Source organism: Natrix helvetica (genome assembly GCF_964273705.1).
Source record: "Natrix helvetica genome assembly, chromosome: Z".
Classification (NCBI taxonomy): Eukaryota; Metazoa; Chordata; class Lepidosauria; order Squamata; family Natricidae; genus Natrix; species Natrix helvetica.
The window spans coordinates 33,358,816-33,430,904 of record NC_138554.1 but is presented as its reverse complement, the minus strand read 5'-3'; the positions used below and the strand labels follow the sequence as shown (position 1 = coordinate 33,430,904).

At 38.6% G+C, this 72,089-nt stretch overlaps 3 protein-coding genes across 3 annotated transcripts; 1 reads left to right on the top strand and 2 right to left on the bottom strand.

Annotated features, from left to right (window-relative positions):
* Positions 1 to 13,958: 13,958 nt before the first annotated feature.
* On the bottom strand, positions 13,959 to 49,324 carry LOC309401482 (olfactory receptor 6F1-like; the record flags this gene model as incomplete). Its single annotated transcript, XM_081970544.1, has 4 exons — positions 13,959 to 14,185; positions 14,908 to 15,004; positions 16,308 to 17,231; positions 49,286 to 49,324. The coding sequence occupies 4 exons, from the start codon at positions 49,322 to 49,324 to the stop codon at positions 13,959 to 13,961; spliced, it is 1,287 nt and encodes a 428-aa protein (XP_081826670.1).
* A 1,381-nt stretch (positions 49,325 to 50,705) lies between these two features.
* LOC309401481 (olfactory receptor 6F1-like) lies at positions 50,706 to 51,686 on the top strand (the record flags this gene model as incomplete). Its single annotated transcript, XM_081970543.1, has 1 exon — positions 50,706 to 51,686. One exon carries the CDS (start codon positions 50,706 to 50,708, stop codon positions 51,684 to 51,686), a length of 981 nt encoding a protein of 326 aa, XP_081826669.1.
* A 9,394-nt stretch (positions 51,687 to 61,080) lies between these two features.
* LOC309401480 (olfactory receptor 6F1-like) lies at positions 61,081 to 62,037 on the bottom strand (the record flags this gene model as incomplete). Its single annotated transcript, XM_081970542.1, has 1 exon — positions 61,081 to 62,037. One exon carries the CDS (start codon positions 62,035 to 62,037, stop codon positions 61,081 to 61,083), a length of 957 nt encoding a protein of 318 aa, XP_081826668.1.
* Positions 62,038 to 72,089: the final 10,052 nt, after the last annotated feature.

Here is a 72,089-nt window from a genome sequence, read left to right as displayed (position 1 = left end):
TTTTATTAAAAAATTGTAGAAGTCAAACATGGGAAGGAAAAATGTATATGGATGGAGTTTTGCAATATTTACTTTTTACAAAGTGGCTTGACCTAGTTTCCTTTTGTTTAAAGAACCACGCTATGTTGTCCAGGATGGTTATCAGCCCTACTACTAGCTAGACAAACTTAGATGATAATAATACAAAGCTGCTTTATACCAATCAATGTGATCATTAGTCTGTCTAGACCATTTATTTTTGTTACTGGGGAAATAGAAAAAGGCAGAAGATAATTATACATTGAATCCTAATTTTTTTTTTACTCAACTTTAATACTGATGAAAATGTTCACAAATTGTTTAAAAGCTATAGAAGGGGGGGGGGGATTTTCTAGGTAACAATGGATTTGTGTTGCTGGCAGCAGTTAATGTTGAGAAAGAAGAGCAGCATTTTATATCTGTATATTCACACTTACAGAGAAATGCATCCTATTGTTCTCAATAGAAGGTACATCTGAGCATTCTGCAGTTAGAACAGACAGATACATGGAGAAATATTTTATTTATTGCCATTCTTCACTTGGATTAGTTCTGGGCAGCGTGTATTATAGAATTGGAAAAATAGAGTCTTTTTAAAGAGAAATATGAATAGGACGATCCAATTTGCTTCTTTAAGAGGAGTACAATTTATGGAAATTCTATCTTGATAATAAAGGCATGAATTATATATAGAGGATACAATTTCCAAACAGGGAAAATGTGTTTTGGATTAATGCCTTTTTGAGTAGCGCACTGGTAACAATGGAGTAACCATCATCACCAAACAAGTTTAAATTCTAACACAGAAGTCCATTGTTGTGGATGTAAATGCAATATCTTATCACACCAATATTACTGGATTTGGGAGAAGTGCAGAGAAGAAATATTTTTCTGTCTTTTCTCCTTATACGATTGTTTAGAATCCTAATCATTCACTTTTTCCCAATTGACAGGATATATTGAAGCCAAACAAATTTTAAAGGAAGGAGCAGAAAAGATGAATTAGCATTCAAATGTAGTTCAAAATTGTAAGGAATATCTTCCCTAATCAATTGCCCATTTGAGAAGTTGTGCTTCCTTTAGAAAAAATATAATATGGAAATTCTCTGTTAAAATTAACTACAGCCAATCAGAAACTATAAAACATAAGAAGAGAAAATCAGAAAAAAATGTTACATGGAAAAATATTATTATTAAATTTATCTTACCTTCACACAAAATCTTTGGTATATTTTAGCAATAAAACTTCCTAATGATAACCTTTTCCTAATGGTACCCTTATTTTCTGAGTAAATTTTTCAATAATCCATGAACTAACCTATATAAATTTTGCATAATGATTTGTAGTTTATCTTTCTTCTATTTGCAGAACATTAAACTTTCTTAGCATTTTATTTACAAATGGAAAGCAAAAGTATCCAAAAATGCTGGAATTGGTGTGTTTTATCAAACTGGATTCTAGTACGTTAACTGAAAATATTTTTTTTAAATATTCATGTCATGGTTAATTTAATCCCTGTGGAGATATGTTTCTATTGGCACTTTAACAATCTAAGTAAACTATTTAGAGAGGATAAAATACACAGAGGAAACAATTTCACACTACATAAAATTTGAGAAAAGTGAGGCATTATGAAGTATGAATTCCATAGCAAACTTGAACTTTCTGGTTCAAGTTTGAAACAAAGAGGATTGGATTGTGACTTAATTTTTGTGGTCCTAGGAACAGTTACAAATTAGAAATGGATACCAAGGTAATATAGACATACATAAATAAATGAACAAACACATAAATACATACCAGTGGTGGGTTACGGCTGGTACGCCTCGGTTCAGGCATACCAGTGCTTGCTGGGAGCATCCGGTATCGTTCCGGTAGGGTGCTTCGGAGGACCCGCCCACCCTCCTTACCTGTATTTTACCCAACCAGGCCATTTGCCCATGCGCACGCAGCATACGGCACCTCTGCAACATTCCGCCAAGGAGCTGGAGCATCGCAGGGCAGTAGTGCACAAGCGTGTGCAGTGTGCACATGATGGAAGCCCAGCTCCTTTGCAGCATACCGGTTGCAACAGGATCCAGAACCCACCACTGATATGTATAAATTCTATTCTCTTATGTCCCTCAGACTTCACCCACAGAAGCCTCTGCTATCCTATTCCCTTTTTCCCCTCCAGCTTGGCCCACAGAAGCCTCTGCATTACAGCACCATCATGAACTTTCATTTGTCTAGCATGCTAGCAACTAGCTCTTGACTTTGTGGGTTCATCATTATTTTCATACCAACTTTTCTGATTGCAAGGTTGACTTTCTGGGGACCCAATGTGATTAATCACTCATATTGCAACATTGATTCCTGGATAATTCTGGCCTGCAGCATTACCTATGGGATCCTGTGTGATAACTCTACTTTCCTAAATTTATATCATGTCTACCATCCTACATATTCCTTCAGCCAAAGGGCAGCAAAAAGCATTTTCTACATCTTCCTCTCATCTTGCTGTTGTCATTATTTGGTATGGTTCCACTATTTTTCTCTTTGCTAAACCTTCTAAATGGACTTCTTTAGAAATGACCAAATTAGTGAACATTTTGAACACAGTTGTAACTCCCTTGCTGAATCCATTTATTTACACGCTAAGGAACAAAGAAGTAAAGGGGGCATTTAGACATTCATTGCATTGGAATGGTTATTTTTTTGTAACCAACAAATAGAAATTAAAGTATGTCTATTTGTTGGCTACAAAAAACAGGTTTTAGTATAAAATGTTTCTGAAGAAAATCTATTGTGTGTCCCAGTGACGTGCGGTGAGGTTTAGGGCTGGTGAGGCTGGTGACGTCATCAAATTATCATCATGAAGGGAGGACTGTGACAACTTTGAACTTTGCAAGCATGCAAGCAAAATATCCCAGGATCACGGTGGCGGGGACAGCAACTCCTTCCGCTACGCTGCAGAGAAGAGCCACAGGAAGGAGGGGAATGGGACCACGTGTGCAGGAGGCAGCCCTTCATGTTGGCTCAGGAAGGAGGGGAATGGGACCGCGTGTGCAGGAGCCTCCTCAGCGCCAGCCTCAGATCAGCATGAGCAGCGGTCCCCTTCCCTTGCACACGTGGTCCCATTCCCCTCCTTCCTGAGCCAACATGAAGGGGACTGCGGCTGCGCTGATCTGAGGCTGGCGCTGAGGAGCCTCCTGTACACGTGGTCCCACTCCCTTCTCTCCTGAGCCAACATGAAGGGTTGCCTCTTGCACACGTGGTCCCATTCCTCTCCTTCCTGTGGCTCTTCTCCGCCACTGTGATCCTAGAGTATTTTGCTTGCACACGCAAGAAAGAGATGAAAGAAAAAAGGGGAGATTGTTCTTTTCTTTTCATGATGAGAGCGGTGAGGCTCTGCCTCCCCTGCCTCCCCTGACTGCACGTCACTGGTGTGTCCTTGAAAATATATTTATCAGTATTTATGTAACTTCACTAAGATATCCAAACAAACCATAAATACTCAAGCATTGGTATTCATGTAGTTACATTGAAATTTTTCCCCACTGTTTAATCTCTAATTCTTTAATAGTGTTTAACATGTTCTTTTACCTGTGTCTCTCCTCCACTATTTATAGACATCTGTATATGAGAGAGAGATAAGTATTTTTCAGAGCATTAGCATTTTGCTCTTTCATTTTCAGTTTTTTTCCCTATTACATTTGCATTCTTATACTCTTTCACCTTCCCAATTGACATACTGCATGGTGAATAAGCCAATTTAGTAGTGATTCATTACAGTAGGATATACATGGAAAATTACCTAAAGAAATAAGTTGAAGATCAAATGTATATTACAGAAAATAGCAGAAAATTAATCTAAGGAATTATACAATACTTTGAAGTGATAAAGCAAGGGGCTGTTTAGAGAAGAAGCAAATGTACTTGGTCCATTCAGCTTTCCCTCAATTTTGATCAGTCTCTCAGTCCCTGCTGCTGAAAAACACACCCACAGCATGATGCTGCCACCACTATGCTTCACTGTTGGGATCATTTTGGGCAGGTGAAGAATGGTGCCTGGTTTCCCCCAGATATAATGTTTTAAATTGAGGCCGAACAGTTCAATCTTGATTTCATCACACTAGATAATCTTCTCCTTGCAGTCTGAGAGTCCTTCAGGTTCTTTTTTGCAAACTCCAAGCATGTTTATTTGTGTCTTGCACTGAGGAAAGACTTCCATCTAGCCACTCTGCATAAAGCCAAGATCGGTGAAGCAACATGGTTGTCTTTCTGGAACTCTGTCCTATTTCCACACAGGATCTCTGGAGCACAATCAAGTTTATCTGATTGCAATTTTCACCTGATTGATCAGTTTGACCAGATGACCAGCTCTTGGAAGAATTGTGGTTGTGCCAAACTTCTTACATTTGAAAATTACCAACTGTATAATCAGACTGCTGTACAACAAAATTGACAAAAGTGTAGGGGTCTGAATACTTTCTGAATGCACTGTATAACAAACATGAGATGGTCTGGTCCTCAGAGAGGAAAATTGTTTGAAATTATCAGTAAATGTGCAAGAGCATAACAATTTATCACTACATGCCTATAATTCTTTGATGAGCCAAGTTAAAAAAAAAAGGAAGAAAGGGTCTCAATTGCATGGTTGCAGCTGCCATCTTGACTTTTTTGACAGCCATCATATATGTGTTCAGCTGCCCATCATAGCACTTTGAAATGGGCAGTCACATATATAGAAATAAATTAAATAAATACCTAAATTTTCCTGCCAGCAACTTTTTACATTCTAGGGAAATAGTGGAAACCCTTCTCAGCCAAGAACATTTACTTGAGATAAATCCAATTAGAGAATTACCTCCTAATTGAAACATAGTCAATATAAAATATGAATTAAGCCACAGCCAAGTTGAAAGAGTCTGAAGATGGGCCAAGAGCTATATGAAACTAAACTGAGGTACACATGCAATCCTTTGTTAGGGTGTGAATTCCGCCTTGAATTATGGAAGTGTGGACCGTGGAATTTCCTTGTAACATATTCTTGAAATAAGCGAAAATAAATCTGAGGCATGATCTAATAAAAAAATATTTTAATATAAAAGAATGTAAAAATACAAACTTGCTAACTGAATTAATCACATCTTGGCAGAGCTTTGTGTTTACCTCCCTTGGCAGGCGAACAAAAGATCAGAAGTAAAAGTTAAGAAAGAATGTGTGTGACCTGTGCAGTAAAACCTGTCAGATAAGAACTGTGGCATGCACAATAAATCTCAGCACAGCTGGCAAACCAAATAAACACAGTGAGACCCCTTCTTTTGCTGGTTGGGCTGATATCAGGTAAACCATCAAATAAGGCACATCTTCTTTCGCAGATACTCGTGTTGAGCTGCTGGAAGTGGTTTGTTGAGCATGTCAGCAATTTGATCATGTGTAGATACATATTGCAATTTAACAAAACCTTGTTTAACTAATTGCTTTGTATTTTGATAACGAACGTCAATGTATCTGGACCTAAAACCTGTGAAATGTGACTCAGAAATATAAACCACCGATTCATTATCTTCCATCACAGTGATTGGTCGAATCGGAGGTGTCCAGATATCTGCGATCAAAGCATCAAATCACGTTAGAGAGTGACAAACATTTGAAACACAAGCATATTCAGCTTCAGTAGAGGAACAAGAAACAAAATTCTGTTTTCTCACTTGCCAGTAAACAGGACATCCATTTAGGAACATCATATAACCTGAAGTACTTTTGCGTGACTTCTTATCACTTGCCCAACCCGAATCTGCATAACAACATAATTCTGTATAATCAGTATGTGTTAGTTCTAGCAATAACTTCATGTGTTTAGTGTGTTTCAGGTATTTTAATAATTTATCAACACATGACCAATGAAATTGTTTTGCCTTACCTATGTGTTGAGATAAGAGATCAACACTAAGTGCAATGTCGGGTCTGTTCCAACTACTAATGTACAACAGTGACCCAATGAATGAACGATAAAGTCCCTTTCGGGAGAGGGGGCGGTCTAGAAGCACGGTAAATAATAAAGTGTTTGATTCTTGAACTCAGGACTTGGTTCATGTGTTAAGTTGTGAAAATCTGTTTGCATGGATGTCTTTGTTGTGTTAGCATCTTTCATGTTGCAATGATGAAGGATGTGGTCAATATTCTCCTCTTGTGAAAGACTAAACCCCTTCTGTGTTTTGTCAATCTGAACACCTAAGTAAGTGTTAATATGACCTAAAGATTTCAATGTGAAGTATCTCTGTAAACCTTTAGCAAAAATCTCACTCATTTTTTTATTTGGACCAATATAAACATTATCATTAACATAAACAAGAATTATCTCATATGCATTGTTAGATCTTTTTGTGAACACACATTCATCACTTTCGGACTTAATAAAGCCCATTGAATTTAGTTTGTGAGTAAGACATAAGTACCACATTAAACCTGGCTGTTTCAGACCATAAAGACTTTTGTTTAGGAAAGTATCCTAGGAAAGTGTTCAGGTATCCCCTTCTTGCTTTTGGAATCCTGGAGGGCCTCTCACGTAGATCTCTTCATCTAGGTCAGCATGTAGACAAGCAGTGTCCACATCAAACTGGAAAACTTCTAAACCAAGGATAGTTGTAGTAGTTAAAGCAATTTTTACACTCTCAGTTCTGACTGTTGGTGAGTACGTGTTTGTGTAGTTCTCAGGATAACGTTGAGCGAAACCCTGAGCTACAAGTCTGGCCATGTACTCACCATTTGGTTTCTTCTTGATTCTGTAGACCCATCGAGTGCCAATGACTTTTTTGTTTGCTGGAGGTTTTGCAGGTGTAAATACATTAAGTTTCTTTAAACTGTCCATTTCATCCTGCATTGCCTGATACCATTTCTGTTGCTCTGAATCAGGAAGCTGCTTGATTTGTGTGAATGTATCAGGAGGAAGTGTAACATTGCAAATCAAAGGCAAGGGTGTTTTTTTCAGTTGCCACGAATATCGTTGTGGAGGTATTCCTTTTGTGACCCTCTTGGAACATCTTGGAACAACAGTCCATTCTTCTTCTGCTTTGTCCTCGTCCTCACATTCGTCGCTAGCATTAGCATCCGCAGTTCACGAAGACAGAACATCAGGTTCTGAAGAAGTAGATGGAATATCTGCCTGTGAATCTTGGTCATCAGGCTGTGTGGCATCTGCAACATCATCTCTAGGAAAATAAACTCTAATCATTGGAATGAATCCTGGACCAATCACCATCTTCCTCAAAATTAGCAGATTGGGAAATCACAATTACATGTTTAGAGTCAATAAATTTGCTCCATTTTGAATTATCATCAATACCCATACATCTCAGTCTCTTTGCTGCTGGACCTCCTTTTCTTCTTTGAGCTAAGGGAATGTTCACCATAGCGTATGAACCAAAAATGTGGAGGTTCTTGAGTTCAGGCTTGTAGCCATACATCATGAAGTAAGGAGTTTGATTTATTACACTGCTCCAAGTACGGTTGACAATATAATTTGCATATTTGATAGCTTCACCCCAGTATATGTTACTGAGATTGGCGTCTTCTAGGAGACAACACATCATGGTTTTAGAACTCTTTGTCTTCGTTCTGCGACTCGGTTATGAGCTGGTGTGTATAGAGCAGATGTCTGATGAAGAATCCCATTCTTACGCATCCAGTCCTGGAAACACTGAGGCATGAATTCGGCACCACGGTCACTCTGGATTCTGGCGATGCGAACTTGGTATTGAGTAGAAACAAATGCTGCAAAGTCTTTAAAGATCTGAAAGGTCTCAGATTTCTCTTTCGTAGGATATACAAATCCATATCTAGAATGATTATCAATAATTGTTAGAAAATACTTTTTACCACCAATTGTTGGTGGAAAAGGACCCACTATATCAGTGTGTACCAAATCAAAAATGCATGTTGACAGGCATGTAGGGTGTTTGGGAATGGCTGCTGCTTTGGATTTAGCTTTCCTGCAAACTGCACAATCCAAAAACACCTTACACCCTCTTAGATCCAAACTTTTGCGAACTCTGGCATTTTCTTAAGAACACGGAAACTGGCATGCCCCAATCTTCCATGCCACTTGTGGATACACCTGGAATGCAAAGGTTTACCAATTAGTGATTTTTCAACATTAACAGTTTTATGAGGAACCTCAGGCTTGCTCTGAGCAACCTGCTTCCTTATTTTCTGTTTGTTGCCTTTAGGAGCCTTTGGAGTAGCTACAGGATCTCTCACTGGACCATCTCTCTCTGGGCCTGTGCTCTCCCTTTTTGGAGTTTGTATACTTGCCTGTGCTTGCGGTTTAGGCTTTGGTTTTAAGTAATAAACACCACCGATTAGCATGGTTTCAGCAACAATATCTCCATCTTTAATTATGTAACTTGCTTTCTCGAGTTGGTGAACCTGGAACTATTTCAGGAGTCCATGGCTGGGCAGGAGGATTAAACACCATACAATGGGAACCTTCTCTGTGAAGCAAAATTGAAATCTCACTGACCCAGGCTTTATAATTCTGTACTGACATTTTTAGTTTTGACTCACCAGTCAATGGAGGAGCAAAAAATGCCTTTTGAGGGATGTGCATTTGAAAAGCTTGCTGCTGTTGCACCTGTGGTTGCTGAAATCTAGCTGGTGCTGGTGCTTGATGAGGAATAAAAGCATGGCTTGCTGGAGGCTGCATTAAGTACTGTTGTGTTCCATCTGAGAAGGCACGTGCACCGCCAGGGAGTGCTGAAAATTGCGCTTTTGGAGACACTTGTTGCATTGCAGCCTGAATATATGAGTAATCTGCTCTCTGTAGTAAATTGTTTCTGTCAGGAGATGGTGCTGTGGTTACATCTTTTGGCTGTAATATTTCTGCCTGTGTGTGCAATTGGCATGTGCAATTGGAGAACAAAAGAGATCACATGGCAGTTGTGACGTGTGTACATCTCTCTGTTCTGATTTGCCTGACACAATATCCACCAGGGGGTGTGTCTTAGGCTTTGGAGAAGAAGGCAAAATGATGTTTTCAGAAATTTGAAAAGCATGGGAATCCCTCTTCTCTGACTTGCGCATGGAATAAGCCCTTTTTGCTTGAAATAACTCATTTTCAAAAGATTCTATGTAATAACAATAGCTTTCCATAGCTTGCTCAGAGGTTCAGGGAGAATCATACATTTTTCTTTCTGTGTGGGAGTGAAATTGCTGTGGCTACGAGAGCTTTGGCCTAGCACCGAGCATTTCAAACTCAATAAGATTTTGGGAGCATGCATAATTAGGAAGATACTCTACTGACCTCAGTCGTAGATCGTCATCTCCTGGAGCAGTCCCGTCTTGTTGAACTCTTTCTCCCACAGTAGGTTCTTCACATGGTCTGGTTGCATCAAGAGTTGTAAATCTTTGTAAAATACTTTTCTTCTCTTCATCGGAGATGGTGAAAATATCTCAATGCCTTGAAGAGAATCTTTTGGTTTCTTTTTTTTATTCGGCATGTTAGAAAACGATTTAAGCATTCCTCAGTCACTATAAATCATCCTGTCTAGATTAGCTTATTACGCTTATCTTCAAAAAATAACTAAGCAAGGAAAAACCATAAATCGACCAGCCTCTTTTACCATGTGTCAGGGTGTGAATTCTGCCTTGAATTATGGAAGTGTGGACCATGGAATTTCCTTGTAGCATATTCTTGAAATAAGCGAAAATAAACCCGAGGCATGATCAAATAAAAAACATTTTATTATAAAAGAAAGTAAAAATACACTCTTGCTAACTAAATTAATCACATCTTGACAGAGCTCTGTGCCTACCTCCCTTGGCAGGCAAACAAAAGATCAGAAGTGAAAGTTAAGAAAGAATGTGTGACCTGTGCAGTAAAATCTGTCAGATAAGAACTGTGGCATGTGCAATAAATCTCAGCACAGGTAGCAAACCAAATAAATGCAGTGACATCCTTGAACCCACTGCCCATCAGAATTCAGCAATCAGTGGCAACTACTGTTCTTTAGTACAGATAATTCTTGACATAAGTGGGTCTTCATGTGACTGACCTGATTTTATAACCTTCCTGTTTTGTAGTGGTCAAGAGCCAATGCTGTGATTCTGAAGCAACTGCCATGGTAGTTAAGTGAGCACTGTAATCACTAAGTGAATCAAATATTCACTATGTGGCATTTTTGCAAAATAAATGCTTCTTTATGGCAAAGATGTGACTGCGGGAGACTGCAAATGGAGATTAATATGGGCTAGTTGCCAACTTCCAGAAATCTGATAACATTATCATAGGACAGGCAGAGTCAGAACTTCAGAACCAAGTTATAAGTACATTTTCAGGTGGCCCAACATAAATTCAAAATATCACTGTGACTTTTTATAACTTAAGAGCTGTGTGCATTAGCAGCTAGTATAACTTTGGTTCCCAAAGTGGGTGCTACTGCCCTCTGGGGGGCGGTGAGATGGCTTAGGGGGGCGGTAAGAGGCCAGGGAGGTGGCAGGGGGGTGGTAAGAGGCAAGGGGGGGCAGCAAAGGAGTTCTGGAGGTGGCTTCCTCTAGCGAGCTATTCAGAACAAGTTTGCTCACTCACCCTGGCCCATCCAGAAGCTGCTCGATCGCTCGCTTCCCCCACCCATCTGCACTATGCTAGCCCTGCCCACTCACTGATTGGCTGGCTCACCAATCGCCCTGCCCACCTCTAAGAGCCCTATCTAACCCCAGTTAACTTTTTCTGCTTGCTTTCTATAGATAGGGCTCTTAGAGGTGGGCGGGACGATTGGTGAGCCAGCCAATCAGTGAGAGCAATGCTAGCATAGTGCAGACAGGCAGGGGGAGTGAGTGATCAAAGGGAGGCCATTTCGCCTCCCTTTGCTCCCACTTTGTCTTGATGAGGTCGCTGCAGCTGCGGATGGACGGAGGTAGCTGGAGTGGTGGGGAAGCCCGAGGGGGCGAGCGAGCGAGCGAGAGAGCTGCCTGATCCTCCATTGCTCGCCTGCTCGCCTGCCCCCCCCCAGGCTTCCCCACCACTCCGGCTACCTCCATCCGTCTGCAGCTGCAGTGACCTCATCAAGACAAAGTGGGAGGGGAAGGGGCCTCGGTGCCCTGCTTGATCCTCCTTCGCTCGCTCGCTATTTTGCCTGCATGGGGTGCCTCGGCGGAAGCCCTTTGCTGGCGGCCAGACCTCCCCTCCTTGGGGCGAGAGCACATCCATGACCACCGTCCCAGTATCGCTGCGGCCACTTGGCCTGCGAAGAGAGGGAGGGAGTAAGAGTGAAAGGTGAGGGAGAGCATCAGGGGCTCTCTGCAGGGGCTCTGCATTCCCCCCCCCACCAGAGCCTTCCTAGAGGAGGTGGGGCTTGGGAATGTGGGGCGGGGAGGCTCTGTCTGGGGTGGGAATAGATGACCTCTGGGGGTACCAACCAGCCCTTCTGACTCTGGAGACCAGAAGCAAGCAAACACACACACACACACACACAGAGACACACACAGCAAAAGTGTCTGGTTTTGAACATAATCCTCCCTAGTGCTTGGGGAAAAAATAAGAGGAACATTTGGATATACATTTTGAATTAACTTGGAAAGAAAACTGCTAAAATCACTTTTAGTTGTGTTCTGCATTAAGAATTCATGCAGTAGCATTTCTTGCTGAATTAGCAGAGTAATATTTACAACAGCCAGCTAAGATATTTATCTGTCTTATAATGTGCGTGGGTAGAGGATTTAGGCATAAGTGCAATGTTTGCCTGTGATTATATAATAAATTCACAGCTTATACATTTGAATTAGATGTTATTCAATTCATGTTTAACCTATACTTGATATACTTGTATTCAATACATAAGGTGTTAATTATGTCAATGGAAGAGATAGGAAACTGCATTAGTGATATATATGTCAATGCATTGATTTGTACGAAAAATGTTTAGTTTAAAGAAGTTATAAGGAATCACAAATATGAGTGTGGAAAATGTAATGTAGTTGTGGATGACCCTTTGCATGAGTTGTATTGGGAAAAATAAATAAATAAATAAATAAATAAATAGCAACAACAACAACAACAACAACAATAATAATAATAATTCCCCAAAGAGGTAAAAGGCTACATTTTGCTAGAGTTATTCTTCCAAACTGTTGAGGAGGGGGATTGGACTCCATTGTCTATATTTCCCTTTCCATCCCCATGGTTCTTTAGTGAAAATTATAACCCAAGAACATATAGATCTGTTAAAATGTTCCCATTCTCACTTTCCATATTGGGAATCCCTAGGTACCATGCAATAATATCATCAAATAATTCAAGCAAATGTTGGTGACATTGAGCGGAAGCCAAAGTTCAAGAAATTGTACCAAGAGTTTTAGTTACAGAAAGAAATTTCTAATCGCTATCCTGCACTATGGACAGTGGTTAAGAAGCTCCTTGTTGCATTTCCAACATCATATTTGGTGGAACATGGCTTCAGTGTGGTCTCCAAGCAAAGAAATCGACTCCAGATTACTGAATATGGTGATTTAACACTCCTGCTAAGTGACTTAAAACAAGACATTGGGAAACTGGTATCACTTCATCAAGCCATCCAGCACATTAAGAATTTACTGAACAGTGAAGTAGTTACTAAATTTTACTGAGTTTACTAAGTTACTAATTATTAAGGTTCTTGATAAATGACTATCAGACTTTGAAAACCTGGTATCACTGGATCATGTTCAACAATTTTGTTGAATTAACTAACTACAAAGATTTTTAAACTGGATTTTGAATAAAAGTGCAATTAATTGTTACAGTTTTGAATTTTACTGTTACAATCTTTATTCCTTCATGCAAACCCCCCAGTCACATGACTCCCCCAGCCACGCCCATCAAGCCATGCCCACAGAACCGGTCGTATAATATATATTTGAATTCCACCACTGGGTGGGGGGCACTGAGGATCAGTTTGTAGCACCAAGGGGGCGGTGGACTGAAAAAGTTTGGGAACCACTGTTATACATGATCAAAAGACTGATCCTGAGCCCTAAAAGAAGCAAAGAAAATGAAAGATGAAATCCTGTGATTTTTAACAATAGCTATGGGACCCAGGTTGAGAAAATAAAGACATTTGTGTCTTGAAGGAACTGTATATTGGGAACTATGGAAACTAACATATTATAGCTCATATTCCTTCAAGTTGAGAACAGAAAACAGTGTCAGACCCAGTACTCCGTTGTTTTCAGAACTCAGGATACAGAATAACAGAGTTGGAAGGGACATTGGGTGTCTTCTAGTCCAACCTCCTTGTTCAAGTAGGAAATCCTATACATTTTCAGGCAAATGGTTGTCTAATCCATCTTAAAAATATGGATTTTACCATCATATTAATATGCAATAGTAATTTAACTGAATTTAAGGAAGATGCAATACATTTGGTGTGCTGGGGAAAAAAAATAAAGGCAAGAGTTAAACCAAATTGCATCTAGCCCTGCACCCCCAAAACTCTTTTAAAAAATAAAATTCTAATATGCTCCTCTAAGAAAAACTTTGACAGTTCCTTTTTCTAGGGTCACCTCCACCCAGTCATTTGACATAAAACTTTAAGGAAATGGAATAAATTGCAGGACCCATTTTTTGCAAGTTTTTTTTTCTCTTATTTGGTTGGGATGAAAATAATCATATAAAAATACTTTGATGTGAGTTAAATAATTTATATGTTAGGTACACCACTTGTATAGGTGTTCTTGCATAATGGTAAGTATAAGTATAATCTTTATTGTCATTGTGCTTAAATACAATGAAATTGGTTGCAATTAAAAAATAATTAATGGTTTTCTCTGGTTTCCAGAGATTAAGTTGTGATTATTAACATTCAAAGTTTTTCAGCAAATGTGCTAATTCCATACACACATTAAAATAGTGAGAGTAAATAAATTAAAGAACACATTTAACTTTAATTAAAGGATAGGATCATGCTTCAACATTCAGGTATCAGCTTTTCTCAACTTCCACTGGTATTTCCTTAAACATTGTTTCTTGATCCACCATGTTATTGACAAAGGTACAATAGGAGTTTTTGCAGATAAGCTTCCTCAGAGCTTCTTTGACATCTTTATTTCTCAGACTGTAAATCATGGGGTTCATCATGGGGGTAATCACAGTGTATAGCAAAGAGAAGAGTTTATTGAGAATTGGAGACTGTTTGGCTGAAGGGGCTGCTTAAATGGTACCTAGAGTGCCATAAAATAATGTCACTACAATGAGATGAGAAGAACATGTTGAGAATGCTTTCTGTTTCCCCTGGGCAGAGGGGATTTTAAGAATAGTTGTTGTGTCTAAGGCTAGCAAACATAAGGTGTCAATCAACACCCACCAAATGTCTGGATTGGTCAATTCCTGTAGGCGTCACCAGAGGGAGCTAACATTCTTCTGATTGGTTGACGGTTTGACAGCTGCTATATAAATAGCTGTCAAACCGGAGTTCACTGTTCTTGCATCTTCAAAATCTTAGTGCCGGAATAGCGAACCTATGGCACTCATGCCACTAGTGGCACATGGAGCTATTTGCCAGGACATGCAAGGTGTTGTCCTGTCAGCTGCCCAGTGCGCATGTGTGTGCTGGCCAGGTGACTTTAGCCTTTTTTTGAGCCCATTTTTGCCCTCCCCAGTCTCCAGAGGGTTTATAGGAGCCTAGGAAGGGTGAAAAAAGCCCCCCCTCCGGAGGCTTCAGGAAAGTTCCAGAACACAAAAAAATGGCCCTACCGGAAACTGGAAGTTTAAGAACGGACTTCCAGTTTGCTCATAGGACCGGTTTAAGCCCCCCGGAGCTTTCAGAGGCTTTCTGGAAACACCAGAAGTGACTTCTGGTTTGCTCGTAGGGTTGTTTTATGTTAAGGCTTGTGGAGCCTCCGGATGGCTTAAACCTGCCCTACGAGCAAACCAGAAGTGACTTCTGGTTTGTTCGTAGGGTTATTTTTTTCGTCCTCCAGAGCCTTCAGGAAGCCTATGGAAGGCTCCTGAAGGGGCTTAAACCGGCCCTAAGAGCAAACAGAAGTCTGTTCCTGAACTTCCGGTTTGCCCGTAGGGCCGGTTGTTTGCACTGCCTTAGTGCATCATATACTCCAGTGAGTCTTATACTCCAAAAATACGGTATATGTATGTTTGTATGTATGTATGTATGTACGTACAGTATGTATGTGTGTGTGTCTGCATGTGTGTGTATATTGCATTTGTGCTGATAAATCTATAAAGGGAGACTATTGATCTATTTCAAGCAATTTAGCTCTCATCAGCTAGCCATATCCTTACTGGGAATGGAAGAGATTTTCAGTCATCCAGGTTGTGGTTATCCCAAAGGTGCTTTTTTGCAGGAGGCAACTGAATTTTTTTCTTTCTTCTTTTAAGACATTTTGCTTCTCATCCAAGAAGTTTCTTCAGCTCTGACAGGAAAGTAAGGAATCACAAAACAAGTCAAGTTGCCTCCTGAAAAAAAGCACCTTTGGGATAAAAGGGAATTGATAATTAATTTCTGATGTACTGAAAATGATAGCATGCAGCAATGTTCACCTTATACAAAACATGTTTGTGAAGGGTCATTTTCAGTTTGGAACCTCTTGTTCAACTCATTTTCTTGGAATATCCATTACAGTTTCTCAAAATGCCAGTCATACCTACTGACAGAGGCACCAGACAGGAATCCCAGTGGGACAAGTGGTATTCCATTGTGAAGGGTCCTTGACACACTCTGTGCTTGGCTTTCTTGCACACATTTGATTAGATAAACTAGGTAACACAATCAGTGCTACATTGTGTTCCATTTGTTCAGACAATAATTATCTATATAAATGAACTGTGCATTTGATACCCAGATTTTAGGATCAGTTCTGAAACTATTTCTTTAATGAGTGAATGAATGACAACATTCTTACACCCTAATAATTGATTGCCTTTCTGAGTTTTCCTTTTAGATAAAAAAATATGAATGAGATCAAAATATTCCAAAGGAAAAAGGGTAAGAATAAACCTGTTCTTTCCATCCCCTCCCAGCCTTGTTAAGTGAGTCACAGAGTGATTGTTTTTTAAACACTTATTTAATGCTAACATATTTAAACATAGAGAGAAAAATAAATAGATAACAAATATATTCCACAATTGCTCCAGAATGCGGACATCAGCAATGCAACTTCATTGAAACAGTTCTGGAGATGTGGCTAGTTTAGGAATACTTTACTGCCAACTATAAGAGTTGAAATTCAACATTGCTGAATATTTAAAACATTTGTTTTAAAGATTTCTGAGTCTTTTACAATATTCAATAATTATCAATCACCTGTGAAATACATTCTTCAAAACATCCCTAATGTCTTTGTTTCTTAATGTATAAATAAAAGGATTCAGAAGTGGGACCAAAATTATACTGAAGACACTTACTAACTTATTCTTTTCTAAAGAAATTTCTTTAGAAGGCTTGACAAAGAGGAATATGGTGGAACAATACCAAATGATCACAACAGCAAGGTGGGAAGAACATGTGGAAAAAGCTTTTTGTTGACCTTTGGTGGAAGGGATGCGTAGGATTGTGGAAATAATGTACATATAGGAAAGAAGGGTAATCATACAGGAGCCTATAATAACTATAACAGCGATGAAAAAAAATGTTAGCTCAATGAAACGTGTATCTGTACATGACAGTATGATCCAAGAATGAAGGTTACAATAGAAATTATTGATCACATTGGACCCACAGAAGGACAGTATTGTAACCATGCATGTGGGTATGCAAATAAGAAGGAAACTCCCCAGCCAACATCCAAGAGCTATCTTACAAGACAGGTTGGTAGTCATGATAGTGCTGTAATGCAAAGGATAACATATGGCCAAATATCTGTCATAAGCCATCACAGCTAATAGCAACTGTTCAGTGCATCCAAAAGAAAAAATGAAATATAACTGCAAAATGCAGCAAGAGAAAGATATACTTCTGCTTCCCCCTAGAAGGATGGCAAGGATCTTAGGGATGGAGGCTGTTGTAAAACATATTTCCAATAAAGCAAGATTGTAAAGGAAAATGTACATGGGAGTGTGGAGATGCTGATATGTTATTATGAGAAGGATGATGGAGAGATTTCCTAAGATGGTCAGAAGGTATATGGTTAAAAAAAATATGAAAATGGAGAGCTGAAAATGTGGTGAGCCTGGGAAGCCAAGAAGAATAAATTCTGTAACCCTTGTGGTATTTAGTTGTCCATGGTTCAGCATTTCCATCTGAAATGGAAAAAAAATACCAAATTTATGAACAGAAGATTTCACTAAAATGTAACAGTACTAATATTAATTTATGCTATAATATCAGTGCCGCCAATATGAATTATTTTACAATATTACATTTTTTCTGTACCTTTCATTTTGGATATCTTAATTTATCATGATCTATATTAGTGACTGATATTTTTATGAGCAACAGCAAAATGATTTTTAGAAATGCCAACAGACTAATATTTGTTATTGACAGGATTTGAAATGAAAGCTAATGAAAGGCCTTTCCTTAAAAGAAAAGGATACTTAATATATTTATCAACCAAGTTATCTGAAATTCTTTTACATAACATGGTTCTGTCTTATTTGTGATAATGCAATAAAATGTGACAATATAGTAAAATTATAATGATATTTAATAAAATTGACAGCATATCAAAAAACCCTCAACATATCCTGCAATAAAATAGCATGGCTTTTCTGAATATGGGACAATTGCACATTTGTCTTCCAAAACTGAAGAAGAGATTTTAACAATATTCCTCTCTTGGGATGAAATCAGAAACTGACCCAACTGAGGGTCTAAAAGTTTTGGGAATCTGGGTGGGAAGGAACAGATGTCTGCTGAAGTCTAATAAGAATAAATGTTTGTGGATTTTAGAATGCTGTTATGCTAGGAATTTTTCAGCTTTAGATCTTAATGAGTTTGCTTGATCACCATGCTTTATCACGAGCAGGGCCTGCGAATCCACAAATAGGAAAAACTGACCCACAAGATAAATGTCTGCAGGCAAAGGCTTGCCTGTCGCCGTAGCCGCCGGAACCGGAAGTGCCTGCTCCCTCTCTCCCGGTGGGCTTCCCCCGCTTCTGGGGGGGCACAGGACGCCCCGGAGAGGTGTCCTGCCGAGGGAACGGCTCGCGGAGGGTCCTGGCGTCGGCGTCGGCTGGCGGGGGCTCCTCCGCTTCGTTCTAGGCACCGGGGAGCAGTATCGGAGGGCGCCCGTGTGCGCGCGCCTCGCCCCATGCCGATCGGAGAACGCGCGATTGAACGAAGCAGCGGCAATGTGGTGAGAGGCTGCCCTTCTCCATTCCCTCTATTTTAAATTTATGGACCCTTCAGCATCTTTTTAAGAAAAAAAGTTAAACTTTCGGACTTTTGCCAGAGGTGCGGCTAGAGGGAGGGGGATTTCCCCCCCTCCCTTGGACAAGCGGCTTGAGAAGATTTTGCTTTCGCCCTCAGGGGAAGGAGGAGAGGGGAGAGCCAACTAATGATGCCTCACCCTTTTAAAAGTGACTTTCATCGGACTTAGCTCCAGAATTTATGGGTGAACTGAGAACTTTTTGAATTTTTTAAAACTTTATTATGCCTCTGAGCCCAAAGCTGGCAGGGCAAGATGGCACACTTCCGTTGTCTTCATGAACTGTGAAACTTGACTCCACCTCTAAAATTCAGGCTTCCGGTCTTTGTCTCCGAGCCACCCAGAGGAATCTTTTGTGGATTGTTCTTCTTTGAACTCTTTGGGGAAAAAACTTTCATCTACTGCTAGACTGACTAAAGAAATCCCCATCTGTTTGGATCCTCTGCCCTTTGGATTCGCCTGCCTGCTCTACTTCTCCAGCTGCCCAGTCTCTATTTTGACAGACTTCCTTGCTTTAAAAACCATGCCTCCAAAAAGACCACCTCCTGGAAAGCCTGGATTTGCTACTTCTGCCCCAACGTCTGCAACGTCTAGCCCAGCTACACAGTCAAAGATAACAGAACTGATGCAACCCAAGACTACAGAGATAGACTTTCAACAAATGCTTCAACAAATTCTACAGGGCCAGGAGGAAATTAAGAAACAGTTAAGGGAAATGAAAGATGAAATCAAACAGAACCAAGCCCAAATCTTTAAGAACTCACAGAGACTGGACCTTGTGGAGGGTGGGGTGGCGGAGGCGAGGGGGGGGGGTAGAGGCTTTACAGAAGGGGAACAAAGAACTTGACATCCAACAAATGAAAATAGAGTTTGAGAGAATGTCCTTTTATCTTAGATTTCAAAATGTAATAGAAGCAGATGGGGAAAACATAAGGGACATTATGACTAATATTTTAGCTGAATACCTACACAAAGATAAACAGCAGATGGATTGGGAGATAGACCTAGCTTATAGAGTGAATTCAGCATATGCCAGAACACATAATGTTCCCAGAGAGGTTCACATTAAATTTCTTAGGAAAACCACAAGAGATGAAATACTGGGTGTGCAAAGGGGGCAAACATTGACATACTGTGATAGGGAGATAACCATTCTAAAGCAGATTCCCAAAAAAATTAGGGAAAAAAGGAAAAATTATTCGCAATTGGCGAATAAACTATACCAGAAGGGGGTGTGGTTTAGATGGTTGATGCCTGAAGGTATGCTAATATTCTGGGAGGAGACAAGAATCAGAATTAATACACCCATAGAGGCACAGGCCTTTATGGAAAAAAACAAAGCCAACCTAGAAAAAACAGAAGATACTACAATGGTCATACAGGACACGGGAGGGGCCGGAGCTCTGCCAGCGGGGGGTGAAGGGGCAACACCAAGAAAACTCAGATCACAAAAATAAATAAGGAAATCACAATGTTATAAACAGACCGAAAGTAAATATGAATTTATAACTAGACTATATATTATAATTATATAAATTGATTGAAAATTATTTTTTCTAGAATTAAGATGCTGACTTTTTATGATTATATATTAAGATTTGATACTTTGATGTAACCTAGGAGTTTGGAGGGAGGGGGCGTCTGCCACATTTGCAACTGCCAAAATTTGTAATTCCACCTACCCCTTTTCCACATAAATGTTTTTAAAAAAACCAATAAAACTTTTCTGGAAAAAAAAAAAAAAAAAAGATAAATGTCTGCAAAGATTTTCCTGTAAGTACAATTGGTGCATAATTATGGTGTCCAATTGTACTTTAAGCTCCTAACAGAAGAGCCATTGGCAAGTAAAGTCAAGAAAACCTTTGCAGAAGTTTATTTTGTGAGACATTTTTCCTACTTATGGATTTGGGGCCCCTGCTCATGGTCAAGCACACCTTAATAACATCTCATTTTAATTAGTGGAATGTGTTTTACATAAGTCTCTGTTTAAGAAGGCTTGGAAGGTACAACTGATTTAAAGTGCATTGGCACGGGTAGTTGTGGTCATGAATATACCCATGTTACACCATCCGTTTATTATCTGCACTAGCTTCTAGTAATTTCAGGGTACAATTCAACATATTCTTATTATTTGTGCACTTCATAGCATAGGCCTGATATGATGAAGAAGTTGAAGATGTTAATCAAATGGAAAAAGTGGTGATTAAAATCCTAAAAATCGAAGAGGAAAATGAATATAAATAAATTAAAATTGCTGATATTTATGTTGATTGGTTTGTCTCTGAAAAGAGTGGAATATTGAAAGAGGAATTAAATGGAGGGGAAATTTACCCCAGATGGCAAGATACAGAAGAAGAGAAAACAAAAGAATTTATGGATTTAAAGAGAGAAATTTTATTAGCAATATCATTGATAACACTTCCAACAATCAAAGATAAGCTGATTAAGGAAACAGAAGAAGGGCATTGAAATTACATGAGAGATTTTATAAGCAAACAGTTGCTAAGAGGAGTCCACACAAAGTTAATTAAGGCGATGATGAGAGAACTGACACCACAAATGGCAGAAGATATGAGACTGTTTTGCTACTTGAAAGATACAGGTTGATAGATGGAAGAGTATAATTTAAAACTAGCTAAACTTAGTGAAATTTAGTGATAATACATATAGTTAAATAAATAATTGATAATGATAATAATGTATACAATGTGTAGTGTTATGATAAGTAATAACTGGATATGAATATTGAATGGTAGCCATAAAAGGAAGATTAAAACCCTTTTGGATTATATTTAAAGATTAATAAAAAAAGAATTAAGTTAGATTCAGTTAAGTCTTGATTATTAGAGGGAAAAATGATATGATGCAGGATATAGTCAAATAAAGGAGGGATAATGCTAACAATGTGTGTGTGTGTGTGTGTGTGTGTACAACATAAGGAAATGGGATGTAAATTGTAAAGAGTGATATGGAAAGAAGGATAGAAAACTTTGCTATTAAATATTATGGATGTTTAGCTAGAATAGGACATAAGGATTTAGTCTCATTGGAAGATTTTAGAAATAGTAAATGAAATGCCAGTATGTGGTTATGTATTAAATCTTGGTATATTTTATGATGAAGGACGTTTAAACAATTACAGTCAAATGAAAATGGAGGTATGATGACGGTAACATATATAAATATCTGAGTTAAAATACTTGAGTTAATATTAATTATGATTTATGACTGTGGAAGAGATGCACGAAAGTCTTTTGTAACCAACTGGTACACCTTCTACAGTATGTAAAGAAGGAAGATTTTGTGTTTGTTTTGAAAATTAAAATAAAAAAAAATTATAAAAAAAATTGTAGAAGTCAAACATGGGAAGGAAAAATGTATATGGATGGAGTTTTGCAATATTTACTTTTTACAAAGTGGCTCGACCTAGTTTCCTTTTGTTTAAAGAACCACGCTAAGTTGTCCAGGATGGTTATCAGCCCTATTACTAGCTAGACAATTTATTTATTGTTGTTACTGAGGAAATAGAAAAAGGCAGAAGATAATTATACATTGAATCCTAATTTTTTTTTTTTACTCAACTTTAATACTGACGAAAATGTTCACAAATTGTTTAAATACTATAGAAGAGGGGGGATTTTTCAACTAACAATGGATTTGTGTTGCTGGCAGCAGTTAATGTTGAGAAAGAGAAGCAGCATTTTATATCTGTATATTCACACTTACAGAGAAATGCATCCTATTGTTCTCAATAGAAGGTAGATCTCAGCATTCTGCAGTTAAAAAAGACAGATGCATGGAGAAATTATTTTATTTATTGTCATTCTTCACTTGGATTAGTTCTGGGCAGTGTGTATTATAGAATTGGAAAAATAGAATCTTTTTAAAGAGAAATATGAATAGGACGATCCAATTTGCTTCTTTAAGAGGACTACAATTTATGGAAATTCTATCTTGATAATAAAGGCATGAATGATATATAGAGTGAGGATACAATTTCCAAACAGGGAAAATGTGTTTTGGATTAATGCCTTTTTGAGTAGCGCACTGGTAACAATGGAGTAACCATCATCACCAAACAAGTTTAAATTCTAACACAGAAGTCCATTGTTGTGGATGTAAATGCAATATCTTATCACACCAATATTACTGGGAGAAGTGCAGAGAAGAAATCTTTTTTTCTGTCTTTTCTCCTTATACGATTATTCAGAATCCTAATCATTCACTTTTTCCCAATTGACAGGATATATTGAAGCCAAACAAATTTGGAAGGAAGGAGCAGAAAAGATAAATTAGCATTCAAATGTAGTTCAAAATTGTAAGGAATATCTTTCCTAATCAATTACCCATTTGAGAAGTTGTGCTTCCTTTAGAAAAATATAATATGGAAATTCTCTGTTAAAATTAACTACAGCTAATCAGAAACTATAAAACATAAGAAGAGAAAATCAGAAAAAAGTGTTACATGGAAAAATATTATTATTAAATTTATCTTACCTTCACACAAAATCTTTGGTATATTTTAGCAGTAAAACTTTCTAATGATAACCTTTTCCTAATGGTACCCTTATTTTCTGAGTAAATGTTTCAATAATCCATGAACAAACCTATATAAATTTTGCATAATGATTTGTAGTTTATCTTTCTTCTATTTGCAGAACATTAAACTTTCTTAGCATTTTATTTACAAATGGAAAGCAAAAGTATCCAGAAATGCTGGAATTGGTGTGTTTTATCAAACTGGATTCTAGTATATTAACTGAAAATATTTTTAAAATATTCATGTCATGGTTAATTTAATCCCAGTAGACATATGTTTCTACTGGCACTTTAACAATCTAAGTAAACTATTTAGAGAGAATAAAATACACAGAAGAAACAATTTCACAGTACATAACAATTTTGAGAAAAGTGAGGCATTAGGAAGTATGAATTCCATAGCAAACTTGAACTTTCTGGTTCAAGTTTGAAACAAAGAGTACTGGATTGTGACTTAATTTTTGTGGTCCTAGGAACAGTTACAAATTAGAAATGGATACCAAGGTAATATACACACACATAAATAAATGAACGAACACATAAATACATACCAGTGGTGGGTTACGACTGGTACGCCTCGGTTCGGGCATACCGGTGCTTGCTGAGAGCATCAGGTATCATTCCGGTATGGTCCTTCGGAGGGCCCGCCCACCCTCCTTACCTGTATTTTACCCAACCGGGCCATTTGCTTATGTACACGCAGCATATGGCACCTCTGCGACATTCCGCCAAGGAGCTGAAGCATCGCAGGGCAGTAGTGCACAAGTGTGTGCAGTGTGCACATGGTGGAAGCCCAGCTCCTTTGCAGCATACCGGTTGCAACAGGATCCAGAACCCACCACTGATATGTATAAAGCGCTAACCCTCGCAAGGGCCGATGGAGTCTGGGTTCTCCTGGCCCTCTTCGTATGGCTGCCAGTCCAACCTGTTGCCTCCCTGATGCACTTTTACTTACCATGGTCACCTGATGGGGTGGTGGTCAGTCTCTTCTCAGCAGGCAGGTAATGTGGCTGGTTGGAACTTCTTTCTCTTTCTCTATCTTCACTTTCTCTTGAACTGCCTGCTGGGCTCTCTTTCCACACCCTCTGCTCCTTCGTTGTTTCCTCTGCTTGCCTCCTTTCACTCAAACTCTTTTGTCCCTCAGACTTGGCACACTGAAGCCTCTGCTATCCTATTCCCTTATTTCCCTCAGGCTAGGCCCACAGCAGCCTCTGCTATACTATTCCCTTATTTCCCTCAGGCTAGGCCCACAGAAGCCTGTGCTATTCTATTCTCTTTTTCCCCCCTGGCTTGGCCCATAGAAGCCTCTGCTATACTATTCCCTTATTTCCCTCAGGCTAACTCACAGCAGCCTCTGCTATACTATTCCCTTATTTCCCTCAGGCTAGGCCCACAGAAGCCTGTGCTATTCTATTCTCTTTTTCCCCTCAGGCTAGGCCCACAGAAGCCTGTGCTATACTATTCCCTTATTTCCCTCAGGCTAGGCCCACAGAAGCCTCTACTAGCCTATTCCCTTATTCCCTCATCCTGTGCGAACGTCCAACTCTATTTTATTTGAATTAACTACAACGAGCAAAACAGGAGAGAATCGCCCGTTCCTTAGCCTGACAGCTATTTAAGGGAGAGCTGTCAGGCCGAGGAACCAATCAGGAGAGCAGATCAGCCCGCCTTCAGCCATGTCGCGCCTGATTGGCTAAGGCGCAGCATGGCTGTTGCTGGCTGACAACAGGGGGAAATCCCCGGTCGTAAGTCGGGGAGGAAAGAATACAACACTCCTTCCCCCCTAGCGAGGACGCATGCGTAACAGTGGAGCATGCGTAGTCGCTAAGATAGGCTGGGCGGCGGCAACGGAAAGCCCCTCGGTGGGTGACGATAGTCTGCGCAGCCGCCGCTTTGTCATCCACCGGGAGCTGCTGGTAGGCCTGCGCCATATCCAGTTTCGCGAAAATACAGCCCTGCCCCAGGGAGTGGAGCAGGTGCTGTACGACAGGGACTGGATAGGGGTTTGCCTGAAGGGCCAAATTGATGGTGGATTTAAAATCGGCGCAGAGGCGTATGGAGCCGTCGGCCTTCACAGGGACCACTATTGGGGTCTCCCAACGCGAGTAGTCAACAGGCTCCAATACGCCCTGTGCCAGCAAGCGGTCAATCTCCTCATCAACTTTGGCCCTTAAGGCAAAAGGCACCCTGCGGGCCTTCAGCCTAATGGGAGCAACCTGGGGATCTAAGTTAAGAGAGATGGGGGTGCCCTTGTATAGTCCCAGCTGGCCGTCAAAAACGTCCGCGTAGGCGGAGATGACAGCAGCTACGTCAGGGGGCGTGTCTGAGATGGAGTGCACCCCCTGCACTGGGAGACCAAGGGCGGGGAACCAATCCAGCCCCAGTAATGCGGGGAGGGGCTTCTCAACTACTAAGACTGGCAGGCAACCCGAAAACCCCCCGTATTCAACCCGGACCGTATAGCAGCCTAGGGTTGGGATAAGTGACCCCTGATAGTCTCTTAGGGCCACGGGGCTGGCAGTCAATTGGCGTTTAAGGACGCCGGGGCAAAGTTTGTTAAAGTCAGCCCAGGCAATTATGGAGCGGGACGAGCCGGAGTCCACCTCCATTTCGCAAGGCGCGCCCTCAATGAGGACTGCCGCCTTGATCCTGTCCGCACCTGCGGAGGCCTGGTAGATCGCCTCAGCAGGGGCGGCTGCTGGGCCTGGCTCCACGGCGTAGCAGCTGGCTCTCGTGCGCGGCTGGCGGCGGGGCTGCTGCGGTCCTGCTGTCATCTGCTGGCCCGTGGCTCCTTGGGGTGGTGGTGGAGGCAGCACAGCCCGGCAAACTTGGGCCAAGTGCCCCTTCTTTGAACACCGGCGGCAGATGGACGCCCGGAATGGGCAGGTTGACCGGTCGTGGCTGCCCCCGCAGCCAAGGCAGGCTGTCGAAGCCTGGCGCGGAGGTCGCGGATTGCGGCGTCTCTGTAGGTCTGCCAGGCGAGCCACGAGCTCTTCCTCCTCTTCAGCCGGGCTCGGCATGGGCACCAGCTGATCAATGAGGCAGGTGCGCGCTGGGGACGATGGAAACGGGTGGCGGTCCATCTCAGCAGCGGATTGCTCTGACAACTCCACCGCCGGTGCCTCAGCGACCGCCTCGGCCAAGGTGACTTCTGGCCGAGCCAGGAGACGCCTCCTCAGCCGGCGGTCCTTGACTCCGCTGACAAATTGTTCCACCAGGTTGTCCTCCAAGTCCGGGAACTCGCAGGGTATCGCTGTGGTCCGCAAGGACTGGAGGAACTGGCTGACGTCTTCGTGCGGCTTCTGGACGCACTGACGGAATGCGTACCGCCGGGCAATTTTCGATGGGGTCGGGGCGTAATGTCCCTTCAGCTTGGCCATCAGCGTATTCCAGTCGAGATCGTGGACGGGTGAAAGGGCTGCCAACGCCCGTGCGGCGTTGAACATCGGGGTTCCACAACTACTGAGGAAGAAACTGCACTTTTCCTCCATTGGAATACCCCTTTTCCCGTTGGCTCACAGGAAGCACTCGAAGCGCTCCAAAAATCCCGTCCATCCTTCTCCGTCGGTTCCGAAAGGAGCGAACGGGGGAAGCGAAGACATAGCGGCTTGAATTGTGCGGCTCGGGGAGCGAACTCAAGCGGCTGTATGTAGAGGTCAGGCTCCGTCAGGGTCGTCGCCTCAGAAGGATCCCACCTTCGTCGCCAGTGAAGAAGTGTGGGGAAAGACGAGGCTTGACACACTGAGGAACGTCCAACTCTATTTTATTTGAATTAACTACAACGAGCAAAACAGGAGAGAATCGCCCGTTCCTTAGCCTGACAGCTATTTAAGGGAGAGCTGTCAGGCCGAGGAACCAATCAGGAGAGCAGATCAGCCCGCCTTCAGCCATGCCGCGCCTGATTGGCTAAGGCGCAGCATGGCTGTTGCTGGCTGACAACAGGGGGAAATCCCCGGTCGTAAGTCAGGGAGGAAAGAATACAACACTAGCCTATTCCCTTATTCCCTCATCCTGTGCTATACTATTCTCTTTTTCCTCTCCAGCTTGGCCCAAAGAAACCTCTGCCAGCCTATTCATTTCCTCCCCTCAGGCTTGGACCCTCTTCCTCTCACCTCCTCTCTCCATGCTTCCTCCCCGGCCAGCCCCTCCTTCCTCCCCTTGCACTCCTCCTGTCTCCTCCCCTTCCTCCCAAACCCTCAATTTATTCCCTCCCTCCTGCTATACATACATAGGTACCTACAGTCCAATGTGCTACACAACATAGGAAAATTTATTGGTATTCAGAGTGAAATTCCAAGTGGTCAATATTTTTTTTATTCCAAAGATAAAATGAATTAAGAAAACTCTGGTGAAAGAGGTCCATCATTTCTGTCTATTTCATAATAGGAAACAATGCTGAAGAAATGTTTCCAAAAGAAGTTTATTGGTTTTTAAAGTTTTTTTGAGGAAAGGGTAGGTGGATATACAAAAAATATTTTTTGGCAGCTCCATTGTGCCAGAGGTAGGAATCTCTCCAATTCTCACAACTTTTTACAGGAGAAAAATATATATAAAAGATAAGCAGAAACAGCATCTTATTATACATTGTATCAACCATGTGTTCAATCATCTCTTTTGCCACTTTCTAAATATATCAACAATTAAAATGATATTCCAGATATATTTATTTTTGTGACCTGAGTCTTTCCGTTATTGTTCCCTTCCCTTTGTCCCCAGGAGGAGCCGCAGCCCCTCCCTCCTTCATGTCTTGTGTTTTGTCGCCTTTTTCACTACTTCTTAAATTTCCGTCCTCTAGGAGGGCACTATGTTTTTTGATGAAGGCCTCTGCCTCCACAACTGTGTTAATTCTAATTCTGTTTCCCTCCCAGAAGATCAGCATAACCATCTAAACCACATTCCCTTATTATATAATTTTTTTGATAAGGAGGAATACTTCCTCCTCTTATCTCTTATTTTTTTCGGAATTTGCTTAAGAATGGCAATTTCTTTATCTTTATATTTTAGTGGTCCCCCACTCTGAGCCCCTAGAATCTCATCCCTCATGGTCTTCCTAAGAAATTTAACATGTACTTCCCTTGGAACATTATGTGTTCTGGCATACACTGAATTAATCCTAGAAATCAGATCCATATCCCACCACAACTGTTCTTTATCTCTTTTAATATATTCTGCTAAAATTGTACTTATAATAGATCGCATCCTCCCACATACATCCCTGCGGCCAATTCGCTCTCACAGGGAGGGGCTTCTCCAGGTGCTGTCCACTAGGCAATGCCAGCGGGCGGCGCCACGGAGTAGGGCCTTCTCTGTGATGGGCCCAACCCTCTGGAATGACCTCCCCCCCGATATTAGAACCACCACGGACTTCCGCTCCTTCCGCCAAAAATTGAAGACTCACCTGTTCAGATTAGCTGGCCTGGCATAATTATAATTGTTATAACTGTTACCTCCTGGAAATATATTTTTAACTGGTATTTTAAGGGTATTGTTTTAAATTTAATTGATTTTAGGGGTTTTAAAGCCATATTTATATTCTTGCTGTACAGTTCTTTTAATTCTTTTAACCTCCTCCATATTTATTTATTCACTTATTCATCTGTTTATCTATTTAATGAATTTTATTGTGGATGATGTATTTGCTATGTGGACTGTACACCGCCCCGAGTCCCTTTTGGGAGAGGGGCGTTCGAGAAGTGCAAATAAATAAATAAATAATAAATAAATATTTAAGATCTTCATCTTCTGTCTCCGGTAGGTTCTGGAATCTGAGAAAGAAGTTCAATTTCTATCTTTGCCATAAAATTTTCCAATTCTATATTCCCCTTCTGGACTGCCTTAACCTTCTCCCCCAGCCCAGCAGCGCCCTCCTCTAGCACCCCAATTCTCTGTTTATTTTCTGTTATTTGTTGCTGGACATTTTTAAGCTCATCTCTAAAATCTGCTACCTCCTTTTTCAACTCATTTTGACCCTGCATAATAGTTTGAAACATTTGAGGAACAGATAAATCCTTTGAACTTCCTCCAGTCTTTTCTTGTAAAAATGATGAAATTTTTGTCTGTTGAATCGTTGGACTGGATACAGTAAAAGTTGGTGCCGAGGCTGCTTTGCCTGTAGGTGGTTTTTTGGGCCCCATTGTCTAAGTTCAGAAAGAGTAAAGATCTTTTGCAAAAGAAATGGTGTCTGTGAAGCGCACAGTCAAATGAGTCCGAGAAGACAGGCAAATCCAAAAGTGAAAATTAACCCTCTGTCACAGTTCCAAGCCAGGAAGTCACTCAGAAAAAACAAATCAAATATTCCAAATCCAGAAAGACCACGTAATAGGAGAGGCTCCAAGAGTCCTTCAGGGGGGATAATATAAAGCCAGACTTTCTTCAAAGGTAGTTTCAAAAGGCAGACTTCATTTATAAGTGCGAAGAAGAAGAAGGAAGAAGGCCATCTTGGCTCCTCCCCGGGACCAGGAGCAGAACATTAAAAACTTCCATAAAACTTTCAAAATGACTCAGCAATCAGCTCCTGCAATTATGATATAAATCTTTTCACATAGTTTGTTCAAGTGGCTAATTCAATTTTTGCTCTCTATCTCCATTCCGAGATTGAGAGATAGTCCAAATGCCGCTTTGCCTGAGAGGGGTAGAAGAAGAAAAAGAAAAAAAAAAACCTCCAATCTTCCTACTTCAAACAGATTGAATCCACAACTTGTAAAAAAAGCTGCTACTCGTCAGTTGAAAGCAATTAAGGAGATTGGAGCGAATTTCTCACCTCTAGCACCTCAGCCATTGCATGTAGTTAACTCTTAACTTCCGGAATCCATTCAGTGAAAGTGCTGTTATGCACTCCCTATGCTCCCTGGAGATCCCCCCCATGGCTGCCGCCTATCCAGGGGGTTCCAGCAAGCCGCCCTAAGGCAGGTGGTCCCTCCAAGACCCCCTGTGCTCCTAAAAGGAGCCCACCAGAGAAGCGAACAGCAGTCCAACGTCCGTCGCCTATGGAAACCGGAAGTCTTCCAATGCTGAAGAAATGTTAAGTGATAGTGTCTAGCCTCAGAGGGTTCTTCAAGGGAACCTGGCCCATATATTTTAATGGGAAATGTGGTCGCTCAGATACTTTAATTCTATGCTATTTAGGACTTTAAAGGATAACATTAAGATCTTAAATTGTATTCAATCAATGTGTGACCACTTGGGCAAGAATGATGTCTAGGTAAGATAAGACTTAAAAATCCTAAATAGCCAGACACACAAACACACACACACAAACACACCCACCCACATACCAGGGGTGGGATTCACTGTTTCAGACCGTTCAAGTGAAATGGATGTTAATTTTAATCTGGTTTGCTGAACCAGTGGTTACAAGGACTGCCTGACCCTGCCCACCCCTCCCCTCCCAGGAGTCTCTACATGACCCATTTTGGATGCCAGGTAAGTGCAGGACCCACGCAGAGACTCTGGGAGGGTGAAAAACTAAAGTACCAGAAGTCTGGAATTGGGCCCGTTTCTGGCCTCCAGAGGGCCTCTGGAGCCTGGTGGAGGCCATTTTTGCCCTCCCAGAGGCTCGAGGAAAGCCTCTAGAGCCCGGGGAGAGCAAAAAATGGGCCTAACAGAAGTACCAGAAGGAATAATAATAATGAATATTGCCTCCTTGCCGTCACTGCTATTCAATCACAATGACATCTAGTCAGGGATGTGCGGTCAGGAGAGGCAGGAGAGGAAGAGCCTCACCGCTCTCATCATGAAAAGAAAAAAAAGGGAAAAGGGAAAAGGCATACGTGGTCCGATTCCCCGCCTTCCTGAGTCAACATGAAGGGGACCATGGACCGCACTCCGCCGGCTCGCGCTCCGCGGTCCCCTTCATGTTGACTCAGGAAGGCGGGGAATGGGACCACGGGTGCAGGAGGCTGAGGCTGCCTCAGCCTCTTGCACACATGTTCTCATTCTCCGCCTTCCTGATGACGTCACCAGCCTCACCAGCCATAAACCTCACCGCACGTCACTGCATCTAGTAATTAGATAATCACTGAAGTTGGATATGCTGTGAGGAAGAAAATCAGTATTTAGAATCACCCTTTATTCCCATATTGCATCAGAAACCTCATAGAAAATAAAAACAAAAATATTTATAAAATGTAATATTTTTATTTAGAAGCAGAATTATGATCAGAAGTGTGTGTGTGGGGATGTTTTATGGGAATTGGCAATTAATATCTTGTGTACCTGAAATGCTGACAGAGGGCAATCTGAAATGTTTACCACCTAAATAAGTAAAATTGCTTATTTCCATTTGGAAGTTCTGAGTGTGCAGATTTCTCTGTGAATATTCATGCCATGTTTTTAAAATGCCAGTCATACATTAGTTGAATATTTCTGTTTTGCCTTAGTAGTTTTAGTGTTATCTAATCAGCTAACCTGAGGGGAAAATCTGATAGACCAGTGGTCGGCAAGCCACGGCTCGCGAGCCACATGTGGCTCTTTACACATTTTAATGCGGCTCTTCTGTGTGCCGGGCGCCCGCTCCCCTCCCTCCTCTCGGGCACTTCAAAACAAGCGCCCCTTTCCCTTTTTTCTTTTCGACCCACAATGATTAGGGAGGATCCTGAAGTCAGGCGGGGACGAGAAGCAAGGAGGTAGAAAAAGAAATGGAGTCTAAGGAGCTTCCCCCCGCCCCCTCCCAGCAAAAATCTAACCGGGGAGCCGGGCGGGCAGTAGCAAATTAGCCGATCACGCCGCGTGGGCAGTAGCAAATTAACTGATCACGCGACGTGATCGGCTAATTTGCTACTGCCCGCCTGGCTCCCCGGTTAGATTTTTGCTGGGAGGGGGAGGGGGGAAGCTCCTTAGCCTCCGTTTCTTTTTCTCCCTCCTCGCTTCTCGTCCCCGCCCGACTTCAGGATCCTCCCTAATCATTGTGGGTCGAAAAGAAAAAAGGGAAAGGGGCACTTAAAGGTTCAAACAGTAGAGCAAATGCTTCAGAGGCAACAGTTTTCATGGGGAATTAGAACAGAGAGCCCTGGAGTTTCGCTGCCCACCCGGTCAAACCTCGCTTTCCTCGCATGATTGGCTAATTTGCTACTGCCCGGCTCCCCGGTTAGATTTTTGCTGGGGGGGGGGGAAGCTCCGTCTCTTTTTCTTCCTCCTTGCTTCTTGGGGCTCCACCAATGGGGGAGCAAGGCCCAGCACCAGGCTTTGGGCTAACACAGGGGTCTGCAAAGTTGGCTGTTTTAAGACTGGTGGACTTCAATTCTCAGAATTCTGGGAGTTGAAGTCCACCAGTCTTAAGAGCCAATTTTGCAGATCCCTGGGCTAATATGATTGATGCCCTTGGTGGACTTCAATTCTCAGAATTCTGGGAGTTGAAGTCCACAAGTCTTCAAGCTGTCAGGTTTGAAGACCCCTTGGGGTTTTTTTCCTAAAGGGTTAGGGATGCAAGGATCTTGTAACTTGACAGCTTTAAGACTTGCGTGCTTCAAATGCCAGAGTTTATTGAAACTAAAAACAGTGTACCATCCTATGTATTTTCGGTTTTAAAAATGTGGCTCTCAAAATAAATTTCAATCGTGGTTTTGGCGAGATTTGGCTCAGTTGAAAAAAAAGGTTGCCCACCACTGTGATAGACCAACATTTGCAGCTTTCCTGATGTCTTATGTTAGAGAAATGTTGAAGGAAATAACAGAGTTGGGAAGTCCATCAGTGGGACAAATATTGTTCCATTTTGTAAAACAATGATTGCAGAAATCTTTATATCATCATCATCATCATCATCATCATCATCATCATCATCATCATCATCTTAGCCATTCTCTAATTATATTCACTGCAGGATAAAGGCCTCTTCTGCATGTTTTTAACCAATATGGTATGTGCTTTCTTTTGTCAATTGGGCCTGCAATACTTGCTGATGTCATTGATCCATCTTGTTTTAAGTCTCTCTCATTTTTGAAGAAGTGGGATCCATTCTATGATTGCCTTGGTCCACCTGCCATCAGTTTTTCTTGCTATGTGACCAGCCCATTTCCATTTCCATTATTTGACTATCTTGATGATACTGTATTCTTTTGTTTGTTCTCTAATCCATGTGCAAGTCTTTCTATCTTGCCTTGTAATGCCAAGCATGTATCTTTCCATGATTTTTTGCATCAAGTTTGTGTCCATGTTGTACTAGCATATGTTAGAGCACATACTGATCAAAAAAATTTCTCTTCAGGAAAAGGGGGGCTTTTCTTGAAAATTATGCTTAGCTTGCTAATTGCTTGCCAATCACATCTAACACATCATTCTATTTCTTTTATTGTATTGCCATGTGTATAACATATGGACGCTAAATTCATAAATAAAATACACATCAAGTAAACAGAATTTTGCAGGGTGCACTACGTTCTGTACCCATTTTATTAATATATGAGTAAATGCAACATTTTCATAATCAGATAATTGGTTATTTTCTGGAGATTCTTTTACATTTAGAAAATAAACACAGGAATCTGATATTCAAAATAAAAAAGAAAAGAATAATCCCATTCCTTTTATTTCCACATGGTTTTCATAAGTGATTCAAAACATTGAAATTAAAAAATTAAATACTCTTCACCCCGGCATTTTGGGCTCAAGGGACAGTTAGCCGCCAGCCAATCGGAGGAAGGGATGGGAGAAATAGAGAGGCATGGAGGGAGAAAGTGTTTTGTGTTGAGTTTCCAGTTGCTTCGGGTCCGAGCTAGAAAATTTAATAAATCCTTTGCATTCCCCCCACCCCAAAATGCTGGGGAATAGCTAATAAATCCTAAAACAGGAGCCTTGTCTGATTCATTTCAAGAACTGATAGTCCCGGGGGGCTAATCAGAAAGAGTAACAAAATACTGAATAATTACCATCTTGTTAAAGCAATTATTAGGCACAGGAACTAGTCAGATTTCCCAAGTTCATTTCTTTTCAACAGAGATAAACCCTTTTCCCTTCCAAACAAAACTAAGAAAATTATTCCATCCATAGATATAGCATTTGAAGGGAATAATAATAAATAAAAAGTAATAATTTAATTGTTAAGCATCTGTAAAAACATATGCTAACAATCACTTGCATTCTTCCTGCAAAATCCTTTATAGCCACCCCTATCTCCTCCAGGAATCAGCACGTAACTATGCTCTATCTCAAATACCAGAGCAATCCTCACACCTTTTGTGCTGTTAATAAGGGGACCAAATGGGCAATTAAGCAAACAGAGAAGGAAGGGAAAAGATAACAAAACAAAACATAAACACAGCCAGGAAGGATGTAAATCTAAGTTAGGATATATGCCTGAGTTTTACAATGTAGTTAGATTACATGACTAGAATAATTTAGAATAATTAGGATATCAGTTTGAGGGAGCCTGAATGTGTTTTCAAAATGTGAAGTATACCTAGGGTTGACACGTGTTGGGGAATCTTACCACAGAACAATGGTGAACTCTTAATAATACATATTTAAGCCTGTGCAAAGATAAAAGAGAGGAAATAGGCCCTCTCAGGAGAAAGAAATCTTCCCCAGCATTTTGGGGTGGGGGGGTTGCAAAGGATTTATTAGCTATTCCCCAGCATTTTGGGGTGGGGGGGAATGCAAAGGATTTATTAGATTTTCTAGCTCGGACCCAAGGGAACTGGAAACTCAATACAAAACACTTTTTCGCTCCATGCCTCTCTCTTTCTCCCTTCCCTTCCTCCGATTGGCTGGCGTCTAACTGTCTCTTGAACCCAAAAGGTCGGTGTGAACAGTATCTCTCCCAAAGGCCTGTGGGGAAAGGGCTGGGGGCAGAAGAGAAGGACAAACAGCCAGGTACCTCTCAGCGGAGGCGAAGTGATAAGAGGTGGATCACTGGGGGAGAAACCCTGGGGGCGAAATAGGTGGGTGAAGGGCAGGAGAACAGTCCCATTCCACACTAGGATACGCATCTCGCTTCTCCCCCCCCTCCACTAAAGGGACATCAAGGAAGGGAATGTCACTGCATTTATTAGTTATACGGTAGAATGAACTGACTTCTTATCTATAAGCTTCACTGCGCATGTCACACATTCCACATTCCTTCATCATTATTATTTCACCTTGTACGTCTGCCAAGGCAAACAGGAACTCTGCCAAATGTAATCATTAGCTTAGTAAGTTTTATTTTATTTTTCTTTATAATAAAATGTAGAATATATCTCGGGTTTATTTGCTTATTTAAGAAGTATGCTTCAAGGAAGTGCCACGATTTCATACCTCCTTAATTCCAGGGCTCAATTTACCCCTGACAGGGAAGAAGCTAGGCAGCTGTTACATTGGGGTGGGGTGGGAGGTGGCAGGCCAGCAACGCACCTCGCACCCCATTCCCTCTCATGCAAAAAGAACACCTCCCACCAAGCCCCAATAATAAGGGTGGGCCTGGCTGCTTCCCTTCCCCGACGTCCCTTTAGTGAGGGGTAACAGTGGGGGGGAGAAGCGAGACATGTGTCCTAGTGCTATGGGAGACTGACAGCTCCGCTGCGTTCCTTGCCTTTTTGTCCTTGTAAAAAAAACCTTGTGAGTTCAACTTGCGAGGTTTCTTTTTTTATAAGGGGCTTCACTAGATGAAAGAACGCAGTGGTAGTGCTAGGATAAGCACCTCACTTCTCTCCCCCCCACCTGCCACTCACTAAAGGGGCGGCGGGGAAGGGAACTAGGCAGGCTGCCTTTACTATTGGGGTGAGGTGGGCAGTGTTGGGCCGTGAGGCACGCCTTTTACCCTTCCAGGTCGGTCATGTTCCTCACCATTGTGTCCAGGGAAGCCCCTGGTTAAAAAAAAAAAAGAAACCCTTCTCGTGACTTCAAGTGTTTTTTGCGCGAGAGGGAACAGGCAGGAGGGGGTAATCGCATTGCTGGCCTGCCGCTCTTTTTGCGGCGGGCTCCATGCACGCGAGGGTACGGGACCTGAAGCACTTTGCTTGGCCTGCAGCTCTTTTTGCATCAGGCCCTCTTTTTGCCTTGGAAACTGTACCAATAGGTGGTATAGTGATAATAGTGGGGACCAGTTGTGCATGCGCTTAAATAGTTTGGGACAGGCTTATTTTCAGGGGAGGGCTTATTATGGCGCATGCTCTGAAAAGCCCGATTGGGCTTATTAGCAGGGCATGTCTTATTTTCGGGAAAACATGGTAAAGCTGCAGTGGCATTGGGAGACTTGGGGAAAAAAAGATTAGAGGTAGATTTTTATGTGGAAAATTTATCTATATTTTCACTAGAAGTCAAAAATAACTTGATGGCACATGATCAATCAATCAATAAATTGATTTTATGAGTTATAAAGTTAATTAACAAGAAAGAAAGAAAGAAAGAAAGAAAGAAAGAAAGAAAGAAAGAAAGAAAGAAAGAAAGAAAGAAAGAAAGAAAGAGAGAAAGGAAGGAAATGAGAGAGGGAGGGAGGAATAGAGGGAGGGAGGAATGGAGGGAGAAAGAAGGAAAAAGGGGGAAAAGCAAAGAAAAGAAAAATGATTATGAGATGGTGAGTTTAGCTAATGAAATTCAAGAATGTAAGTAAAAATAGGACTATTCTAGGAGTCTTTTAAAAATAATTGAATTATACTAATTATTCAGTAGCAAGACAGTTAAGGACAGTTATGCCAAGTAAGAAAAGAAATTGGCAAAATAAGGAGATTGGATAATTTAGTGTGACCCACTGGATAGTTAGATTTCCAGGAAATAAGTCTATTGTTCAAATAGGATTCAGTCTATTGTACAGCTGTATGAAATCTTATCCTATCAAGAGAAAGCAGATGGGATTAGGAGATAATAAAATAGCCCATTTATCACATGTTCTTTTTCTTGTTCTTTGTAGATTCAGTCACTTCTTGACCATTTCAGATATGGCACAGCATTCAAGCAGTGTTTGAGGGTCATGTAAAAGGGATTTATGGTTATGGTGGAGATAGTATTGATTCAGGCTTGCTAAAATAATGATTTTAAGTGTTCAGAGGCAAAGTGCTTGTTGTATTAAATGGCTTCATATCACAAGAAGTATAGTTTTTGGATGCAATTAACAATTCAATTTAATTCATCCATTGAGATCGGCTGATGGTTAGTGAAAAGCACATTTTTGAATATCTTTAGGACCAGATACACATTCTATTATTTCAAACAACAATAATAGGTTAACATTGCTAAGAAATTGCATTAAAATGTATTGATGCCTTACAGTGAGATTTGTTTCAAAGTTGAGAAGTCATGAACTGAAGTTCCCTGTTCATGGTATGTCATGGTCTTTCCATGTCTATCTTTGGAAAACAGGTTTAATAAATATACCAATATAAATCAAAACCCAATGTGTAAATTTAGCTCAGTCTAAAAAGGTTCAGATGGAGAATTAAAGGAAACCTTGATCTTTCAGTAGAGGTAAATAAGGATGCTGAGACCATGAAAATTGAACAGGAAGGAAAAAGGTTTCATCTTTAATGAAAACTGAGTGCTTCAGTTTTCCTTTATCTTTTGCTTTAACAGATGGAACTAGAATATGTCTTTTCCATTATTGGTTGAAAGCTAGATAAGAAAACTTATCCTGTCCTATTAAAATCTGGGTTCAAAACCAAATAATGATGATGCCAGGTGGAAATTAGAAATTTATTTTATTTTATGCACATCAGTTTGCAAGAGGCAACTTTATTTTGTGTTTTGTGTGTGTGTTTCTGGCTGAAGGAAAAGGAGTTGAAATTGAAGTCATTATCTATTTTTATTGTTACTTTTATTGTTTATTTTGTGCATTTTGAAATACTTTTTTTTACTTTGAAATGCTTAATTAAAACTTTAATTTCTAATAATGCAATTATGTCCACTGTTTGAAAGCCTTTTAAATACCTTTATTTTTTTCTGTTGATTAATCTAGTACTGATACAAGAGGGTTGCTTGCTTCTTTTCCAGCAAACAAAAACAGAGTAGAATTTATATTGAACAGTGGTTGGTAGTTTAGGACAAAAAAATATGTTTAATTTAACTTCAGTTAACATAAATATATAATAAATTACTCTCCATATGTTTAATATTTCCCATTGCTTTCATAATATTACTTAGCACTAACTTCTGTAAGCCCTTTAAGGAATTCCAGAGCATTAGAGTAGTCAGAAGTAGGCCTACAATGAGACAGGCAGCAAATAAATCTAACAAATAAATTCATTTATACCTGATGTTGTGTAGTGGGCTTCAGTAGGCAAGAACCAGACCAGCATAGCTGCAACAGCTTTTATTGACTCAAAATGGAACTGGGGAACTGCAGGCAAATGCCTGTAATTTATACTCTAGGCCCATAGGGCCTTAACCAATCATAGAACTAGAAAAAGTCCACCCAAATATAAATGTTCTACATTTGCCTCCAAAACAGTTGGGGCCATCTAAAAGTTAGTTTCACTTTAGCACAGTTAACACAACTATATACGTACATTCAATACAAAATAAATACCTGAAATCTAGAATGAGACACAATTATTAGATATATATTATACTACAATACATTTCTATTTATTTAAAGGAACTGTTGCATAAATATATGTTCAATGAGTGATTCAAAGATTTCTCTAGATACAGAAATAAATCTTAACAAACTGAATCTATGAAACTAAAGGTAACAGTTTTCCCAATTTATTAAATGGTTATATTTTTTAAAAAAAACTTTGCTCATCTTTCTTATTAAAATAAGATAGCAAAGAAGCCGGAAGATCATTTATTTATTTATTAAGTTTTTAGAGGCAGAGTTTTAAAATAATATAGTCCCCTTTGAAACCTCAGGCTACATAAGTTTTAAATCAAATTTTAATATCCACAAAATGTCCAGCATAATTTTATGTCCTTTAGTCTTCCTTTATGCAGGCCTGAATAGACTGGTCATCATCAAAATTTATTCCTTATTTTGCTTCCTGTTTTTCACCATGTTGTATTCTCTCACTCCTTGTCTTCCTTTTTTTTCTTTTAGAAAAAATCCTCCAGCCCACAGTCTCAGTGGTGATTTTAATGCAATAAATGCTTCAAGCCCTCTTTTTTTGCCAGGAAGTAGATACAAAGATTCAATAGTGGAATTACGATGAGGCTAAAGATATTCATAATTTTGTTCATTTTTAAAGATATTTGCTTAGAAGGCTTGACAAAATGGAAAATGTTGGAACCATACCAAATAAACGAAAGGAAAACAAATTGGGAATAACATTTAGAAAATGCTTTTTGTCATCCTTTGGCAGAAAGGATATGTAGAATAACCCAAATAATACAGGAAAGAAAAGTCATCACACAGAAACTCAATTTCTTTAGGAAATTCTTTCCTGGCTTAGATCTAAATTTATTATCTGGAAGTATTATTTACATTTATTAAATTTCTCAATTATTTCATCCTTAAATTAAGTTTTAGAGGTTGTTTGTTATTTATTATGCTTCATAAAATGAAAGATTGAAAAGAACATCAGATGATACCCATCAACTTTACACTGAAAATAAAATAAAAATATGTTGTAAATTAAAAAAAAAACTTTCTTTTTCTCTCTTTCTGTCCTTCCCTCCCTCCCTGCCAAACCATGTACAATGCAAAAAAGTGTACAGTTTTTTGTATTTAGGATTTCTATATTTTAAAGATGTGTTACCAGAGTTCTATGTGGTCACATATTATTTTGATACATGTTACAGTCACCTTATATTTTAGCTAATAATAATAAGTTAATTGGCTTCACTTCACAGGTCTGATTTGAACTTCCCTCCATGAACTTACACCTACCAGTCCTTAATTGATACAGAAATATCTGAGTGAACCTTACCAGTATTATTACCTAGTCACAATTGGCATCTAAGAATTAGGTAAACTCTAAAATTGGATATATCCCAACTAAACAGCATTTTGAGGGATGGGTAGGTTTTGTCCTGAATTCATTTATTTAATATATGTGTGAATGACAAAATTTTCATAATCAGATAACAAAGTTTCTCTCTTAGATTCATTAACAGATAGGAAATAAATACAGGAATCTAATACTCAAAAGAAAAGAATAATCCATTTTTCTGCTTTCAAATGGCTTTCACGTGTGACTCAAAAATGTCAGATATTCAGTGGAAAAAATAAAAATGCTAACATATTCTTCTAGAAATAAAATAAGTGATGTTGATTGATTCTGGTTATCCTGCTAACTGCAAGAGTTCAAATTCAAAATTTATGATATAACACTTTGGCATTAATTCTTTTTGAGTCTTTGATCATCCACCTACATTTTGGCTATGACAGTGAAATAAATTCCTCAAAATATCTCTGACTTCTCTGTTTCTTAATGTGTAGATGAAAGGATTCAGCAGTGGGACCACAATAACGTTGAAGATCCTTACTACTTTGTTTTTTTCTAAAGAGGTCTCTTTAGAAGGTTTGACAAAGAGGAATATGGAGCCATACCAAATGATCACAACGGCAAGATAGGACGAACATGTGGAAAAAGCTTTTTGTCTATCTTTGGTGGAAGGGATGCATAGTATTGTGGAAATAATGTACATATAGGAAAGAAGGGTCATCATATAGGAGCCTACAATGACAAAAATAGCCATGAAAAAAAAGTTAGCTCAATGAAACACGTATCTGTACATAACAGTATGATCCAAGAATCAAGGTTACAATAGAAATTATTAATCACATTGTGCCCACAGAAGGACAATGTTGTAACCATGTATTTGTGTATACAAATAAGAAGGAAATTTCCCAGCCAACATCCAAGAGCTATCTTACAAGACATATTGATTGTCATGATAGTACTGTAATGCAAAGGCTAACATGGCCAAATATCTGTCATAAGCCATCATAGCTAATAGCAACTGTTCAGTGCATCCATAAGACAAAATGAAGTAAAACTGCAGAATGCAGCAAGAGAAAGCGATACTTCTGCTCCCCCCCCCCCCCGAAGAATAGCAAGGATCTTGGGAATGGAGCCAGGAAAGAAAGGTTGCAAAGGAAGAAATACATAGGTGTATGGAGGTGTCAATATGTTATTATGAGGAGATCACTTCCGGTTCCTGCAGACGAAGTACGTGCTGTCCGCCACTTGTCTCCTCGGTGGGCTCCGTAAGGAGCACAGGGGGCCTTGGAGGGGTCTCCTGCCGCAGGGTAGCTCGCTGAAACCCCCCGGACCCGATGGCAGCCAGCAGGGGTGTTTTTCAGCCTCACCCCAAGAGCTGGGGAGCGGAGGGGGGGGCATGGTACAGCTTTGGGCTGTCCGCCCTTTTGCCGAATGGGCTCCAGGAGGAAGGAATTAATACAAGGAAGAGCGGCTGAATGCTGGTGGTGGGGGAGCCATCCTAATTTCCTTAACTCTCATTAAAGGATAAGCAGCAGACTATTGTAAGTTCGTGTTCAATTTATTTGAAGCTGAAGATTACAGGGGGGTGTTTCTTCTCTTTACCCCCCCCCTCGGATTAAGCGGCATTTGAATTAGCTCTCTCCATATTGGAATGGAGAGAGAATAAAGGCTGACTCGTCACTTGAACTAACTATGTGAGAAAGATTGCTATCACAATTGCAAGAGGTGATTGCTGAGCTGTTCATTAAAAAAAACTTTATGGAGATCTCAGTTTTTCTCCCTGTGAAAGGCGGAGCCAAGATGGCTCCCTTCCGTCTTTGTTTTTGCACTTGCAAATGAAGTCTGCCTTTTGAAACTACCTTCGGAAAAAAAATCCCTCTGGTACTGTTTTATTACCCTCTCTGAGGGAAACCTGGACCTCTCCTGTTACGTGGTCTTCCTGAACTTTGATTATTTGACTTTCCCTTTCTGCTGTGCCTCTGTGCCTTGGAACTGTGAAGGAGAATTAACCTTTCCTGTTTGGATTTGCCTGTCTCCTTGGATCAGCACGGCTGCGTACACCGCTGACGCCATTTTCTTTTTAAAAGACTTATACCATCTCTGAACTCAGACAAATGGGGCCTAAGAAACCACCAATGGGCAGGTCATTTTCGGCTCCTGCATCTGCCACCTCCAGTCCAAGCATGCAGCAAATGAAAATTACTTCATTGCTACAACAAGAAGGGTCTGGAGAGAGCTCAAAAGAACTATCTGTTACCCAAATGTTTCAAGAAATAATGAGGGGTCAAAGTGAGTTGGAAAAAGAGGTGACAGATCTCAAAGATGAACTCAGAGATGTTAAACATCATATTTCAGAAAACAAGCAGAGAATTGTGATGTTGGAGGAGGGAGCGGCTGGGCTGGGGGAGGAGGTTAAGGCAATCCAGAAGGGAAATGTAGACCTGGAAAACTTTATGGCAAAAATAGAATTTGAAAGAATGTCCTTTTTTTCTCAGATTCCAGAACCTACCAGAGACAGAAAATGAAGACCTTAAGGATATTATGAATACAATTTTAGCAGAATATATTAAGAGAAATAAAGAGCAGTTGTGGTGGGATATGGATCTGGTTTACAGGATTAATTCAGCATATGCTAGAAGTCATAATGTTCCAAGGGAGGTACATGTTAAATTTCTCAGGAGGGCCACAAAGGATGAGGTGCTAGGGGCCCAAAGGGAGGGACCACTAACATATAAAGATGAAGAAATCACCATTCTTAAGCAAATTCTGAAAAAGATAAGAGAAAGAAGGGGGAAGTATTCCTCTTTATCAAAGAAATTATACAATAAAGGAGTTGGTTTAGATGGCTATTGCCAGAGGGAATGTTGATTTTTTGGGAGGGAAATAGAATTAGAATTAATACAGTGCAGGAGGCTGAAGCCTTCATTAAAAAACACCTTTATCTCCTAGAGGATGAACATAGGGAAGGTAGTGAAAAGGGTAGCAAGGTACAAGATATGAAGGAGTGGGGGCTGTGGCCTCAGCTGGGGACAGGGAGGAAGGAGCAATATCGAAAAGGCTCAGGTCACAAAAATAAATGTATTTGAAATATTTGTAATTGTTTATGTACTAGAAAGTGACAAAGGAAAAGATGACTGAATACATGATTTGATACAATGTAGAATAAGATTCTGTTTTTTGTTTATCTTTTACACGTTGTTTTTAATATTGTAAAAATTGTGAGATTTGGAGGGATTTCTACCACTAGCATGGAAGCTGCCAAAATTTTCTATGTACCCTCTTACCTTTTCCCAAAAATGTTTAAAAACCAATAAAATTCTTTTTTAAAAAATATGTTATTATGAGACCCATGATAGAGATATTCCATAAAATAGTAAGGATGTACATGATAAAAAAGAGGATAAAGATGAAGAGCTGAAAACATGGTGAGCCTGGGAAACGAAAAAGAATGAATTCTGTCATTCTTGTGCTATATTTAGTTGTCCTTGGTTGAGCAATTCCATGTGTCTTCTTTAGACTGTGAAGGAGAACTCACAAAATTAATGCACATAATATTTCAGTGGAGTCTGTACCTACTTTTGTTGCACTGTAGCACCCCCAATATTAGTTATTTTACAATATTGCAATTTGTTCCTCCTGAACTTTTCAATCTTTTAATATGTTATGATTTACATTAGTGATTTTTATATCTTTATGTGTAGATGACAAAATAATTCTTAGTAGTAAAACCACATTGGTGTTAAGAAGTGTTAAGTTAAGTTAGAATCAAAATCATGTGAATATTAGTACCACTTTATAAAATCTTAGTAAGACAACACCTGGAATACTGCATCCAGTTTTGGTTACCACCTTACAAAAAGTATGTAGAGACTTTGGAAAAACTGCTGAGAAGAGCAGCTAGAACAAAAAACAATGGGTAGAAACTAATCAAGAAGAGAAGCAACCTGGAATTAAGGAAAAACTTTTTAACAGTGAGAACAATTAGTCAGTGGAAGTGCTAGCTTTCAGAAATTGTGGGTGCTTCATCACTGGAGTTCTTTAAGAAGAGACTGGAGAGCCATTTGTCTGAAATGGTATACCATTTCCTAAACAGGGGATTGGACTACAAGACTCCAAGGTCCCTTCCAGCTCTAGTCTGATTGATTGATTGAGTGAGTGAGTCATTGGTTGATTAATCTAGCATCTTTTTGAAATAAGTATTTTCCTTTGGAAAAAAATATGATTTTTAGATGTGATATTTCTTTTTCAATTAGAAAACAGGCATTAAATGTATAATCTTTCATTCTACACTTGATGAGTTCCTTTCTAACTACTTACATTTTTCACTCTCCCACAGTTTCGATTCTTAGTTTAATCTGTTTCAGAATAGTAAAAAAAATGGCCATGAATTTCTTATTAGTATGACATGGATAGGAAATACTATTTCCTTGTTTAAAAAGTAGATCAATCATATAAAGTACTCATTTTCTTTGAATAAACTTCTGTTGGTGAAAACTACAATATTTAGAAAAAGGAGAAGAGATAAATTCACCTCATAATAAATTTCAAAGATTTATTTATATTTTCCATACTATCTCTCTGAACTGATGTAAAAATAATACACAGTAAATTTCTAATTATACATTCATCCATTCTATAATTCATATATACAGTCTCTCAGGTTTCTGCTTCTTTTGTTGTATTTAAGGGAAAAAATAGAAAAAGTATTACTTTTACTTACCTAGTCTAATGACAAGTAGGACATGCTGAAATACAGAGTATAAAATAAAGTGTATTTATATTATCATAACCAAAACTTCCCTTGGGATTTAGTCTGTATAGCAATTATACCTAATGTGAAAACACTTTCCCAGCTATTAAGATCCCCACCCCTATTTCTCAAAAGGGAAGTAAGCTGCTGTTTGTCCATCATGTGCGTATAGACCTTGGCATCTGGAAAGTAAGCTACAGTGGTGATGAATACAATTGGGAGACCTGAAAGAACAGATTGGAGTAGATCATCATGGAGAAAATTTAGCTATGTGGTTGCTAGGAGCCAAAAATAATTCAATGGCACCTAATGAATCAATTAATTAAAGAGAGTGACAGAGAAGAAGGAAGGGGGGGGGAAGGAGGGAGGGAAGAAGGACGGAAGGAAGGATGGATGAGTGGAAAGATTGAATGAAGGAAAATATATGAAAAATGACTATGAGATGCAGGGTTTGGCTAATGAAGTTCAAAGATGTATTAAAACATGTTTTTTTTCTTAAGCATCATTGAATTGTCCTTATTATTTAGAAACAAAGAAGTTAACATAAGTAAGGAAAGATGCTGATAAAGAAGGGACCTTGGATAATTTGGCTTGATCCACTGGATAGTTTTCCAGATACAAGACTACCTCTTTCTTCAAAAATAAGACAGGGATTATTTTCTTTTGACCCCCAAAATATGGCCTTGGCCTTATTATTGGGGGTGCTTATTGTTTTGGGGTTGCTGAGTGGCTGCTCTCTTGGTGCAGGGACAGGAGGTTGTGGGCACAGTCTCAGGGATGAATGGCTGTGTTGCGCTGTTGCAGCAGGGCAATACAGCAGCCATGAGGTGACCACGCTCATGAGCAGCCACCTGACAACCTCACTCTCCAGCCGGGCAGAGTGTCACTCACTGACTCAGGAATATCCTGGGCACCAAGCTGCATGAACTGGGGGGAACAGGGGCTCATGCAGCTTGGCTCTTTTGGGATACCTTTGAGTCAGTCAGTGGTGCTCTGCCTGGCTGGAGGGGAGGTTACACGAGCCTCTGTTCTGCCCCCTGTTTGCACTCCTCCCAGACTCACCACGACCAGGGCCAGCTCTTCCTGCAGGGTCAGGGTACCACTGCTGGTACCCTCCAGCATGGAGGATGGATTCTTCTAATGCTTCCAAATCCCAGAAGTCTGCTGCTGAGTCTTCCAGCAACCAGGGCAGAGAGTCTTCCACCAGCCAGCCCCACAACCATAGAGTGCACTCCTAAAGTGGGCATTGGGGAAAAACTCTCTGCCCTGGCTCCTGGAAGAGTTTGGGAGCTGCAGAAGAAACCACCCTCCCTGCTGGGATGGCTGCAACAGTGGTTGTGCCCTGGCCCTACAAGGAGAGCTGGTCATGGTTGTGGAGAGGCTGGAAGGCACATGACTGTGGAGCAGAACAGAGGCTTGCACAACCCCCACTCACTGATCCAGAGGTATCCCAAAGGCACTAAGCTGCACGAGCGCCTGTTCCCCGCAGCTCCTGCAGCTTGGTACCTTAGGGATACTGCTGGGTCGGTGCGTAGTGCTCTGCCTGGCAGAGGGAGAGGTTGTCCATGGGACTTATTTTTTGGGGAGGGCTTATATTTTTGCCCACCCCGAAAATCTCAACAAAACATTATACCCGAAAAAGCTGTCTATTGGGAGTCAACAAAGGGAAAACAAAGGCAGAGTAGGCCATGTAAAACTTGGTATCAAATGTTAAAGGATGGCCTACAGGCAGTGAACATCAAATGGGAGGATATATAAGACTCTTCCATAAATAGAATTCATTGGAAGAAGGTATGTGTATGTGTTTTGTGTGAAAGAAACCAATAATGATTCTCCGTGGGCACTGTTTAAGATGATCTGAGGATCTCCCATTGTGTCTAGTCCAATACAACAGAGTAAGAGCAAACCAGAGATGGGTTGCTCTTGGTTCAGCCGGGATTGGTTGTCAGCCTACCTTCCCGGATGCTTCTGTGCATGCCCAGAAGTGTCGTGTGTGTAAGCAAAAGCAAACCAGTAGCGTCAGAATTTGCAACCCAACTCTGGAGCACACCAAGGCCAGAGAATTAAAGAATATCATCCTATGGGATCCAAGAAGCATACCTACACTGTTGAAATACATGGCAACTGGAATAAAGATGTTTATGTGGCTACCATGATTCTAATGTTCAGGAAATAGTTGAAGATCTGATTGTTCCCCTGACGTTGTTTTTTTTTATTAAAATATTTAATAAATTTTACAATTATCAAGCTCAGATTAGTCTCTATGACAGTACAGTCTGAAACTATGCCTAACAAAAACAACTGGGGTGTGAACTTTATCCTCTTTTTCAAAATATTTTGAATAACCCACCATATTTTTATCCAAAATACTTAAACTTTTTTACAAGTCCACCAAATATGGTAGTACATGGCATCAGCACAGTCACATTTCCAACATTTAGACTGTAGATTCGGATACATACAGGCTAGCCTTTTTGGATCTAAATGCCATCTGTATAACATCTTGTAGAAATTCTCTCTCAAGTTCTGAGCTTGTGTAAATTTTACATTACTTACCCAAATCTCTTCCCATGTTTCCATCATTATTGGTTCTTCAAAATTTTGTGCCCATTTTATCATACAATCTTTAACTAATTCTGTTTCTGAGTCTATTTCTATCAATACATTATACAACCTTTTTATGTGCATTTGACCCTGGTCCCTGATTTGTTTTACCAAGCTATCCTCATTTTGAATAATACCGGATTTCTGGTCTTTTTTCCATCTAGCCTGTAACTGACCATACTGGAACCGGTTTTGAATTACCCTTTCATCTCTTAATGTATTCAAAGATTTCAACTGCAGTGCACCTCTATCCATACTAAGGAGTTCTGCATATGTAGTTCGATCTTGTTTTTGTTCTATATTTATATTCTCTATAGCATGTCTGGCACCCCCCACATAGGTATTTTGTCGTTTAATCTATATTGATATTTTTTCCAAAATATGCAGTAAGGCATTCCTTAAACCTTGCAATGTTACAGTTTCTTTTTCCTGCTGAGCCATTCTTTCAATTTTGCAGACACTGCCACTATAGGGTTCAAGGCTATTTTAATAAAATTCAAACAGGTTCATTTATTATCTTTCAAGTCAAAATGTTGTCTTCCGTCCAATATCTAGTGATAGAACTTCCAAAATGCACCTGTATAAACAACTTGTGCTCTTCCTACTATCACAGTCAGTAAACAAACTGAAAGAACCTTGAATCTCAAGTGATCAAAGAGAAAGAAGAAAAACAATGTATCCAGCCTCCAGCCTGTAAGCAGCAGTGTAACTGCTTTTCCTCCTGTTGTTACAACCATCTTTATAATCTTTCTTATTATCTTCTTTATATTCCAAGCTTAAGAAAGAAAGAAAAACTCTTAAATGGAGATAAAAAAACAATCAAATCAATCAAATCAAATATTATAAAAAAAGAAGGAGAATTTTAATCCATAGGTATAAGCAAAAGTGAAAAAGAAGAAAAAAACCAATCCATTCAGTTTAAAAAATAGAGAACCCCTGCAAAAGTTCCATCTGTGGGGGGGGGGAAATTAGAAACTGGATAGCACATTATGTTCAATGCAGATCAAGCTTGCCACCTACAATCTTCTGTCTTCAATCTTAACTTAATTTTTTTTCTTGAGTAGTCTCTTCCTCTAATAATAAAATTTCCCCACCAATTTGACACACTTTCTCTTTCCGCATTCTTCCCGTTCCGGAGCTGTCCCAACTTCAGCAGCTTCATTACCTGTGTTTCTGTCACTGGAAAAAAAAGAGCTATTCCTGGATCTTTCAGGGACTTTGCAGTATCCCTGAGATCAGCAAGAGCCACCCTTCTCAATCACTGTCTCTGAGGGATGGTTTAGGTCCAAATGGACTGTCCAGTGGCAGAAATTCGACTGCAATCACGGAGCACCAAGATCGCACTTCGCGCCATCGCGATGTCAGCTCTCCTCTCCCTGCAAAATAGTTTCATCTTGTTATCAGGAATTTCAGCATATCTAAGATTTTGGGCTAGCTTACAAAAATGGTATTTTGGATTTATCAGATTGTATCGTGTTTCCATAGAAAAGGTATTAATAAATCATATTTTTGAAGATAATATGAGTGTTGTATATTTGTAAAATTTGTCTCTGCCCATTGGTATATTTCAGTTGAATAATCCATAAATCTAAATCCCAAATTATTCATGATGTCATTTGCAATTTTTGAATCCATGGCTTACAGATGTGGATTATAGATGAACAAATGCAAGTACAGTAATTCTTTCTTGAAACTGCATGTTAAAATATACAATTATAATGTATTTTGCTATATTTTCTAATCCACCCAGTTTCCCCTATGGGGAAAAAGCCTTAGTTTCATAGCTTCATAGACAAAGCCTCATTAAAACAAACTACTCTCCATGAGGTTTACTAATTTATGAATTAACAACTGCTGCATTTAGTGAAATTATGCACAAGTATCCTGGGGCCTAAAATAAAATGTAAGATTAATAACAAATGTATATAATGTTTGGAATGCATGGCATTTGAAACAAAGCAACTAACCTAATAGTTTAAGAAAGCATATTATTTAAGAGAGTTGTGGATTTTTTAAACAACATCATTGGAAAATGTCTATCACATGTAGGTAGGAGATACATGCATGTGTACAGCTCCTACTTTTATCTTACTGGATATTCCTCCTTTAAAAGAGAAAAAAAATATTACTATGATGGCCTAAGGTCTTCAATGACTGCATCAGAATAAAAATAAGGTAAGTGTGATGATATCACAAATTATTTCTATTTAATTTTATTTTAATTATTTATGTCATAACTCTTACCTCATAAGCTACTACTGAGTACCTAAAAAGTTTTGCCATGCTTCTTGAGACTTGACAATGGAATAAATATTCTTAAAGAAGCTTGGATGCTAAAATAAATTTTAAAATTTAGTAAAATTTAGGATTTTACAATTTTTCCAAATTATTTTCTGATTAAATTCTGATAAGTTTGATTAGGAATTGATAGCTAAAAATAATAAAATTTAATAAAATTATATGTCTATCAATACAAATTAGTTATAAAAAGGGCTTCGGAAATGAAAAAGAGCAATTGTTGTAAACATAATGTTCAGTAAAAGATGTGCTGGAGTAGACATTGATCTTGGATTTTAATTTAAATGGAATTTTAGCTAACATGCAACAAATGATTAGGATGGTTCCTTTAATTATTTTTATTATTTTATTAATAGCCTTTTAAATAGTCAGTCTTTAGATTTTCCTAGTTTATTCATTTATTTTAAGATTCAGTATCTATGGGATGATTTATGGAAATTGTTCTTTTCTAAACTCTTTATAATGTACACAATCTCAAAAGAGTAATTTTCATACTTCACTTTCATTTCAGATGGTTGCTAGTAAAGAAATAGCTGATTTGAAATTCTGATGGAAATTTTTACAAGGAGCTAGTATATCAAGAAGGTCCTATAAATCAGAATTAAAAAAACCATCCATATAATTATAGCACACATTTGCTTTATGTTTTAAAATTTCAAGAAAACCTTCCTTAGTAGACCAATTAGAAAAAATATGAAATATAGTTATAATGAATAAATGTAATTATTGTAGAAAGAAATAAAAGAATAATCTTTTTTAATTTTCTGAAATTTGGAGTATGTATTCAATTTGTGGAGAATATTTTCCAATATTCAGAATATTTATGTATACATTCATAGATAAGGAAAATCTAAATAGCTAGATTTTAGGGGAAAGTGGTGTAAAATACAAAACACAAAACAAAACAAAGACCTGTTTGTGCAAAAATTAAGGAAATGTGTAGAGAAATGAAATGTTGCATGTTTTCCATGAATTTTTTTAAAAGGAAATCTGTACATTAATGTAGGAAAGGATGGAATTAATATAAGATGTGAAAGATACAAAAAGTGAAGAAAAAATTGACAAATTAATCCCATTTTACCTTCTTATTTGGTTAGTCATTGTTACATTTTGAAAACATTCAATTACCTGAAGCAGGTATTTCATTAGGACACAATATATATATTTAACAAAATCTTCATAGTTCTTTATAAGTACTACTAAAATTTATAACATGGTATAAACATAGTAAATATACATTTGTATGTTAATCTGCATTTAATCTATCAGAAATGTTTTCAGAGAAATATTAAAACAATATTTATGGCATTCCCAAGCTCTAGATTTTTATTCAAGTTATTTTTGACAGGCAGATGCTCTGATACCGATGAGAGAAGGAAATGACTCAAGGGTGAAGGAATTTATCCTTCTGGGTTTCCCTGGATCTGGTGAACTCCGCATCTCTCTTTTTATGGTTTTCTTCTTCATGTATCTCCTTACTATCATTGGAAATGTATCTATCATAGTTTTAGTGAAGAACTTTCAGAGGCTTCGTACACCCATGTACTTCTTCCTCTGTAATCTTTCATTCCTGGAAATATGGTACACATCAGCCTGTATTCCTAAGATGTTGTCCATCCTTGTTGCTCAGAACCAAACTATCTCATTCATAGGTTGCCTCACACAGATGTACATTGTTTTCTCCCTGGGATGTACTGAATATTTCCTGTTGGCTGCCATGGCTTATGATCGCTATTTGGCCATCTGTTACCCCTTACACTATAATATCATCATGTCTAAAACTCTCTCTGTACAAATGGCATTAGGTTGCTGGACATTTGGGTTCTTCATTATTTTGTTTCCAGCCTTCTTCATATCTCAATTGTCTTTCTGTGACGCCAATGTCATCAACCATTTCTTTTGTGACATTGACCCTTGGATAGTACTCTCTTGTACAAGCACTTACACAGTAGAAATTGTCTGTCTTATTCTTTTTGCAACTGTCATTATGGGATCCTGCATGATTACCTTGATTTCCTATATTTATATCATTGCTACGATCTTAAGGATCGCATCAGTTCAAGGACGTCAACGAGCTTTCTCCACTTGCTCTTCCCACCTCACAGTGGTGATTATATGGTATGGTGCTACCATTTTCCTTCATGTCATACCTTCCAAACAGCAGTCACAAGAACTGACAAAAATAGTTACTTTATTGAATACAATTGTCACCCCCTTGTTAAATCCTTTCATTTATACACTCAGAAATTCAGAAGTGCAAGAAGCATTGAGAGCTGTATTTAGGGCCTCAGTAACAACTTGTTACCCTCACAATAAGGGTAGCAAGTTAATTTCAAAGCACCCATAATATACAAAGGTAACACTGCATTGGGTCATTATAGTGATATGTCAACAATTAGAAATTAACTATTTGCAAGCATATACAATGTTCTGCATGATATCCTATGGCCCTTTGATTTAAATTCTAGCCATTTTTAAAGTAATGAAAATGGAAGTAACTGCTAAATACTACCAGATTTAGAAAAAGAGGGAAAAAAACCCAAAACTACAAAATTTCTGGACAGTAGGGATGCTATTTTTAAGAAGGGAACCAAAGGAGTACAAATTTACCCTCCTTTATGAAGAAACACTTATTAAAGTTTTGGCCTTCAGCTTAATGCACAATATGAATGTACTTGGAAATCCAAACACCAAATATTTTAAAGAAAAATAATTAAACAAGCTGCTGTTGATGTTTTTAGTAAGTGATACAGATTATTTTTTCTAAATAAATTACACTCTCTGATTACAGCCAGAATAGAAGCAAGATATGAGACTACCAGAAGAATGGCTTCACTGCAAGCTTATGCTCCCTTCCTCAGATACAATTGGAGAACTAATAGATCGACATAGAATACCCTTATTCAAAATGTTTCAATATCTCTAATGCATAATTATGCAATGTGTATGTGTGGGCATGTTGGGAGAAAAAAGTTATTGAAAATGAGAAGGTCATCATTTGGAACACAACACGCCAGATTTCACAGTTGTCGAAAACCAATATGTACAACTTAGTGACATCATGGTACCGGGAGATGCCAGCGTCAAAGAAAAAGAACTGGGGGGGGGGATCACAAAATACCACAAACTGCCTATCGAAACTACGCGATTATGAATTAAACATGTAACAGTGTATGTAAATAGTGGAACATATTCAAACATTGTGCGCTTTCTGGTCCAGCTGACAATTCCAGCTGAGTAGCGTACCACTGGAACTGCCTCATGTATTAGTGGATTATTATTATTTTACTTTATTCATTAAACATGAAACATCTGTTATATTTAGAATTTTCAGATTTGGAATCTCATTTGTCTTTTGGATATCTGGCTTCTTGACCTATTTCTTTCCAGCAATCCTTATTAGCCACTATCTTTCTGGAATTCTAATATGATCAACCACTCCTTTTGTGATGTTGTGACTTGGGTTGATTAATTAATTTATTAGATTTAGAGACTGCCTGACTCCAAAATAACTACAGATGGGTTACTTAAACACTTGGGAATGGGTTGAAATTTTAATTACTTTTCAATATTGTCCATCCTTCCTTCCTTCCTTCCTTCCTTCCTTCCTTCCTTCCTTCCTTCCTTCCTTCATTCCTTCCTTCCTTCCTTCCTTCCTCCCTTCCTCCCTCCCTCCCTCCCTTCTCACTCTTTCTCAGGTAGTAGAACAGCAATATTTCTCAGAAAAACTATGTGGGAAATATGTGGAAATAATAGACTGGAATAATTCTGAAATTCTGAATTCATTGGGAAATGTGGTCATCATAGCTTTAGTAAAGGTGATCCATCTGGTGCATTTACCCAGGTATATATTCCTTTGCAGTCTTTCCTTCCTGGGAAGATGGTACTGAACTATCTGTATTCCCAAAATGTTAACAATTATTTTGTACAAAAAATAGAATAGAATAGAATAGAATGGAATGGAGTGGAGTGGAATGGAATGGAATGGAATGGAACAGAATAGAATTCTTTATTGTCCAAGTGTGATTGGACACACAAGGAATTTGTCTTTGATGCATATACTCTCAGTGTAAATAAAGAAAAATAAAATAGAATACATTCATCAAGAATCATAAGATACAACACTTAGTGATAGTCATAGGTTACTAATAAGCAATCAAATTATATCAGGGGACAAATAAAACAATATAAATTTTAGAAATAGAAACAACATGGTTATAGTCATAAGTGGAAAGAGATAAATACTAGGACAGATATAGGTACAAGGAAGGAAGAGAAGAATAATAGTAATACAGTCTTAGTAGATAATTTGACAGTGTTGTGGGGATTAGTTGTTTAGCAGAGTGATGACATTCGGGGGAAAAACTGTCCTTTTATCTAATTGTTCTGGTGTGCCCTGAAGTGCTGCTTTCAGGATAGAAGTTAAAACAATGTATGTCCAGGATGTGAGAGGATATGTAGATATTTTCACAGCCCTCTTTTTGACTCGTATAGTATACAGGTCAAAACAGAACACCATTTCCATTCTAGGCTATATCACAAGGATGTGCATTGTTTTATCTTTAGGATTATTTCCTATTATGGACATGTCCCAAGAATGCTGGTATGGACATGTCCAGAGAGCATCACATTCCAGTTTATGGCCAAGACTGCCTATAAACTCGATGTCAATGGCCAGCAACCTTTCGGGCTTTCAAAACAGAGATGGCAAGACACCACCAACAAAGATATGCAAGCCAAAGGCCTGCACCTTGGAGATGCAGCTGACTGTGCAAAGTAGTGCTCAATGATCTGAAAAGCAGACCTTGCACTTGCAGGAATATGCTAGGAAGAAGAAGAAGATTTTATTTCCTATTATAATTCTATTAACTATTGAAATACAATGCAATACAAAGCTGTAGAGATTGTAAAACAGCAGATAACAGCAACAGCTAGGCAAATTGAAAGATATGAGGCATGAATCATCCAGTACAAACTAAATCAGCAATTTCGATCAGACCAACGACGTTTTTATCAAAGTCTTAATGTGAATGGTGACACCAAAAGTCAAAAACCAGAAAAGCAGGCCACAGTTGAATTCTGGAAAGAATTGTGGGAAAATGCAAAGGACTACAATAAGGAAGCAAAAGGGATACATGACTTTGAGAAAAGCATTGGCAACAAACAAATGCAAGTATTAGAAATAACAACTGAGATGGTCAAAAATCGAGTAAAAAAAGTAAAGAATTGGACATCACCTGGAAAGGACCAATTACATGGCTTCTGGCTCAAATATCTGACGAGTTTACATGCAATATTGGCCAGGCAACTGAATGAGATTTTACAAAATGGCCAAATCGATGAATGGTTGACAACTGGAAAAACATACTTGATTCAGAAAGACGCAACTAAAGGAACAATACCTGAAAACTATAGACCAATAACATGCTTGTCAACAACCTTCAAATTCCTCACAGGCATTATTGCAGATAACATTATGGATTATTTGGAAACAAACAACATCTTGCCAGTAGAGCAGAAAGGCAACAAAAGAAGGAGCAGGGGCACAAAAGATCAGCTCCTAATTGATAAAATGATATTAGAAAATTGAAAGAGCAGAAAACCAAACTTGAATATGGTTTGGGTTGATTACAAAAAGGCATTTGACTCATTGCCACATAGTTGGATCATAAAATGCTTATAAACAACTGGCATTAGCAAAAATATTACATCCTTTACTGAAAAGGCGATGAAACAATGGAAAACCGAGTTGGCAGTAGGGAATGAGAACTACGGAATGGTTAATATCAGGCGAGGAATTTTCCAGGGTGATTCACTTTCACCTCTTCTCTTCATCATCGCGATGATCCCACTATCAGTAATCTTTAAAAAAATGAAATTAGGCTACCAAACAGCCAAAGAAGCCGAAAAAAATTTGCATTTATTATATATGGATGATTTGAAACTCTATGGAAAGTCAGAAATAGAAATCCAATCATTGACAAACACAGTCCGAGTATTCAGCACCGATATTTCAATGCAGTTTGGCATGGAAAAATGTGCCACTGTATCCATAAAAAGGGGCAAAATCACTACATATGAGGGAATTGAAATGCCCAATGGCCAACTAATTAAATGCAATGAAATGAAGCCTACAGATACTTAGGCATCCTGCAGTTGGATAACATCAAGCATAGAGAAGTAAAAACTATTGTCAGGGGAGAGTATACCAACAGAGTTAGGAAAATTTTGAAATTTAATTGAATGGTGGAAATACAATCAAGGCCATAAACATCTGGGCAATACCAGTTATAAGATACACAGCTGGTATAGTTAACTGGACACAAGCTGATTTGGACATTTTGGACCGAAAAACCAGGAAACTAATGACAATGCACTACAGTTTACATCCATGTGGTGATATTGATAGACTATACCTATCCCGAAAATCAGGTGGCAGAGGATTATTACAAGTGAAGCAAATAGTTGAAGAAGAAAAACATGCACTGGCTGATTACATAAAAGAAAGTCAAGAACATCTATTAATCGAAGTAAAGAACAAAAATCTATTGAAGGCCCAACAGATGAAACAAGAATACAGAAAAGATGTGATAAAATTAAGAATGGAGAGTTGGCGGAAGAAAGCATTGCATGGCCAATTTCTGGAAAACATAAAAGATAAAGTGGACAGTGAAAAAAATTGGTTATGGTTAACAGCAGATACATTAAAGAAAGAAACAGAGTTACTAATCCTGACTGCGCAAGAAGAAGCTATCCGAACAAATGCCATTAAGGCCAAAATCGAAAAATCCTCTGATGATGCCAAATGTAGACTTTACAAAGAGTCTGATGAAACTGTTGACCACATACTCAGCTGCTGTAAAAAAATCACGCAGACTGACTATAAAATGCGGCACAATTCAGTGGCACAAATGATCCACTGGAATTTGTGCAAAAATTATAATATTAAAACAGCAACAAACTGGTGGGAACATAAGCCTGAAAAAGTTGTCGAAGGTCAGATGGTCAAGATCTTGTGGGATTTTTGCATACAAACGGATAAAATACTGGCGCATAATACACCAGACATCACACTGGTTGAGAAAAATAAGGTTACAATCATAGACATCGCAATACCAGGTGATAGTAGGGTCGCCGAGAAGGAATATGAAAAAATCGCGAAATACCAGGACTTAAAAATCGAAATTCAATAATTATGGCACAAACCAGCAGTGGTAATTCCAGTGGTAATCGGCACACTGGGTGCTATTCCAAAAGCACTGGAATTATATTTAAAACAGTTAAAAATTGACAAAATCACCATCAGTCAAATGCAAAAGGCCGCACTGCTTGGATCCGCACACATTTACGAAAATACTTTATGACATCCTAGGCCCCTGGGTGGGGCCCAACTAGTAATTGATGCCAAATCTGGCGAAACAACTGGCCGCTGTGAAACAATTCTGTTGATGCAATAATAATCCTCATCATCCTTCTCCACCTCCTCCTCCTCATCTACTTGGCTTTCCTTCACAAGGCTGGTGTGTACCAGTCTCCATGAACTTGCAGCTACCAGCCCTTAATTGATACACAGATATCTGAGTGAACCTTGTTAGTATTGCTACTTAGTCACAACTGACATCTAAAGTTGGATATTCTGTAAAGAAGAATATAAATATCTAGAATTATCCATTTTTTTCCAAAAAAAGGGGCACAAATAAATGGATATAAATAAGCAAAACATAGCCATAAACACATAAAAAGAGTACATATAAGTGGGGACAGTAGGACAGGGACAATAGGCATGCTGGTGCACATATGCACATCCCCTTGGGGGCCTCTTAAGAAATGAATAAGGTCCATGGTAGACAGTTTAAGGTAAAAGGTATGGGGCTTAGAAAAATTAACAACAAGATCAGGTAGGGTGTTCAACATATTTACTACTCTATTGTTGAAATCATTTTTCCTGCAATCACGATTATAATGGATTACATTTAGTTTGTATCTATTTATAGCCCTTGTGTTATTCCTCTTGAAGTAAAAGTAATCATTAATAGGTAGGACATTATGGCAGATTATCTTGTGCACTCAGCTCAGGTTGGAATGTAGACGGCATAGTTCAAGGTTATCCACACCTAGAATTTCAAGACTGGTGGTTTAAAGAATTTTATTATGAGCAGAGGAGTTGAGTACCCTTCTTGTAAAATATCTCTGAACCCTCTCTAATGTTTTAATGTCCGAAATGCAATGTGGGTCCCAGGCAGGTGAGCCGTATTGGTCTGGCAAAAGTTTTGTATGTCTTAGCAGCATAGCATTACCAGATTGAAAACTATGTAAAATAAAGTTGACAACTTTGAATGCCTTTTTGGCACTGCTGTTACAGTGAGTTCTGGGGCTTAGGTCTTTCAAAATCAGTACTCCTAGGTCTTTCACAGAATGTGGGTCATCTTTTAGATTATTTTCACCCAGCTTGTATTTCATGTTCTGACTTTTATTGCCAATGTGTAGGATTGAACATTTGTTAGCAGAGATTTATAGTTGCCAATTGTTTGAACATTCAGATACATAATCTAGATCACTTTTTAGAGTAGTAGAATTGTCTGCGGTATTAAATAGTTTTACATCATTGGTAAGGAGGACACAGCTGCTTATAATATGATCACAAAGGTTGTTTATGTAAAGTAAAAGAGTTTTGGTCCTAGAAGCTGTCTTGGGGAACACCCTGTTAACTGGTGCAGGGTTAGATATAGATTTCCAATTTTGAGTACTTGTTGCCTGTTTGATAGGAATGCAGATATCCACTTGTGCAAAGATCCAGAAATGCTTTAAGATCTTAGTTTTAACAGAAGTTTGTCATGTACCACTGAATTAAAGGCTTTGCAGAAATCTTTGTAGATTGTATCTATTGCTTTACCCTGGGTTGAGTTAAGAGGTCCAAATGATTTTGCAGTGTATGAGCTGCGGATTTCAGGACATTTTTTTTTCCTGAAACCAAATTGTTTAACAGAGAGTAGGTTGTTTGTCTCTAAGTGGAGGGTGAGGGATTGGTTTATGATGGATTTCATGACTTTACAGGTGATGCAGAAAAGGGAGATTGGTCTGTAATTCTCAACAAGGCCGGGGTCTCCTTTTTTGAAGATAGGTATGACTGTTGCCAATGACCATAGGTCAGGCAAGGAACTCATTCTAAAAGATACTTCATAGATGATACTTAGAGGTTCAGCTAAGGAGGTGGAGAGCTTTTTTAGAAAGTAGTCACATATTCCATCTGGACCAATAGAAAGAGATTGCTTCAGGTTGTGTAATGGCCTTTTGATGGTATCTTCAGTAAAATCAGTGTGGATTGGATCATTGCAATTGATCTAATTGCATTGTGGTATGAGAAGGAAATGAGGAGAAGATTCCATTGCTGTTGAAAAAGACTGACCTAATTTTTTTTTGAAGAGATTGGCCTTAATGGCATCATCATTACAATCTTCATCATTTTGCCCTTTTAGAGGTGGGATGGGTTTTGACTCTTTAAATTTGGCGGTTAGAAAATTATAGAAGACACAATTGGATTTCATGTGTAATGGCTCTTCCTCCTGTTTGCAGTGGTACATTCTGTTTTTATTTGGTAGCATAAAGTTTTGTATTGGTTTTTGAAGTTAGCTACATATCCAGTTTTATTTTTCTGCCAAAGGTATTTTTTTTGAGGGAATTGGAGTTTCCTTATTGATATGGGTAATTTATTATTTTTGGCTTTGGGTGTTACAAAAGGTACATATAGATTAATGACTCCTTGAATTCCAAGTAGAAAAATGTTATAATAGTCTTCTGCAGTGTTGCAGTCATTGAATAGGATTTGCCAATCTAGAGATAAGAGGTCGGCAGTTATGAGATTGTGGTTTGCTTTTTTAAAGTTGTATTTAGGAGTCCTATTATGAGATTCTTTGTATAGATGTAAATTTAGACAAAAGTCAACCATGCTGTGGTCACTGTTGGAAAAAGGCACTTTGATATGAAGGCTATAAATTGTGTTTAAGCTGTTGCAGAATATTAGATCAAGGCAGTTGTTGAATCTAGTGTTAATAGTTACCAATTGAATGAGTCCTAAAGTAGTGATGACATTATACAGGATTGTGTGTATTGTTTCAGTTGTGCACTCAATTAATTAGAGGTAAATTGAGGTCACCAAGAAAGATAATGGGATACGGGCATGAGGCTACCCACATTCTGTAGCTAGTTTGCTTGCATGATCAAGGTCATAATCAGAGGTTCTGTAACATATTAGGAAGTGAATTGTGGTATTTAGTGACAGATCACAAAAAATGGTCTCAAGAAGAACAAGCTCTCATGTTACTTGAATATTTTTCAGATCTAGGGACTTTTTTTGTAGAAGATAGCAATACTACCTCCTCTTCAGATTTCACGGTCAGACTGCTGGACATGATAGTCACTTGTAGTGGTAATGGAGTCTGGAAAGGATTTGTTTAACCATGCTTCACAGACAAATATAAGGTCAAATTGAGCCATATTAGTATTAGAAAAAGTTCCGGCATTTTATTTGCAAGGCTTTTTGCATTGAATAGTTTGCAGTGAACTTGTATGATCTTGGGGGTGTGCATGCCTAGTCTTGGATGTTGGGGCATTGGGGTTGTTGATAGTTGGTTGTTGGATATTGTGGTTGTAGGGATGTGAACCATGGATCTTGTGTTTAATCCAGTTGGCGCAGTAGTCAATTTATACATCAGTCTCTCCACAATCCAGATGTCTTTTGAGCTCAGTGAGGAGCTCACGGGAGCATGCATGTTGTAAAATGGATAGGTCGGGCCACAAATGCAGTTTATTATGATTAGTGTGATTTCTGGCAAGTGTGCTTATTGAGTGGATGAATTTGTGTTTACTGGTCTCACTATTGCAAATGACTTCCAGAAGAATGGAGCCATCGTGCCATCGTTGGATTCACAGAAAATAAAAATGAGTGTTTTTGATTTAAAACTAATGTTTTGCCTAAATGGGGGAAAGGGCAAATGTTCTTATGGGAATTGGCAATTAATATCTGGAGTACCTAAAATCCTGATAGAGGACAATCTCATATGATTACCATCTAAATAACTTCAATTGCTTGTTTCCATTTTGGAATCCATTTTGGAATCTCTGAGTGCACATATTTCTCTTTGAAGATTCATACCATGTTCTTGAAATGCCAATCATATCTACTGGAATATCAGAGAGTTCCGTTTTGTCTCATCTTATTTTCATAAGATAATCTGAGGGGAGGACATGACAGATCAGAATATGCAGTTTTGCTCATGTTAAAGAAATGGTGGAGACACTAGTAGAGACACTAGTACACCTGGAAAGGACCATCAGTGGGACAAATGTTGTTCCATTGTTTAAAACAATGATAGCAGAAATCCTTGTAACATCTTGTGGATGCTAAATGAATTACATCTCAGATAAACAGCATTTAGAGTGTTGGGGTAGGTTTTGTCCTGAACCATTTATTTAATATATGTGAACAGTTAAGAAATAAACAAAGGAATCTGATACTCAAAAGAAAAGAATAATCAATTTTTCTATTTTCACATGGTTTTCATGGGACTAAAACATATTTTAATGTCAGACGTTGAGAGGGAAAAAAATGTTAACATGTACTCTTCCAGAAATGAAATAGAAGTAATGTTGATTGATTCTGGTAATCCTGCCAACTGCAGGAATTCAAATTTAAAATTTATGGTATAACATTTCTGCTTTAATTATTTTTAAGTCTTTGACAATCAACCTACATTTTGCCTATCTCTGTGAAATGAATTCCTCAAAATATCTCTGACTTCTCTATTTCTTAATGTATAGATGAAAGGATTCAGCAGTGGGACCACAATAAGATTGAAGATGCTTACTACCTTGGTTTTTTCTAAAGAGGTCTGTTTAGAAGGTTTGACAAAGAGGAATATGGTGGAGCCATACCAAATGATCACGACAGCAAGGTGGGAAGAACATGTGGAAAAAGCTTTCTGTCGACCTTTAGTGGAAGGAATGCGTAGGATTGTGGAAATAATGTACATATAGGAAAGAAGGGTCATCATACAGGAACCTACAATGACAAAAATAGCTATGAAAAAAGCTGTTATCTCAATAAACCAAGTATCTGTACAAGAGAGTATGATCCACGAATCAAGATTACAATAGAAATTATTGATCACATTGGGCCCACAGAAGGACAGTGTTGTAACCAGATAGGCAGGTATACAAATAACAAGGAAAGCCCCTAGCCAACAACCACAGGCCAACTTACAAGACAGGTTGATAGTCATGATAGTGCTGTAATGCAAAGGATAACATATAGCCAAATATCTATCATAAGCCATAGTAGCTATCAGAAAATGTTCAGTACATCCAAAAGAAAAAATGAAATACATCTGTAAAACACAGCCAGACAAAGAGATACTTCTGTTACTCCCCAGAAAAATTGCAAGGATCTTGGGGATAGAGGCTGTTGTGTACCATATTTCCAGGAAAGAAAGGTTGCAAAGGAAGAAATACATAGGTATATGGAGATGTTGATATGTTATTATGAGAAGCATGATGGAGAGATTCCCTAAGATGGTGAGGATGTACATGGTAAAAAAGAGGATGAAGATGAAGAATTGAAAACGTGGTGAGCCTGGGAAACCAAGAAGAATGAATTCTGTCACTCTTGTGCTATTTAGCTGTCCTTGGTTGAGCAATTCCATGTGTCTTCTTTAGCCTGTAAAGGAGAACTCATAACATCAATACACAGAATATCTCAGTGGAGTCTATATCTATTAATGTTGCACGGTAGCATTCCCAATATTTTATTTCTTTTATAATATTACATTGTAGTTTCATCTTAAATTTTCAGTCTTTTAATATGTCATGATCTACATTAGTGACTTTTATACCTTTATGAATAGATGGCAAAATAATTCCTAGCAGTAAAACCAGTAAAACTGGTGTTAAGTAGTGTTAAGTTAAAGCATAGAATCAAAATCATGTGAATATTAGTACGACTTTATAAAATCTTAGTAAGACAACACGTGGAATACTGCATCACCTTATAAAAAATATGTTGAGACTTTGGAAAAACTGCAGGGAAGAGCAACTAAGACAAGAAACAATGGATGGAAACTAATCAAGGAGGGAAGCAATCTGGAATTAAGGAGAAACCTTTTAACTATGAGAACAATTAATCAATGGAAGAGCTAGCTTTCAAAAGTTGTGGGTGCTTTGTCACTGGACGTCTTTAAAAGAGACTGAAATGGATTAAGGTCTCCTAGGCAGGGGGTTGGACTAGAAGATCTCCAAGCTTCAGCTTTCAGCTTTACTATGATTGATTGATTGACTGATGTAATTTCTTTTTAAAACGATAAGTATTTTCTTTTGAAAAAAATAAAAATATGGTTTTTAGATGTTATATTTATTTTTTAATTAGAAAATCCAAACCCTAACCGTAAAAGGAATGGCATAACTTTCCTGAAAATGGGGCAACTGCAGATATGACTTTCATCATGGATCATGGCTTTTTCTTAGCATCAAGGTTTCTTTGTAAGAAGAATTTTGTTGATTCTTTTTTTTTTTGTAGCAATGATTTGAGGAAAGAGTGAAAGGCAGTTAATATATTACCAGAGTTTATGCAGGCTAATAAGGTAGATTTAATTATTTGCATTCCTGATCAATTCTGGTTTTAGATTTGAAGAAAATTAGGCAGGTATAACTAAGCTCCAATCCCTTAGTGGCATATTTCTGAATGCATGCTATACAGAACAATCTTGTTTTGTAAATTTCATTCTACATTTCATGACTTCCTTTCTAATTGTTTTACATGTTTCATTGTTCTACAGTTTATATTGTGACTTAATTTAATAAGTTTCAGAATAATAAAAATGACTATGAATTGCTTTATTAATGTGAAATGGATATTCATTAGGAAATACTATTGCCTTAGTCAAAAGGAAGATCAATTATATAAAGTACTTCTTTGGATAAATTTCTGAGGATGAAAACTATTCAATATTTTAAAAAAGAAAGAGGGGGAGAGATAAATTAACATGGAATGACCTCCCCCCCAACATTAGAACCACTACTGACCTCCGCTCCTTCCGACAGAAACTGAAGACACACCTGTTCCGACTGGCTGGTCTGGCATAATTTATAACGTCTACCTCCTGGCATACACATTCTTACTGGTTTTTAGAGGGATATTTTTAAATTTAACCTGATATGATATTGGGATTTTAAATTTTGTACATTTCAATTTATTTATTTAGCTGTACAGTTTGGCATATTTTATCCTCCTCTCATATACGTATTTATGTAGTTATTACTATGTTTTAATTTGTTGTATTTTTGATACTGACTGTACACCGCCCCAAGTCCCTTTCGGGAGAGGGGGCGGTATATAAACGCTAATAAATAAATAAATAAATAAATAAATAAATAAATAAATAAATAAATAAATAAATAAATAAATAAATAAATAAATAAATAAATAAATAAATAAATAAATAAATAAATAAATAAATAAATAAATAAATAAATAAATAAACATCAGAATGGTATCAGCAAAGATTTAATTATATTTTCCACACCATCTCTCTGAACTGATGCAAAAATAATACACAGTAAATTTCTAGTTATCCATTCATTCATTCTATAATTCATATATGCAGACTCTCAGCTTTCTGCTTCCTTTGTTGTATTTAGAAAAAAAATAGAAAATATAATACTTATTACTTCTACTTACCCAATTTAATGACAAATAGGACATGCTGAAATGCAAAGTGTGAAATAAAGTATATTTATATAATCATAACCAAAACTTCCCTTGGGATTTTATCTGTATATCAATTAGACCTCATGTGAAAACACTTTCCCAGCTATGAGGATTTTTCCCCTTTTTCTCGAAAGGGAAATAAGCTACAGTGGTGATGAGTACTATTGGGAGACCTGAAAGAACAGATTGAAGTAGATCATCATGGAGAAAATTTATATATGCAGTTATTGGGAGCCAAAAATAATTTGATGACACGATTAATCAATTAATTCAAGACATAGAGAAGGAAGGAAAATATGTCAAAAATGATTATTTGCAGTGATTAGCTAATGAAGTTCAAGGATGTAATAAAAATAGAGGTGTTCTAAAAGAATCCTTAAACATCACTGAATTATCCTTATTATTTAGGAGCAAGGCAGATAAGATAAGGCAGTTCCATAAAGTAAGGAAAGATTTTGGCAAAGTAAGGACTTTGGATAATTTGCCTTGACCCACTGGATAATTAGTTTTCCAGATATAAGACCAATGTAGAGCTATATGAAATCATCCAAATCAAGAGGAGGCAGCTGGAATGAGGAGATAATAACCAGAAGTTAAAATAGTCCATTTATCACATGTTCTTTTTCTGTTCTTTGTAGATTCACAGCCACTTTTTGACCATTTCACATGTGGCACATCATTCCAGCAGTGTTTGGGGGTTATGTGTAACATATCCATGGTTATGGAGGAGATGTAATTGAATTTTTCATTGCAATTATTGATTTAGACTTGCTGAAAGGATAACTCAAAGAATGATTTTAAATGTTCAGAGGCAAAGAGTCTTGAGATTCATTCCATTATTACGCTGAGTTATTTCATGTCACAAGAAGCATGTTGAACAATTGACAATTCAATTTAACAGCTACAGCTCATCCATTGTGATCAGATTAGTTTAAAGGCTATTCCAGAACAGGGCTGTCAAACTCGCATCGTCATGGCATTGTCACGTGACATATCAGGACTTTTTCCCCCTTCACTAAACCAGGTGGGTGCGGGATCAGCACTTGATGCATCCGGCCTGTGGGCAACAAATTTGATACCCTTGTTCTAGAAGACGGTTTCAACCAAATAAACTCTCCTTATTTTGAAGGATACTATATATCCTCCTCCTTCTGCTTTCCTTACAATTTATTGTCAGCACCGTTTCCACCATAATAAGTGCTTCAAGCCTCCTTCACTTCTCTGTTTCTCAGGGAGTAGATAAAATGGTTCAACAGTGGGATTACAATGAGACTGAAGATATTCATAATTTTGTTTAAGAACATCTGCTTAGAAAACTTGAAAAAAAGAAAATAGTGGAACCATACCAAATCACCAACAGGAAAGAATATGTAGAGAGTGCTTTTTGTCATCCTTTGTCAGAAGAGATTTATAGAATAGTCCAGATAATGCAAATGTAGGAAAGAAAAGTTGACATCAATTCAATAAGGACAGGGGGAAAAAATAACAAGACATCAATACAGTAATAGAAATTACTGATTATATTGGGCCCATAGGCTGGGTATAATATGAGGACAATATTGGTTGCATCACTTGTTGATTTGTGAAACTGTTGAGTAAGGTCACTCACCAATTTAGGATTATGCTATTGATATCCCAGCCAAGCAGTTGGTAGGAAGAGTTTAGGTTCAATCCTAACAGAATCTAATACCTTTGTGTACCTGGGCCCATTGAAAATATACATAGTCATTCATGTCCTAGTAACCATACAATTAGATTACTTTACTGCATCATACATTTGAGTGTCACTTGACACAACCATGTCACCAATGAGGAAGTTTTGTGGTGAAGTGGATCCATTAAGATCCATAAATGAATTTAATTCAAAAACAAATTACTCATAAGACCAGTTCAACCATTATTACACAGTTTTTGGTGGTACAATAATTTGCTCCTGAAATTGGCTTCACAATGAAGGAAATAGTTATAAGGACACATACCCTACTCCCAACCAAGCCACATGAAAGACACATTCAATTCTGATACAAGGCATTTTAAAAAAATTAAATCCACTCTAAACCTGTAGTACTATTGTGCCTTTCAAGACTACTGATTGTTACATTACTTGGGAATGGGGGAATTTATAACATTTTTATCTAGTAAATTCCTGTCAATTCTGATAGAACAGCAAATGTATCTAGCTGGACATATTGTTCTCTTGCCAAAACATTATACCTGAAAAAGCTGTATGATGAGAGCCACCAAAGGTAAAGCAAAGGTGGAGAAGGCCATATAAAACTTGGTTTCAAATGTTAAAAGACGACCTACAGACAGTGGACATTAAATGGGAAGATGCTTAAGACTCTGCCACGGAAATGGGTTTTGTGTGAAAGAAACCAATGATAATTATTCATGGGAACTGTTCAAGATGATCTGACTATGTGACAGATTGCTTATTTCCCATTGTGTTTGTCTATCTAGTCCAGTACAGCAGTTACAGCATGCCAAGGCCAGATAATTAAAGAATGTCATCCTATGGGATCCAAGAAGCATACCCACACTGTTGAAATCCATGGCAACTGGGATAAAGACGTTTATGTGGCTTCCATGATTCTAATGTTCAGGAAATAGTTGAAGATCTGATTATTCCCCTGGCTTTGGAGAGAGAGTGATTGTGGATTTATCTTTTTCACTTTGCTTGTTTTTTGTTTTGATTTTGTAAATTATCGTTATTTTCTTTTGCTGTATTTTCTAAATTACCAGTTTCCCTGTGGAAAAAAGTCATAGTTTCATAGACAAAGCCTCATTAAAACAAAGTACTCTCCATGAGGTTTACTAATTTATGAATTAACAACTGCTGCATTTACTGAAATTATGCACTTGTATCCTGGGGCCTAAAATCAAATGTAAGATTCATAACAAATGTATATAAAGTTTGGAATGCATAGCATTTGAAACAAAGCAACTGACCTAATAGTTTAGGAAAGCATATTATTTTAGAGGGTTGTGGATTTTTGAAGCAATATCATTGGAAAATGTCTATTACATGTAGGTAGGAGATACATGCATATGTACAGATCCTACTTTTATCTTACTGGATATTCCTCCTTTAAAAGTGCAAACAAAGTATTGTTATAGTGACCTAAGATCTTCACTCACCATATCAGAATAATAGTAAGATAAGTGTGATAATATCACAAATTATTTTTAATTTAATTTAATTTTAATAATAAATATCATAAACCCCTACTGCATGAATTACTACTGAGTAACTAAAAAATTTTGCTCTGTCCTTTGAAACTTGGCAATGGAATAAATATTTTTAAGAGGCTTGGATGCTAAAATAAATTTAAAAGGATTAAGTTACAATTTTTCCAAGTTATTTTCTGATTAAATTCTGATACATTTAAATAGAAATTGATAGCTAAAATAATAAAACTTAAGGAAATTGTATGACTGTGAATATAAATGAGTGTTTATGTTCTATAAAGGGCTTCAGAAATGAAAAAGAGCAGTTGTAAATATAATGTGCATTAAAAGATGTATTTGTAGATGTATCAGCAATAGTGGTAACAGTGATAGACATTGATTTTGGATTTTAATTTAAACTGAATTTTACCTAACAAATGGTTAGGAATTTTTCATGGTTGTCTAATTGTTTTTATTATTTTATTCAAAGCCTTTTGAAAAGTCAGTGTGTTTTTTTCTTCCTGTTTACTCAGTTCTTTCCCACTATCTATGGGATTGCTTTTTGTAAATTATTTTTTTCTAAATTCTTCATAATGTACACAATTTCAAGATAGGTATTTTCACGCTGCACTTTTATTTCACACTGTTGCCAGTAAAGAAACAGCTAATTCAGAATTCTGACGGAAGATTTGACAAGAAGATAGGATATCAAGAAGGTCCTATAAATCAGGGTAAAAAAACCCAAACCATCCATATATTTATAGCACACATTTGCATTATGTTGTAAAATTTCAAGAAAAATTTCCTTCTCTGAGTTAGAAAAACATGAAATAAAGATATAATGGATACATTTAAACATTGGATGTGGAAAAAAATAAAGGAATGATACTCTTTTGTTAATTTGCTGAAATTTGGAGTATGTTTGCAGAAAATATTTTCCAATATTCGGAGTGTATGTGTGTGTGAGATATATATATATTTGTTTTCGTAGATTTTCACGGGTGTGGGTATGCTGGTTTTGTTGTATTCGGGTCTTTTCCCGTGTAAGGTTGAGATTGTCTTTGCAACGTTTCGGCAGGATCACACCTGCCATCTTTTAAGCCCACACACACACACACACACACACACACACACACATATATCACACACACATACACTCTGAATATTGGAAAATATTTTCTGCAAACATACTCCAAATTTCACACACACACACACACACACACGTGTGTGTGTGTGTGTGTGTTTTGAGGTTTTCGCGGGTGTTTATATGTAAGTCTTTGGTTGTTCGGGTTTTTTCCCGCGTAGAATTTGAAGTGTCTTCACGATGTTTCGATGAAGTCTCATTCATCATCTTCAGGTTGGTGCTTCCAGGAGCAATGTGAGGTCTCGGCCGCTTTCTCTTTTTAACTGCCAGTGGGGATTTGAACTGATTGGGTGGGAGCTTGGCTGCATTCTGATTGGGAGGAGGTGCATTCTGATTGGTAGGGGGCTTGGCTGTGCTCTGATTGGATGGGAGTTTGGCTGTGTTCTGATTGGATGGGGGTGTGTTCTGTATGGGTGGGGGCTTGGTTGTGCTTGTGTTAGTCTGAGTTGTAGAGGGATTTGAGCTGGTGAGTTGGGTTACTGTTGTTTGGCTTCGCGTTTGTGGTAGTGCCACATCTCCGTGGTGGGCATCAGTTTGCTTCATGTATGGATTGGAGGGGTTTAAAGTGGTTAATAATGCAGATGTGGTCTGGATTCTGGTTTGTGGTCGGGCTTCCGGTTTGAGGTCATCCTCGGTGTGGGTTTGGGTTTGCTTTTTGCGTGGATGTGTGATAGTGACATCCTGTGTGGTTTTTGTGAGTGTGGGTCTGATATCATTTTTTGTGTTAGGGACTCGTTTGTTAGTGAGGGTGGGTTTCCAAATGGCTGGTAGGCGGGAGGTATCATCTCGTTTATTCATACTGTGTGGCCGTTTCTCTATCTCAATCGCTTCTCTGATTATTCTGTTATTAAAGTGTTCAATTTTGGCAATAGTTCTGGTCTTTTTAAAGTCTATATCATGTCCTGTGGCTTTGAGGTGTTGGACTAGGGAAGAAGTTGGTTCCTCCTTTCTGACTGAGTTTTTGTGTTCTTCAATGTGTGCCTTTATTCTTCTGTTGGTCTGTCCGATATATGTGGTAGGGCAGGTGGTGCATGGGATTTCATATACTCCTTGATTTTTTAACTCTATTTTGTCTTTGGGGTTTCTTAGGATGGTGGATATTTTTCGGTTTGTGTAGAATGCTGTCTTGATGTTGTGTTTGTGGAGGATCTTGCTGATTCTGTCTGTGGTGCCTTTTATGTATGGGAGGAGGGCTTTGCCATTTTCTTGTTTACTGTCTTGGATTTTAGTGGGGTTTTCTTTTTGGATTAGGTTAGTTATATTGTTTCTTTGGAATCCGTTGGATATTAATACGTTGGTGAGAGTGTGTAGTTCGGTTTTGAGGTGTTGTTCGTCAGCTAAGCGTTTTGTTCTGGAGATGAGTGTCTTGGCTACAGAGTTGATTTGTGCTGGGTGGTGGTGTGAGAGTGCGTGTAAATAGCGGTGTGTGTGTGTGTGTTTTCTTTTGGTAGATGGTGTGTCCTAGGGATCCATTGGATTTCTTATAGACTAAGACATCTAGGAAGGGGAGTTGATTATTGGATTCTGTTTCCATGGTGAACTGTATTTTGGGGTGTAGGTTGTTGAGGTGTGTGAGGAAGTTGTCCAGTTTATCTTTCCCATGTGGCCAGATTATGAAGGTGTCGTCTACGTATCTGAGCCAGAGTTTGGGTTTGTGATCGGATTTTTCTAGAGCTTGGGTTTCAAAGTGTTCCATGTAGAGGTTAGCAATGACAGGTGAGAGGGGTGATCCCATGGGTGCTCCTTCTATTTGTTTGTATTTTTGTCCGTTATAGATGAAGTATGTGTTGGAAAGGCAGTCGTTGGTCAGATATAGGATATGTTTGGGGGGGTTGTATTTGTTTTGAATAGCTGTTAAGGCTTCTTTGATTGGTACTTGGGTGAAGAGGAATATGACGTCGAAGCTTACTAGTAGGTCGCTGGGCTGTAAGTTTCTCGCCAAACAACTACAGACCTATGCAGAATCCATCACCTCACACGTAAAAAACTCATTCCAGTTCATAGAGATCATAAAGAAACAAAACTTACAGCCCAGCGACTTACTAATGAGCTTCGACGTTAACCCACTCTTCTTTGTGACAACCCGTTAGATATTAAAACACTTTGCATAATATTATTCATATGCCATGTGTAACTATGCATATGCAGTGTGTATGTGTGGGTATGTTGGGAGGAAATCTATTTGGTTCTACTTGGGAGGATTCTATTTTTAATGGTACTACAATAAAAAAAAAGAGCTAACTATTCTTTTTTTAAGTACTTAAAGAGATGTTCCCATCAAATGTAAGTAGTTTTCTTCAGAATAAATTCCATAGTTACTTAATGTATACCTAGATATCCAAAGGCATCCTGCAAAATGGGGAAAAAGAATGTTTAATATCCCTACTGAAAGAATGAAGCCAAGCAAATTTACTGCATAAAATTAAGAAGATGTTTTAACAATGGCATTATGGGGCCACACAAATCTTTGCTGAAAAAAAATACACTGAAAAGATTGATTGAAAGAATAGGCTATGTTCATCATATGGGATTATTTTGGTAGGCAAATGTTATAAAGATCAAACAAGCAAGCCGATCTATTTATGTGGAATTTCTTGGATCTTGTGAACTATGGATCACTCTTTCATACCTCTTGTGATTTATGGATCATAGCTTTAATAAAATAATCCGTTTGGTACATTTACCCAAAAATTTATTCCCCTGAAATGTTTCCTTCATGGAAAGATGACTCACATCAGTCTATATTCCTGAAATGTAAACAATCCTTGCAGGTGTGGTTTGCTGCTGATTTGCTGCTTGTACGTGCACAGTTGACTGACAAATTACTCAAAACATGCCGGCAATGGCAGTGGCAACCAGGGAACCAGTTCAGGGGCATCACCAACCTGGGTCACTGCTGGTTCTGTGACCAAGGCCAAAATACCACTACTTGTTTGCTCAAACCAGTGCAAACCAGTAGCAACCACCTCTGAAACCTTGTCTCCAAATGTGAAAGCATTTCCATTCTATGTTGAATAACCAGGATATACCATATTTTCTGGACTATAAGACACTCTGAACTATGACGCAGATAGCTTTTGGGGAGGAAAACAAGAAAAAAAAATCTGCCCCTGCCTCCCACTATCCATCCTGTTTGGTGCAACACTAAATCCTCCCCGCCACCACAATATTTATGTATAAGACACACAGACTTTTCCACCCATTTTCTTTTTGAGGGGGAAGTGCATCTTATATTCCGAAAAATACAGTCCATTGCTTTAGGAATATTTTCTATTATTATTGTTCTATTAACTTTTTCACTGTACATCTATTACACTTAGGATTTTCAGATTTGGAATCTCATTTGTCGTTTGGATATCTGGCTTCCTGACCTATTTCTTTCCCAGCCATTCTTAATAATCACTATCTTTCTGGAATTTTAATATGATCAACCACTCCTTTTGTGATGTTGTGACTTGGGTTGATTAACTTGGGTTGATTCATTAGATTTAGAAACTGTCTGACATCAAAATAACAGCAGAGGGGTTATTTAAACACTTGGGGATGGGTGAAATTATAATTACTTTTCAATATTTTCCTTCCTTCCTTCCTTCCTTCCTTCCTTCCTTCCTTCCTTCCTTCCTTCCTTCCTTCCTTCCTTCCTTCCTTCCTTCCTTATTCCCTCTCTCCCCTCCTTCTAT